At 35.3% G+C, this 72,089-nt stretch overlaps 1 protein-coding gene and 2 long non-coding RNA genes across 3 annotated transcripts; 2 read left to right on the top strand and 1 right to left on the bottom strand.

Moving 5' to 3' along the window:
* The first annotated feature begins 17,791 nt into the window (after positions 1 to 17,791).
* On the top strand, positions 17,792 to 19,241 carry LOC141684739 (uncharacterized). Its single transcript, XR_012560670.1, has 2 exons — positions 17,792 to 18,869; positions 18,983 to 19,241. It is a non-coding gene; the product is annotated as an uncharacterized LOC141684739 (long non-coding RNA).
* A 613-nt stretch (positions 19,242 to 19,854) lies between these two features.
* LOC141684220 (uncharacterized) lies at positions 19,855 to 20,573 on the top strand. The gene is made up of 2 exons (XR_012560587.1): positions 19,855 to 20,253; positions 20,333 to 20,573. It is a non-coding gene; the product is annotated as an uncharacterized LOC141684220 (long non-coding RNA).
* A 915-nt stretch (positions 20,574 to 21,488) lies between these two features.
* Positions 21,489 to 24,789, bottom strand: LOC141684219 (glucan endo-1,3-beta-glucosidase 6). Its single transcript, XM_074489091.1, has 2 exons — positions 24,338 to 24,789; positions 21,489 to 22,721 (listed from the first exon to the last, which is right to left on the bottom strand). The coding sequence occupies exons 1-2, from the start codon at positions 24,688 to 24,690 to the stop codon at positions 21,614 to 21,616; spliced, it is 1,461 nt and encodes a 486-aa protein (XP_074345192.1). The 5' UTR covers positions 24,691 to 24,789; the 3' UTR covers positions 21,489 to 21,613.
* Between the last annotated feature and the right edge of the window lie 47,300 nt (positions 24,790 to 72,089).

Below are 72,089 nucleotides of genomic sequence, written 5' to 3' on the forward strand. Positions count from 1 at the left end.
TTCATTAGTCAATTCATGATCTTTAAAGAGGTTTGGCTTAATGGATTGCACATCTGCAAAAACTCCTATGGCCACTGCCACTAAACTTAAAATAAACACAACTGAAAAAGTCTATGGATATTTCAAATTATAGAGGCATGGCAGGTTCACTTTTATATTTAACAACCAGTAGGCCAGATATAATGTTTGCTACTTGTCTTTGTGCTAGATTTCAAGCTGATCCTAGAGAATCTCATTTAGTAGCTATTACGAGAATTTTCAGATATCTCAAAGGAACACCAAAACTTGGCTTTTGGTATCCTAGAGGTTCTGGTTTTGATGTAATTGGTTATCCAGATGCAGATTATGAAAGTTGTAGAATAGACAGAAAAAGTACACCAGGAACCTGTCAACTATGAACAAAACTAGTATCCTGGTTTAGTAAGAAACAAAACTCAGTTTTCTACTTCCACAACTGAAGGCTGATATATTATTGTTGGTAGTTGTTGTGCCATAAATTTTATGGTATGAAGAATCAACTAATTGGATTATGGTCTACTGTAGATAAGATTCCAATTTTCAGTGACAACACAAGTGACATTGCCATTACTGAAAATCATGTACAACATTCAAGGACAAAGAACATTGATATCAAGTACCATTTCATTCGAGAACATGTCATGAATGGTATTGTGGAACTTCATTTTGTTCCAAGTGAGCATCAACTTGCAGACATCTTTACCAGCCACTTGATGGGTCAATTTTTACTAGGTGGTAAGTGGAGTTAGGTATGCTTAATTATTCCTAAGTATTTTGATGTCTAAGCACTTTGAAATACCAACCAGAATAATTTGATTTTTCTAAAGAGATGAAATTTTCGCTAAGTCAAAATTTATATACTACGGATGTTCATTATCTAGTTGAAAGTTGAATATCCGTTTTGAATTTCATTATCTGTTGAAAATCAAATATTTTTTTGGGTACTTTATATCTCGACGGATAATTGTTTAATATATCCGTTTGAATTACTTTAATCATAGCAGTTAATTCTATACCTTATCCTTCAAATTTACTTACAGTGTGTATGTATATGTCGATGGATAATCTTAGAATTTCTACAGTTTATTTCATTTTTAAAACGATTATTTTTTGGCAATTTTCATTGGGTACTTTATTGTACTTTTAAATTTTTAATTTATAATTTAGAGAAAGTATAAAAGCCCCTTTTCAATTTTTCATTTTTACTTTTATCTTTCTCATTATTATCAAAGCAATGTTTACCATCTTCGTCTCCAAAAACCCACTATGTAACTGTTTCAATCACAAAATTGGCACCCGTATTCAAATTATGTCTCAGTCTGGATTTGTCTATGAGTAGAACAACTTTGTGGCACTGGTGGAACAAGAACATTGCTGCTTCTGAGGACTATGACAAGATGAGGGATTTCATTCACAACTACAAACTAAGCCATGCTATGCTTCACTCTCCAGTAATCTACTGTGAAGTGTGGAGCAGATCTGGACCACCACTGTGTACAACTCCAAAGATAAAACCATTGCCTTCTCTCTGAAATGTAATGATTACTGTATTAATTGTCATGAAATACAAGCTTGCTTCCATTTGACTGAAAACAACACTAATGTTCCACACACAGAGACATATGTGAGCACCATGCTTGTGTCTATGGGTTACTCTCTCAAACCTTCCAAACTAGGTGAGGTTGGGAGAACGGGCCTTAGAAAAGAATGGAGCTTCTCTGTGATTCTTTTATAAAAGCATTTTTTTGGTAAAATTAGCAACTTTGATGCAGTTACTTACTCAAAAATTAATATCTTTATATGCTTAGTAACTATGTCATGATAGAATTAGGGTATAAATTAGAGATATCAAGAAAAGGTCCAAAAATATATATTATGCTAGGTTTCTTATGATGCTAGCAAACCATGTTTCTAAGGATCTCTTGATTGAGAACCCAACAAATAAGCTTGATTTTTTGGTCCAATAAAAGAGGGTACTTGCTGATTTGAACATGAACAATCTTCATAGTGAAGTGCCTCTCAACTATCTGCCAATCATGGAGGCATTTTGGGTAAGTGAGGTAACTGTTTCTGTCACAACTCTTTCCCAACCTCCAGTTTCTTTGCATACAATTGTGGCTATGGCATCTATGATTGTGACCAAACAGATGTCTACCCAAGCCACAAAACCTAAAATTTTAAAATCCAAATTAAAGAAACTCCACTCTAGGTCCTCTCAAAAGAAACTAGTTTTAAAACTACCACAACACAAGAGGGGAGTGTGAAGGGTGGTAAGAAAGGTGGGGACAGGTGTAAACATCAAAGAAACCATAAGGATAGGGTGAGAGAGGTTAGTGTATCCCGGCCTAGCCACACTACAGTCTCCCAACAGGCTGTGATGATTAATAAGGAAAGTAGCACATTGCTAGTTGCATCCCTCCCAAAAGGATGTAACTATTGAAAATAGCTTTTCTCCAAGAGCACAGAACAAAAGGGGTAGGGAAACCACAGACCCAACCAAACTTATGTCAGAAAGAAGAAGTTGAAATATTTGGGGGAGTAACAGGGTGCACACACGGTGCCAACTGCAGTCCAAGACTCAGTTACCGCACCATCTAAAACTCAGGTTGATGTGACTCCAATAAATATGGAGTCACAACAAATTCTCTCATAATTAAAACACCTCACACACACAATTCTCCCACAAAATCACTAGTTGTGAATATGATACACATATTAATTCTTTCTTTCTGAAACTACTAAAAAGTATATGCAAACAAATCTCAAATCAATCACCACAGACTCAACTGTAGTTTCAACTCCTAACTCTTTCATTTTTACCTCTTCGACGGATATTTCTCATCCGTTGATCAATGATTGTCCTTTGATGGATATGCCTAACAGCAGTCATCCATTGATACTCACAACTACTATTTTGACGAGTGTCTCTCATCCGTTGGTAGTATCTACACAACTTGAAATTCCAAAACATTGTGACTAGTGTAGATAACTTAGTGGTTGTTCAATCACTCTTAGGAGTGAGGAAAGGGAGTGATATGAGTGAGAGGCTGGGTTGCTCCCAGGCAAAAGGAGAGGAAAAGAGTGAACACATGCATGTTATTTCTTCCAGCATGGAAAAAGTGAGTGAGAGGAGTCCCACCTTAGATGGTGAAGGTGAGGGTGTAAGGTTGGGTTGCCAGGGGGAGCTCTTGATGCAAAAATAGAGAGGAAATGATAGAAAGGCAGGTATAGAAGAATGGGAAGATCCCAGTGCTAGTGAGTTAATGGATTTCAATGATGCATATAGAGAAAAACTATTTCAACAAGAATATCAAGTTGTTCTAGATTCTGTCTCTTTTGATGCCGAGGAATTTACTCATCCTGTTCCAGCATATCATATTTAGCTGAACAAGGCAATGAGGATGTTGAGAAGATTCTCAATTTGGTACACACTACAACCTTCATGCTAAGGGCAAAGGATGCCATCAACTCTCTTTCACCTACAGCTGGTAATGATCTTGAGTTAGATTCGGGTGGCTCTTTTGTGAATGATTCTAATGAAGAGGATGCAGATGAAACTGACATGAACATAGGGGGGATGCAGGACCTAGCTCATCCACAAGCACTCCAACCTAGATGTTCACCAAAGATTGCAGTGATCATCATTTTAAATCAACACTACTCAAGCTTATCCATCAGACACAATCAGCCATCCAAGCCACCACTAATGCCAATACCAAATATCTTCTAAAGCCCATCATGAATCTCTGCAACTGCACAAAATTCAATCTCTCAAACAAAGTCAGGATGTGGATGAAATCAAGAGCACTATCAAGTAAGTTAAAAAGGATATCAATGACTAAATAGAGTACAAACTGCATGATTCAACAATGAAAGACATTCACCAGAAAATCAGGAAGGACCCTGACTTAGGAAAAAAATTGAAACATTGGATTCTAGGCTGACAACAGTGGAGAATTCAATTACCAAAGTGCTTGTCAATCAAATGCATCAGACATTCCTTCTTCAAAAATTGGTGGCTGCTCAAACTTTAACCCCTTCCTTACTTGATGATAATAAAAAGGGGGAGAAGGATGTGCATGTCCAAGTCAGTAGGGTAATAGTTCAGGCCATTACCTTCTCTAAGCCACCAATGATGGACATCATTGATTTAATCAATATAACAACAGTTGAACTCAAGCTGAGAGAGCAAATGAAGAAACTTGATGAAAGAACTGAGAAGGAATTTGATCAAATTACCAGTCAAGACAAATATGTGAAGCATTCCACTCAATTGAGATTAATTCCAATAGATGAAATGAAGTTGGGAAACATGGAAATAAGTCAAACCTCATCTAAAAGACATCAACAGGCCATTGTGATTTTGAAGCCTAAGAAACACTCATCAATACACTCAAGCAAAAAACCAATGGACCTAGTTTATGCAACTCGTAAACCTGATAAAAAGAAGCTGTTTGATCACTCTATTGCAAATCACAAAGATCCAAGAGATTCAGTTTTGAAGAAAAGGGTAGCAAAGATCTACAGGCATGTCAAACTGATTTGCGTGATGATTGGACATCCTCAATTTGGAGAAGCCAAAAGAGAAGAGAAATTGAGGCTCGAGTCTCAGAAAAAGCAGGTTGACTTAGAAGCAAAGAAACAAGCTAAAAAGCCTGCTACCAAGTCAGAAACTGAGAAGCCTTCCACCATAAATAAAACTGAGAAGCATGAGGAACCAAAGCAAAAATCAGGAAAAGGGTATAGGAAGGAGAGAGCCAAAAGGAAGCTGATTTTTGAAGACGAAATGGAAGAACCAAAACCAACCAACTATGCCCACAATGGAGCAAGTTGAAATCAAGGTCCATCTTTGTGTGAACTTTCATGGTGAGCCAATCATTCCCAAGGATGAACCAATAGACTGGGAAAGCTTGCCTATAACTGAGCTGAACATCCCAATTCCAACCACCTCTAAGAGAAGAAAGAATACAATAAGCAAGAAAGTCAAGTATGTCCCATTCCAATCCAAAGCCTTATCCAAACCCAAGCCAACAATCAACAAATGAGATCAACTCTTTATCTGTGACATAAAAGAGTTCTCAGACATCAATCTTTACTTGGATGAGCTAGATGAAGTGAGGGAAATTGATGCCCATAACAAACTTCCAGAAAGATTGGTGTTCAGGTACAAGGGAGGAAAGGAAATTACATGGTCTCTTCATAGGATTCTCAATAAAGGCTACACTGTCTTAGTTAAAGTATTCTCTGCAATCAAGAAAAATTTTGGATTCACCAAGGTGGCCAAGACAGAGATACTTAACAAAATTTAACAAATTCAAATAAGCTGGAGAGACCCAAGTGCACTACCAAGAATCTTAACTATTCCTTAAACTGGAAGTAGAGTGCACTTGAGGCCATATTGGTTGATGGAGTTCAAGGATGAAAGAAATACCAGAAGATTTTTCAGACTAGAAGACCAGCTAAAATACCAAGTAACGAGACTCTCAAGGAAATGCAAGAGATGTTGGATCTATATAATGAAGATGAATCCGAGTTCAACAGACAACTCCAACACCAGATATAAGAGAACAATGAGAAGCTGGGAAAGAAGACTAGACACTCAAGGAAAAAGGATTAATTTGCTCAATCTAAAGGAGCACCTTGAACAAAGCTTGTGAGATTTCCGTGAACTTTCTTCTATCAATTTTTAATAAAATTTGCTGCAATTATCATTTTTATCTACCTTTGAATGATCATTTTGTATAAGATGTTTTGTTATCATCAAGTCCTCCTAAATTTATGCCTACAATTCTAGAAGACATAAATTAAGGGAGATTGTTAGGAATATATTGTAGGCTTGATGATATTTTACCAAAACACCTTAGTAGATTTAATTAAGTGTATTTGTAGCTTTCAACAGATAATCTTACTTTGTTATCCGTTGAAAGAGTAGCTTATGTTTAAATAAGTATTTGTAACACATTCATGTATACTGTTGTTGTGAATATGTTGTGAACTTGATGATTTCATTAACAAAACACATTAGTAGATTTTACTTAGTGAAAAATGTAGCACTCAACAGAATAAGGAATATAGTCCCGACGGATGATAATTATTTATCCATCGAGTGAGTAGCTTGTGTAATAATGAGTCTGTAGCACATTTCTGCATACACCTTATTTAGATTTTGTAATAGCACTCAAGTCATGTTGACTTTAATTAGATATGCAGAATAGGTTGATTAATTGTACATAGATGATGTCTTGTAATTCTGCATAAATGAAATGAAGTGAAGACCCAGATAGCTACCCGACGGATAAACAACAATGCCACTCGACGGATAAGCAACAAGGCAACCTGACGGATGATCATGTACCCGACGGATAATCAATTCAAACATCTATTGACAGTGACAACACAGTCACATGCGTTGAGTGTATGCAAAAGGAATGTGAAAGCCTATTCAACTGGGTTTTAGAGAATAAAGAAGCATTGCCATTTCCATGCTATTATGAAGATATTCAAAGATGCCGGAATAGAGTAATGAAGCAACATAGTATTAGACTTGATAAATTTTGTTTTATTATCTTGTCTTATTACTTTGTAATCTTGGTGATATACAAACCAAGAAGTAGCAAATAGAAAAATAAGAACAAGACTAAAATAAGAACTAAGTTGTTCATATTTGTAAGCAGCTGTGAGCTAATCTTGCTACACAGAGTTCTCTTGATATAATATATATCTCTGGTGGATACATTTAAATCCACCAGAAAGTTTTTAAAGACTTGTGTTTTTAATTACTTGTGTTTTGATTTTACTAACTTCATATTCCGCACTTTGCAAATCAAACACTTATATATATTATTAAGTTAGAACATTTTTAAACCAAGAAAAAGGTTCAAGAATTCCATTCAACCCCCCTTTTGTAATTCTTGTTGCATTGTTAGGGACTAACAATTGGTATCAGAGCTAGCTCTTGATAAACAAAGAGTTTAAAGATCACAACAAAACAGCAAGATGAACAAGAAGGATGTTGGAGTCAAGATTCCTTTTCTGGACAAAGACAATTACCATCACTGGAAGGTAAAGATGCATCTTCATTTACTTTCTCAAGATGAGGCCTATGTAGACTGCATAGAGAGAGGCCCTCGTGTACCAGTGAGAGCTGCAACTAGAAACGAGCCATCTGTTCCCAAGCCAAGGCATGAATGGTCGGATCCTGATATTGAACAAGTCAGGAAGGATAAGAAGGCCATGAATATTCTGTTCAATAGAGTTGATGGTGACATTTTTGACAACATAATCAATTTCAAAACTGCTAAGGAAGTTTGGGATACAATACAGATTATCTGTGATGACACTGAACAAGTCAGGAAAATAAGATGCAGCTGTTAATTCAGCAATATGAGCACTTTCATAGTGAAGATAGTGAGTCTCTCACTGACATTTTTAGTAGATTTCAAAAACTACTAAATGCTCTGAAGTTGCATGGAAGGGTCTATCAGACAAAAGACTCCAATTTTAAGTTCCTTAGATCTCTTCCAAAGGAATGGAAACCTATGACAGTCTCATTGAGAAACTCTCAAGATTACAAGGAGTTTACTTTGGAGTGACTATATGGCATCCTGAAAACTTATGAGCTTGAAATAGAGCAAGATGAGAGGATGGAGAAAGGAAAGAAGATAGGAGGATCCATTGCACTGGTTGCTGCATTAGAGAAAGAGAAAGAAGTAAAGATGAAAGCTGTTGTATCAACTTCAAAGGTCTGTGAAAATAAGGGCAAGGGCCTGGTAACAGAAAATGAAGATTCTTTGAGCCAAGATGACATGGAAGATATTGATGAACACCTAGCATTTCTTTCCAGAAGATTTGCCAAGCTCAAGTTCAAGAAGAACTTTGGAGCAGCTAGGCCAAATAGAAACATGGTGGATAAATCAAAATTCAAATATTTCAAATGTGGCTTAGCATGGCACTTTGTCAGTGAGTGTAGAAAGTCAGACTCCAGCAAAAAGAAGTTTGAGCCTGTGGATTATAAACAGAAATACTTTGAGTTGCTCAAACAAAAGGAAAGGGCTTTCATTACACAAGAAAATGACTGGGCAGCAGATGGTATGGATGAGGATTGTAACACCCCCAAATCCGGGGTCGGGGATCCGGGTTGTCACGAGTTCCATTTCCCTTAATAACACCCAATCTTAATAATTACTCAACTACCCTATACTGTGACCCCACAATAAACACACACACCACACGTTATAGTCTCAGAGATGAATATCCAAAATAATCACAAGTCGTTTTATTCCATAATTATATGTCAATACACCTTAAAAAGGTTTCTGAATAAATTTACATTTCTTTGCCATTATTACAATTCATAAATATACATAAATCTGGTACATCAAAAGTTGAAAGCCTAGCCTATTGGTAGTTCCTACCTCAGCTACAGCGACATCAACGCCTATAGGAAACTGCGGAATGTTTCCTATCCGCTCGCGAATTGGGAGCTTGGTCCTGTTCATCTTGTCTATCTGATGTTGTGTGATGAAAAAAGAAAGCAAGGGTGAGCAGCAAGCCCACCAAAATAATATGTATAATGATTAATAATATATGAGCCTACTCATAATACTCATGAAAGTCTTGGTCAAAAGAAATGAACCAAGTTGATATCTTAATGCGATGAAGTCGCAAAATATTCAGTATATACATATATACATATATACTTTTCAAAATATTGGAAGTCATCTTCCATGCATAGTATACACAAAGTCCCAGTGTATAACTGTATATAAAAAAAATATCGTTGCAAGGTGATCTCATATATCTAACCTTGTCTCAACGTTTTTCTGAAAATCTTTGTCATTCATAAGACAATTATTAATTAGATATAAGCTTAAAAGATGAAGTTACCAAATACTCCAATATACTTATATCTTTTCCAAATACTACTTGAACTACCACCATTCAAGTTATAATTAATTTCAAAAGTTCATCACATAGATGAGACTATAAGACAAGATTTGAATAGATTAAATCTTTAAAATATTATCAAAATAAAATGAAGTTACGAGATACTTCATTTGATGTAAACATCATTTTGAAAACTTGACCCTGCCAACACCCAACAATCGCCCAACCGTAGCCTTTCTATCGAAGTGCTCTGGGTAGTGTTGCAGAAATTATCCAATTGGATGATGAACTCATTACGGGAGTTTGCCGCGCCAGGAAGACCACTTACGATGATCAGTCGTAGTAGTACAACCCCACCATTTTCTACATGTAGAGGAGAACCTGTCGGATTTACTTGTCAACCGAACACTGAACTCCTAAGGAATGGACCGCCTTAGCGGAACTTCCAGGCCATTTGGGCCAATATAATAAGGCTGGGCCGGCGCTACTCGGCCACTTACGCCACTCCTAGTTCAGATGAAATCCATGACTCTGAAACGTAAAGCTCGTCCCCACTTTCCCCAAGTAGAAACTTGTTGATACGGCTCCACCAAGAAGTCGTATCTATTTGGAAAGGAGAACTCACCGATATTTCCCAGGCGATGCCTGTTAATGGATTAACTTGTTCCAAGAATTTTATTTCCCGAGTGTTGGGTAAGTAATCAGTTCATTTATCAAAATAGCAACCTTGTTGCGAATATAAAACACACCACAAAGCCGGATCCCTCAGGTTTTGAGCGAGTATTTAAATCCCCTTAAAAAGGAAGATCTTAAATATAAAAATAAGTTTTGGGATCCGCTCTAACTTTTAAAAATCATTTTGAAGACTCGAAAACACTTTAAAGAGTGTTTGGAGTAAAGCTGATTTAATGAAGTAAATCAGTCCCCAGTATATTTAGAAAAATGCCTGAATATTATTATTTAAATAATATTCTCATAAAGATAATCCTTATAAAAATAATCGAAGTAGAAGTATTAAAACTTATACTTGAAATGGATATTAAATAACCAAAGATATACTTATATAAAAGTACTATCTTTATTTGAATAATCGAAAATAAGTTTGATTATTTACACCTTATTCTTTAATAAAATAAAGAATATATCTCAGCAAATAATCGGAGTCATAGATCCTCAAATGAATATTCAAAAATATTCAATAAATAATATAAACTGAGTCATAAGCCCTCGAATGAATATTCAAATAATATTCAATAAATAATATAAAAGAGTCATAAGCCCTCGAATGAATATTCAAATAATATTCAGATAATAAAATAAAAGGAGTCATAAGTCCTCGAATGAATATTCAAAATAATATTCATTTAATATAAAGGAGTCATACGCCTTCGAATAATATTCGAAATAATATTCAATAATAAAATAAAGCTAAAGTTATCGAATAAACCTTATTCGATTAATAGTTTTGAAAACTATGACCATATATATATATAAGTATATATATATATATATTTATATCCATATATACAAAACCTACTCGGGATCCTCGACTCCCGGTTTTAGAAAATATTTTCACCTTTGGGTCCCTATACTAAGGGTATATGCAAATTACCGCTATCCTCTAGCATAGGTATTATCAACTGAATCAATTGAATCAACAGATATATATCAAGATTACGAAACAGACATGCATATATACCATATCAGCATGCTCCAATATATCGCAAAATTTGCTAATAACAATCATGCACTTATCACAAGATAATGCATATACATATATTTACATCACAACAACAGTATAACGGGTAGAAAACTTGCCTGAGCGACTGGGGGTTACGAATGGCTCGGGACGAGTCTGGTAACCTATAAACAACAAGTAAGTTAAAAATTAAACCAAAGTCACTTGTAAATCTATACTTTAACTAACTTAGACTCTAACGCTTGCTTTGCGCTTACTGATTTGCTTAAGTCACTCGGGTACCCTCGGCTCCACCATTTTTAATAATTTAACCTTTACGAGTTTTAAGGCGATTCCTTCGCGAGTGTCTTACCAACTGCCTAACACACTTACCATAAATGTTTCATACATTAATTAACCCTTTTTGGTCTTTAACCTATGTTTCTAAGTAAGGCGAGGGGAAAAGTTTCGTTCGCGAAACGCCGTTACTTGAAACGGTCGTTTCTCCTAAACCGTGCATCGGAATCGAACGAACTACATATCAAAACGAAGCTCGTAACATGAGCTATCTAAACATGGCAATGGTCATAATCTAGCAGGGGGTTCTCGGGTCCTAATGTTATGCACAAAAACAGTCTAAAGAAAATCGGACGTTACAACGGCTATGTTTACGCGATTTCCCAATTTTAAACCATTCAAAACCAACCCAATTCAACCTCAAATCCAACATACAACCAACATCCATCCTTATCACATCATAAAAACCCCAACCAATTCAATTTTAACATTCATACTTATGCCTAAGCTTAACTTTAACCATTCTTAAGTTCTTTTAATCAAAACAACAACATTTACCATTCCAATTCAATACCATTTCAAATCCCAAACTCTAAATCACAACATCAAGCTACAATATCACCCTACTAATCAAAATCATCTTATAATACATAGGAATCTAGGGTTTGGAGATAATATACCTTCCTTGAAGTGGTGGGAGGAGCTAGGAAGCCTTAAGAAGCTTTGAGAAGTCTTAGGAATGCTTGGATCTTCAAGGAAAACAAGAAAATTTTCAAGTTAAAAACTTGAAAACACTATTCATAGTCTTCTTCTTTGATTAAATGAAGAAGATGGAGAAGGAATTGATGGCTTAAACTCATGATATAGCCCTAACTAAGCATGAAGATGATTAGGGAATTAACTCACCAATTTAGGAAGCTTGGATCTTTGATTTTTGAATTTCCTTGCCTTTTGAATAGTAAAAAGCCGAGAGCAAAGATGAACCATGCCTTGGTTGCTTTTTGATTTTGATGAAAAATGATTTTGCTTGGCTTGGTTGGCTTGTTTTTGTGTTTGATTTAGTTAATTACCTTGTTGCCCTTGAATTTGTGTGGTTCTCATTCAACCACACCTCCTTCCTTCCCATGTCATGCCTATGTCATGTTGTGATGTCATCTTTCCCTCTTTGTCCTCCTCTCATTGGTTGGGTGACATCACTCCCTCTAATCCCTTTGCTTAACTTCCTAATCGTTTGCCTAATGACCGCTGATCTGTTATACGGTTCGCTTAACTTTCGTTTTCGTTTATCGTTTGAAGGATCATACCCGGGATCTTATTACTTAGGTTCCGTTAACCTTTCTCAATACATTATATTCCTTTTTATGATCCTCTATTATAATCCTTTAATTTAAATCCGTTTTATCCTGTTACCTTATACTCAATCCTTTCTGTATCTAGTGGATTTCCGGGAAAAATCCAAGTGTTCGGAAATTGGATTCTGACGATCTTTACATACACTTATATACCACATAGAGTACTAATAATATCCCAGAAGATCAATAACAGAACCCCTACCTAGTGTGGCATGAAAAGTTTTCTCATTCAGCAAAAACACTATTCATAAGGGTTTCAAAAATTTCCCAAAAATTGGGGTTATTACAAGGATGAAGATGTCAGCTATGTCAATCTAGCCCTAATGGCCAAGTCTGATGAAACAGAGACAAGTTCTTCAAGTAATCAGGTAATCACTGTTAGGTCACACACACTGTAGAAGGGGGTTGAATACAGTGTTTAGCACAATCAAATCGAATATAAGAACTTAAGTAATAGAAAATAGATTTTATTCAACACAATAAACTATGTTACAATATGGAACTGTCCTCTTTCAGTGATAAACAAATTATCACGAGAGCTGCTAGAGTTACAAAGAATAATAACTTCGATAATCGTAACACTTATAGTGTATGCCTGTGTTTATATACTACACAGTTACAAGATAATCTTCTAACTGATATGGAATATAATTCTGCTTCCTAAAATATATCAACTAGTTATCTTTTCTTCCAAGTATTATATTCTTCATAGAATTCCTTCTTCATGCACAATTCTTTCTGTCTTAGTCTCGATCTTCTTTCCTTTCAATCAGCCGCCTGCCTTATCTGAAAGCCATCTTGTTAGGAATATGTGTATTAGTTTGATGATAAGTTCAACAAAACACTTAAGTAGAAATCTGGTGTTTGTAGCCTCAACGGATAAGACCATTATGGCTATCCATTGAAGGAGTAGCTTTACTTAGAAATAAGTTTAGTATTGTAGCATATTTCATTCTCTGTATTTAAGTTGTAATTCTTAGATGTTGTGGGAAATTATAAGTCATGTTGACTACTAGTGGATATGCAAATAGGAGGGCTAATTGTAAATATTTCATGCCTTGTAAGTTTGTATAAGTGAAGTAGTATCAACTGATATTAAAGGCCTTCAACGGATGAGAAACAAAGCTTCAACGGATGTCTCTAAAGCTTCAACGGATAACATCCATCAACGGATGAGTGCATCAACGGATAAAGCTTCAACTGCTAGTGCATCAACGGATAAAGCTTCAACTGTTAATGCATCAACGGATTAAGCTATCAACGAATAAAAGCTTCAACGGATGCTAAGTTCAATAGCAGTTGATAGTGACAATTCACAAGCTGATAGAGGCACATGGGTTGACAGAGACAAACTGGAATGTGGCAGCCTCTAGGAGGAATCAAGAAAAAGCAATATTTCCATTCTGGTGCAAACAAGGAAGTATTCAAAGATTCACAGTTAAACCTAAATTGCATTGGATAGAGAAATGAAGAAGAAACATGTGAAAAATCTTTTAATTGTATTTTACAGTTTTGTCTTCACTTGTAAACTTGGTGTTATATAAACCAAGTAGCAGCTATTAATTAGATGTTGAGTTTTCCAGAGCTGTTTAGAAAAATCCAGAGAGAAACCCATCTAGTTTGTACTAGGAAGCAGCTGTGATCAATTCTTTGATTAACATATTTTCTGAAATAACACATCTCTGGTGGAACAACATATCCACCAGAAAAGTTTTTAAGTTCTTTGTGTTCTTTACATTTATGCTTGAATATATATCTGTCCGTATTAGCTTAAAGCAATTCACACACATTTGTTCATCAAAACACTTAGTCTTAGAAACTACTCAAAACTTGAAAAAGTTATGAAATTTACATTCAACCCCCTTCTGTAAATCTCATTGTTAGTCCACTGGGAATAACAATTGGTATCAGAGCAAGCTCTTAACTTACAAAGAGTTTAAAGATCAATTTTGCTAACATCATGAGTAAGAAGACTCCTTCTGCTAACATCATAAGTAGGAAGGATATTGGTATAAAGATTCCAGTCCTGGAAAGAGATAACTATCATCACTGGAAAGTGAAGATGCATTTACATCTACTCTCTCAAGATGAAAACTACATCAACTGCATTGAAAATGGTCTTCACATCCCTCACAAGGTGGCCACGGCTGCTACTACAACAGTTACTATTGGACAGTTTATTCCCAAGCCAAAAGCAGAATGGACTGTTGAAGATATTGAAGAGATTCACAAGGACAAGAAAGCCATAAACATTCTGTTTAATGGCTTAGATCAAGATATGTTTGAAAATGTCATTAATAGCCAAACTGTAAAGAAAGTTTGGGATACTGTGCAACTCATCTGTGAAGGTACTGAGCAAGTTAGAGAGAACAAAATGCAGTTTCTCATTCAACAGTATGAATATTTTCATTTTGAAGAAGGAGAATCATTGAATGATACCTTCAACGGATTTCAGAAACTGTTGAATGAATTAAAGCTGTATGGTAGAGTGTACCAAGTCAAGGACTCCAACTTAAAATTTCTGAGGTCTCTACCAAAGGAATGGAAGCCTATGACTGTTTCTCTAAGAAATTCTCAAGATTATAAGGACTTCACACTTGAAAGATTATATGGAATTTTGAAGACCTATGAACTCGAGATGGAGAAAGATGAGCTGTTGGAAAAGGGAAAGAGAAAAGGAGGATCAGTTGCACTTGTAGCTGACAATGAGAAGATTGAAGCCAGGAATGAGGAAAAGACAATGCCAAGTCTCAAAATTGGCACAAGCAAATCAGAATCAAGCAAGGGAAAGGAGCAAGTAGCTGAGGATGAATATAATTCCAGTCAAGATGACTTTGATGATGTTGATGAACATCTGGCTTTTCTGTCCAAGAGGTTTGCAAAGATGAAATTCAAGAAAAATACAAAATTCACTAAGTCAAACAAAAATATGGTGGACAAATCTAAGTTCAAATGTTATAACTGTGGCATTAGTGGACACTTTGCAAATGAGTGCAGGAAGCCAACCTCTGATAAGAAGAAATTTGAGCAAGTTGATTACAAAAAGAAATATTTCGATTTGCTCAAACAAAAGGAAAGAGCTTTTCTGACTCAAGATGATTGGGCAGCAGATGGAGCCAATGAAGATGATGATATGGAATATGTCAACCTAGCCCTGATGGCTAATTCTGATAAAAATGAAACTAGTTCATCAAGCAACCCGGTAATTACTACTGATCTCTCTCAGCTTTCTAATATTGAATGCAATGAAGCCATAAATGATATGTCCAATGAATTGTATCATTTGTGTGTTTCCCTTAAATCACTAGCTAAAGTAAACACAAGAATCAAAGAGAATAATTTGTTTTTAAGTGATAGGAATGCTGTGTTAGAGGGTCAGGTAATTGAGCTTGAAAAGATTAAAATTAAATGCTTGACTGTTGAGAGTGAACTAGAAGAAGCTATTAAGAAAGTAGAAATTCTTTCTAAACAGTTAGAACGTGAGCAAGAGGTAATCAAGGCCTGGAAAACATCTAGGGATGTTAGTGCTCAGATTGTCAAGGTTCAGGGAATTGAATCATTTTGTGAGAATGCCTGGAAGAAAAATAAAAAGGAGATAGAATTAATTGATGGATTGTCAACGGATGTGGAATCAATGGATGATGAAAGTTATCCGTTGAAGGAAGAAAAAGAGCATTCGTTGAAGGCTCATCAATTAAAACAAGCAAGTAATTCTAAAAAGAACAATTTGGAAAATCTCAATAAGAATTTTGGTTCAACTTCCAAGAACTTTGTCAAAGAAGGAGCTAGCACATCCAAAGATGCCAGTAAGGTGAATATAGGACACATGACTTTAGATCAGTTGAAAGATAGGCTTAAGTTGGTTGAGGATAAAAAGGAAACTAAAAGAAAGTCTAATAGAAATGGGAAGGTAGGGATTAACAAACACAACAATTACACACCTGATAAGTATGCTCCTAGAAAAAGCTGTGTGCATTGTAAAAGTGTTAATCATCTATCTGATAACTGTAAATCTGTGAAGAATGCTCCCATGCCTTTAACTCCCTCCATGCCTAACATGTCTATGTCACCTCTGCATGCTATGCCTATTATGTCTCATCAGAATCCTCATGCACATTTTGCAAATATGCCATATGTTAATAATCCCTATTTTACTGCATTCAGTATGCCTCAAATGCCATACAATATGCCTATGTGGAATAATATGTTTGCACAATCTATGCCTTATCAAATTCAACCAAATGTGCTAAATGATTCTGTGACTAACCCTACACTTCAACCAACTGCATATGAGATCAAGGTTGACCCAAAGTTGCCTAAGTCAAAAGATGCAGGAGGAATGAAGTCTAGGAAAAAGACTAACAAGGCTGGACCCAAGGAAACTTGGGTACCAAAATCAACTTGATTGATTTGTTGTGTGCAGGGAAAAAAAAAGGAATCTATGGTACTTGGACAGTGGTTGTTCAAGGCACATGACAGGAGATTTCACCCTGCTCACAGAGTTCAAGGAGAGAGCTGGCCCTAGCATAACCTTTGGAGATGACAGTAAAGGGTTTACTATGGGATATGGCTTGATTTCAAAAGAAAGTGTCATCATGATGAAGTTCCATTAGTTGATGGTCTCAAACACAATCTATTGAGCATCAGTCAACTATGTGACAGAGGGAATACTGTTCCTTCAATTCTGAAGCCTGTGTTGTCACAAATAAGAAGGACAACAAAGTGGTTCTAACTGGAGTTAGAAAAGGGAATGTGTACTTGGCTGACTTCAATTCTACAGATGCAGAATCAATTACTTGTCTTTTCAGCAAAGCAAGTCCAGTTGAAAGTTGGCTATGGCACAATAAGCTGTCCCATTTGAATTTCAAGACAATGAATGATCTAGTCAAAAAGGACTTAGTTAGAGGAATGCCTCTAGTGGAATTCACAAGGGATGGACTGTGTGATGCTTGTCAGAAAGGAAAGCAAAATAAAGCATCATTCAGTAAGAAGCTTGAATCAGCAATTGATGAACCATTACAACTGCTACACATGGATCTTTTTGGACCAGTCAATGTATTGTCAATTTCAAGGAAAAGACATTGCTAGTGATTGAATAAGAACAAAGAAAATGTACACCAATGACAAACACATTTTATATGCGCTTCGGCTGTATGATTAGGTTGTTAGGTTATCCTCTTCTGTATAATTACATGAGTACTCTCATTAGTCATTACCTAGTCATTACCTATTGAAATAACTGCAATATTTATTACTAACAGTTTCCCAATACTATGTGATAGATTAATTACAAATTATATATTGTTTAATAAAGTCATTGAATATGTTTTCCACGTCACTTTTTTGCAAAAAGCTTTCATTAACTTGAATATAATACAGCCGGGACAAACCTCCAACTGTCGATACAACTAGATGATAAAACAAATAACATACTAAAAACAATTAGATGATTTGTTTCCTGATCGTTTAACACATAGAATTTAAAAATTCTTGAAGCTAAAAACGAAATCAAAGACATCCCAAGCGATCCAAATTGCACCAACATCTCTGAATATAGTAACATCGCAATTGACCATATCACATAAAAATCATTGTTAGCCTAATGTTCAGAAACACCAATCACATAAACTGAGATTGGAGAAGCGGCACAACAACTATCTACATGCCGGACACCATGCCGAAAACACCTCAGCTATCTACATGCCGGATACCAGCTATAGATATGCCGAAAGTGTAGACCCGTGAAAGGAACAATCTTTGATTGTGAAAGGTGAGCTCTTGCAATAATCACCATCGCCCCAAATTCGATGTAGGCTTTGCAGATCACCAAAAATATCAATAAACTCGTTCTCAACCGATCCAACACCAAATAAACTCAACCATGACTAAACAAAAATATAACAAAACACTCCAAAATGAGAAACAAAACACACACTCCTTTTCAAAAGGAGAGACACACAAACACCCAAAAAATTGGTTTTTATTGAAAGAAAATTACCGAGAAAAAGAGAATGAAGGGGTTGAGGCTTTCCACCGAAAAAATCAGTGGAAGCCCCTTGATTTACTTGAAAGTGGACAAAACCCTAGGAGAGAAAAGGAGGGAGGCGGCTAGGTTTTTCGGCTAGGTTTTTAATGGTAGTGTTTGAGGCTTTACATAGCTGGAATTGCTGTTACTGTATAAATTACTGAAGTTACTGCATGAATGTAGTTTCATATTGCCAGACTGTTAAATGATTGGTATATCTAGATTGCATGATGTTTATGATGAGTGATTTTTTTGTCATATAATATAAGTAGCTGTCTGAATGTTGCTGCCGTCTTTACACCAAAATTGTTTTTAGTATCTGTGTACATACTACCCAAGGTGTCCTTTGGTTTATTACAAGATTAAAAGGTTGTGATAGTAGTCAATTACTGCATTATTAGAAAATGTTAAAGTAATTTAAGTGATGCAAGTTTCGTGGGATCATCTAGTTTCATAATCGTTTATGTCGCAAGAGGCAAGAGCTTCTGGTTATTGATTTGTTTTCTCTTTCTATCAGGGTAAGAAAAACAAGCTGTTGGAGCCCCTCAAATCTGCATTGGATGAACTAGCAAAGATTGAATGTTCAGCATAACACCTTAACCTGACAAATATGGTATGTCATTTTAATGCCCAGATTGCGGTTTTCTTAATGTATACGTGAATAGTAGCCCCTGATTTTATAAACTATTCATTGATTAATCGCGTTCATACTTCTGTTAAGTGCAGGTCTGGCTTTCTTGGCTGATTGATTAAAGCAAATTATGTTTCAAATGTTGGATAGGATTCAGCCAAGTCAGTTGTATTGGAAATCTTACTGGGGATGTTATCCTTTTGCGTGGCATATAGATGATAGTTGCCCAGCTAAAACTTTAATTTAGATATATTTGGCTCATGACATGTTAAATACGCAGTCATCTTTCTGTTAGTGGGAGGATTTAAATCCATTTGGCAATTTTAGAGCAAAGTTCCACTTATAATTGCTTAAGCTCTGGATTAATTTTATCGGCAAGAATTTTTTTATAAAGCTGAGCAGCATAAAAAAGAATTGAAAAATTGGGATATTTTGTTTTGTCTTTGTTTTATTTTATGTAACTTAACATTACAAAATAATGATGGAAATGGAATTTACAAAATTCATTTATGTGGTAAAACTAGAAAGTAAAAATCAAACCAGCTAGTTAAACAAACCAAAGAATGTTACAGCAAAGAGCAAGACCCCATAAAATCCCAAGAATGAACCTTATTAGTATATATACCAATTTAATACTCATAATCTGCTTTAACAATCTTTGTCTCTGAATATCAACATGCGCAAATTTACAAAGAAATGAGCAGAAAACCTTTTTCACTTTCAACTTTATTTCTTAAAGATATACATGAAATTTAGCAAGTGCATGTTTTATTATGTAATGCTTTACAAAAAGCATAATGATAAAATTATATATTTGAAATGAGGACCCATCAATGGTAGCAATGCAGATCCTGTGAACATGTTTGGCTGAAACTAATTTAAATATATATGCAAGTTGAATTAGAAGATAAAATGATAGTGCATGAATTTGGTTCTGGCAATAATGTTAGAAGTGAAGGTATGAAAGTGATCAAGTTGCAATTTAGAGACAAATATTTGCCTAATATGACAACAGACTTGAAGTCGGTCACTAGATAAGGCCTTAGAAGTGAGTAAACAGCATCATTTGACTGTTGAGTGATGCAGATAGGAAAATTCTATTTTGCTTTGAAAATATTGTCCAAATAAGCCCAGCTTTCTTGTATAAATAGAACGCAAGAATGAAAGTGTAACAGCATCAAAGTAAATATACAACACATTTCTGAGTCGGGAATAATATAGAGAAAGATGATGTTTCAGAAGAGGACCTTGTCGATAGCTCTGGTGTGGCTCCTTGTAGCCGCGTCAATCATGATGTGCACGAATGCAGGTGCAGATTTAAGTGGTCGTCCCCAAAATGCTGACCCGAGATTCCCATCCCTAGCTGGTAAGATCTGTAGTTTAATAAAAAAATTGAGTGGAATTAATGTTTTGCAGTAGTAATTCTGACCCAAATTTACGTGAAGGTTGTCGCTGCTGCTATTTTGTCCGCGTGAAGGGTCTTCTCCAGTGTGGATCAGTTTGCTGCAAAGATGGATGCTGTGGTTAGTAAAGCTCCTCTCACCGACAACATGCATGAATAATGGTCCATCTGGAGATGCTTCATCATTCATCATCAATTTCCTTTTACTTACCTTTCAAATGTTTCTGTACTGGAAAAAGTGTAATCAGCAACAAATTATAATAAATAACGTATTTTGTTCTGAACGACGCTGTATCTACATGAAAGCATGCTTCGACTCCATCCATTACCATTCTCTGATTCCTGCTCTTAGAAGTACCGAGTACGATAGGAAATAGGAAGTCAGGAGAAAAAAATTAATACAGTGCTCCAGCACAAAACCATAAATAGCTGCAGCTTTAGGCCTTCCATATTACGATATGAATGATTACATGAACAAAGGAGGCTCTTTACATATCAAATCATGCGAATTCTAAAATGAAACTAAAGCAAACTGATTGGCTCCAAGGCCACAACAATCTTTCAGTATGTCTAAGCTAAGTGATCTACATAGTAAGACCTTCCACCACCTAGCTACTATCTCAATCATGATGTGCAGCCATGCAGGTGCAGATTCAAGTGCTCAATCCCTAAATGCGACCAGATATGCCCTTGCCTAGCTGGAAAGCTCTAATTACATTTATTTAGGACTGGAAATTTGTTACGCAGAAGTAATCTAAGTGATACTAACTTTAAGGTTGTCACTGGTGCAAATTCATCCTTGTCAAGAATTTTAATCCAGTGCGAAACAGTATGGCGTTGCAAGCGAAGCTCATATCACCCAACATGTGTGAATACTGGCGTTCATTTGTTGATATATCTCTATCTAGAGACGCCTCATCTTTGATCATCAATTTCCTCTTACATTCATATATTGAATTACTATACATGATGAAGTATCATGCATTGATCTTATCTATCACAATTCTTTGAACACGGCTCTGTTATTAAGGTTGCAAAGATTCAAAGAAATAGAGAACCAAAAAATCCATTTTTATTGGCTTCTGCAGCGTCAGGCTTGTCATGATACTATATGAATCCAAATACACATATGAGCTCTCTTCATATGTATATCAAAACATCTGAATCCAAAAAATGGGAATAAAAGAAGATTAATGTAATGGACTCTTAAGCTACAATAATTTTTTAGTATGTCTAAATTGGCATGATCTATTTTGTTTACATTACATCTACTCAATTTCTAATGATATGGAAGTGGAACTGCCTAGAAAAAACAAACAAAAATCTATTGCTTCATGAAAATCCAGACAGCCCAAATAATCAACAAACTACCCCCAGCCCACCTGTCATCCAAGCCACAACCTATAGATTTGCTGTATTCAGTGACACCAACAAGAAATCTGCACTCACCAATTGAGGGATCAAGAAAAGTGATCATCCCTAATCCATCAAAGTCGCAGCTTTGTGAATTTTGTTTTGTTATCTGATAGTAACTGTTAAAAGCGTATGAGATGTTCCCCTTCACCCCAATGTCATTACAAGATCCTCCATAATTAAGCGTACTGCAGTCTGCAACTGTGCAAGCAAGTTTAAAGTGGTTGGCCACACCAGAAAGGTCCCTGGATGGGTTTGCCACGCACCACCTAGATGGTAGATATTCAACATTCCTTGCTTCTTTCAGTAACTTATTTCCCAAACCTAGATTTAGGGCATACTTTGCCTGGCCATCAAAAGAGAAGATTCCCCAATGTCTTTCGAAATTTCCTGGGAGTACACTCTTTGCCCCTTCATCTAGAAGACCAAAAAGATAGATATCCATTGGCGGGACACCTGGCCTCAGAGGGGTACCAGTGTTACGTAAAACATGATATATGAGGCCTTGGTTAAAAGCCCTTGCAGCAGTAAGATTCGCGCCAGGGGCTCCATCTGTAGGCCAACCCACTTCCCCTATGACTATAGGCATCTGACCATACCCCAGTTTACTGAGAGCTGATACCAAAGTGTCATAATTTCCATCAAACGCATTGTAATAAACATTTGGTCCATCTGTAACAGGATGAGTTGACCCTTCAAAGAATGCATAATCTTGGGGAAAGTCAGAGTTCCCATACAGGCTCAGAAATGGGTAAATATTAACCATAAATGGCGAACCGTTGGTGTTGAGGAATGCAACAAGCTGAGTCATTGTCTGCATCAACTCACTACGGAACGTCCCTTGAGAAGGAAGAGTGGACTCGTAAGCATCAGCATTACAAGGGACTACTAGCTTCACTAGTCCTCCAAGATTTGCCTTTGCCAAGGACTGCTGTATATTAGTCAGAGCAGGCATCACGTAAGACTGGTACTGCCCCGAGTAACTTGTAAGGAACGGTTCATTTCCCACTGCAATATACCTGTTTAATAATATTATCTAAGAATTTAGGAACGTTTCGTATATAAATACAACCACTTCATAGTTTATTATATGCTTAAGATTCTTTTTATTAATTACTATATGCATAGATGTTCAGACACTTTCACCAATGAAGCAAATAACTTTTTATGTGTACTTAAAGTTTTGATAACTACTACAGCTCTATACCACCAAAAAGGGGACTATTTCTTTTAGGCACCATTTATAATGTCTAGAACCACAATTAGGGGTGTCAGATAGGAATTTCTAAATATGATTCATAGAGAAGATCTAATAACGTCAAATAGCAATAGACTTTATGAACTGTCAGCGCATTAATAAAAGCTGCAGTTGTGCTTTTACACAAAACAAAGTGACATGTGTAGCTTGGGCGTCCATAACAGATTTCTACAAACAAATATCTTAGAAGTGGCTGTGACAAAATGATTTGACAAGATGCAATTCGGGACCAGATTCAAAATTATGCAGAATCGATAATGCAGAGTCAATAAGTCAGCTCATAGGTCGAAATATTGATAATGAGATAATCGATGGTGTGGTATATTGACAACCACTTAATGAACCAAAGTTAAGGTCTACAATTTGGGAATGAAAAGAGAAGGCTGACTAAACAAAAGAAATAAGATGTTCTTTGGAGTTCTACATCCAGTGCCAGAGAGATGACAATGTCCTGCACAAAACCCATAACTGGCTTGGTTTTTGACACACTAACATAGACATACAGAAAACCTGAAAATGATGTGATACAACTTGATTAACATAAAATTAACTTGCTTAATGAAAATTTAATTTTTTTTTTCATCGAACTTGAATATGACCTTTATTAAATTTTAGTAAGATGGAGTGACGAACACCAACAACACAAACCTAAAACAACTCAGTACACTTTTTTTAGTTGTACCCTATATTAGATTCGGACATAATAATCCCTATATAGCTATTAGAACAACTCCAATGGTGTGTGCCAAGAGGGGTGTCAACGCCATGTGACATGACATGGGTTGGCACTTTTCTTAGCACTCCATTGGAGTGTTGGGGTGCCAAGTGAGTTGGCATGGGGTGCCTACTTGGGGTGCCAAAAGTTGGCATCCCATGAAGGAGAATGCCAACTTCCTTTATGCTCCCCTTTGAGTAATGAATAAATTATTATATCTCTAATATATTTATATTTTACATTTATTTTGTTAAGTTTGTGAAGTTGGAACGAATGGTGCCAACCATTGAAGTGTTTTGCGAAAAAAGAGTGTCAAAATTGATGTGAAAGAGAGACTACACTAAAAATAATATTTTTGATTAGGTGGCAAAGTTGTAACCCCTCAGGGTGCCAACCATTGGAGATGCTCGTACAAAATCGGTTTCTTCCCTAGTTACACATCACCAAATCATACAACTGGAATCACCTCCAATCCCACAAATAATTCCTATAAAAGAACATAGCAAATAAAATACCAAATCAAGTTCCAAACATCACTCTTGAAATCAAATTAACAGAAAGAAAGAACCTTCAGTAAAATTCTAGAAAACCCAAGAAAGAAACACAAAGAAAGCAGCTTTACTAAAAATCAAGAAAACCCAATAAAGAAAAGGGAGACATACTTAAGATTGATGCCACCTTTGCCAACATATCTAGAAACATTATGAGCAACCCAAAGATCAGAAGCAGCAGTAGAAGAGCTAATAGTTTCCAAAAGATCATTAGGAATCCCAATAATAACCTCAATACCAGTACCCATAAGAGCTCTAAGTGAACCTGGGTCAGCATCAAACAACTTAACTTTCTTAATGTTGTTCTCTTTAAGAAGATCTACAACAGTTGTGGGAGATAATCTGTGTAAAGAGATGGTTCCCCAGTTCACTCCTATTCCTGTTGAGTCTGCTACTTTGGTCCATATTAGTATTATAAAAATTGTTGAAACAATTGATGTACAAGCATTCTTGTAAAAAGCCATGAATGCTTGTAATTTTAAAAATGGTGTGTGTGTGTGAATGTTTAGAGAGGAAAGGGGTGTGTACTATAAACTGACAAAAGAAGTGAAAATGGGAAAGTGAAGGTAGAACAGGGTTTAAGTAGTTTAAAATATGGGAACACATATAATAATAAAATAAAATATGAAGTCGGTTGCTGGTATTTACATACATGTACCAATGTACATGAAACATGTGTTAATGTTCTGAGATAACATGGGGCAGACATAATTTCAAAATGACGCAAGTAACTCCAAATTTTGTTTGCTTTTCTCTGAAAAAATAATGTTGCTAGTCGGCTCTCGCCACACGGCTCTCTACTTTGAGAAAATTTTTAGAAATAGAAATTTAAATTTTATTACTATTCTTAGGGTCGTTTGGTTCGAGAAGTGATATCGGGTTGGAATAAAAAATCGGGTTAAACCGATATGGGGTTGAGGTATCATTTATGATATTATGTGTTTGGTTGAGTGCTGAAATAAATATTTTAGATTTAAAATATTATTTAAGTTATTAATTTTAATTAATTTAAATATTATTTTAATTATCATTTTAATAAATTTTAGTTCATAAAATTATTTTTATATTAAACATTTACATTTGATTACTTAAATAAAGTTGAAATACTATAAATAAATTGATTTCCCATACCCCTCCTCATACCCAGCTCTCCCCTTGGGTATCAAAAAGTCATATCTTGGGGGTATGAGGAATGGGTTTGGAGGAAAAAAATTTTGAACCAAACATTAACTATGGGGTTGGAATGAACAAAACCCATACCTGATACCAGAATACCTCCAACCAAACGACCCCTTAATAATTAGGTTTACATGCATTAAAAATAAATCTCGGGTGATTACTATTATTTTAGGTACTCAACCACAATAATTTGCAAACTATGTTTTAGGTTCCGTTTCAGCTGCAATTCTAAGTTTCAAATTTCAAAGATTGCATCTCAGAACAATTTTCTTATGTGAAATAAAAACAAGTATAGCCCAATTAATGATGATTTAATTATATCCCGTCATTTGGTGCAAAACAAGAAAAAACAACACAAAAATGACATGATATAAATGATATTATATAAATAAATATTGGTTCACCTTTTTTATACACAAACACGAAATTATCATAAAATCTAAACGGTTACGAATATGTGTTTATTCTCGGTACACGACACGAGACGAAATTATACAAAATAAATAAATTTATTAATAAATAAATAAATAAATAATAATAATAATACATATATATACATATTTTGTAATATTAAATTAATACATATATATAATTCTTATATATTTGTAAAAACATATACCATTTGTAATATATATATATATATATTTAAATATATATAGAGAGCTACTCAAATACAAACCAAGTTAAAATAAAAACTAGAAATCTACAGCCGAAACCCAAAAAAAAGCAAGAGGTCCGGCCCAATTACATAAAATAATTCAGTTTGTCTGCAGCCTCTCGAATATATTATTGACAGTGTTCATCATCAACACAAATGACAATCTTATTGCTTTTTATCAACACCACATCTATTCATAGTCATCTATGTTCATCGTCATCTCCGTAAATCTCCACCATCTCCATCTCCGATCTAACTTCAATACCCATCAACATTATCGTATTAGCAAACTAATATATCATGTCTCATCATTATAATCACTTCCAATCATCGAAAAAAACTCACCGTCGTTGTTATAGCATCGAGTTATGATCTTCAATTACACCAACCACTACAATTGTATAAATATATGAATTACCAATTTTGTAACAAAAATTACTATTATATACTATAAAAAATCACTAATTCGTACTACAAATATCACTAATATATATTGAATAAATCACTAATTTACATTACTGTAATTTAGTGATTTATGCCTTTTAATCAATATTCATAATTGTATTTATAAAAATAATGATAATCTACTCGTTATAATTGTTGGTATGTACTCTATAGATTTGTAGTCGTTGGTGGTGGCGGTGTGTAAATGTTGTCAGAAATTGAGCAAGCGATGTTGGTGATGAGAAACAGGGGGTCTGATGAAATTAGAGGTAGATTAGGTTGCTTTAAAGATAATGATGAAGATGAGAGCGATTATTAATGGTGGTCGACGGAGATGGAGGCGGTGATTAACGAAGATGAAAGTGAAGGTCAATGTGCCATATGTATGTATATGTATGTAATATTTAAGTATGGGTGGATAATGTTACTGGAGAGACTGATGAGTGAAATATAGACTACTAGACATAAATATAATATGTGGTCTAGAATTATTTAAGTTAAAAAATACTAATGGTTGATATTAAATCTAGTTTCTAGTTTAAAATTGGTTTCTATTTGATCATCTACATATATATATATATATATATATGTGTGCGTGCGTGTGTGTGCGTGTGTGTGTTGTGTAAAATTATATTCAAAAAATATAATATTTTTATATATTTATTTAATTATTATTAAACACGAAACGATATGTTACAGATATCAGTTTATCCTTCCCTACACGAATTCAAAACGTATATTACCCTTCGTTACACAAAGGACACGAAACGGTACAAATTGTCTACTCTAGATATAATACATTACATTTAAAGTCTACAAATAAATAAAATTTAATAAGTTCATTATCAACGTGGAAATATGATATTTGAATTTCTTACTTCATACGAAGATAAATAAATACATATATGTTGTCGATATAATAAGGATATATAATAATTTTAAATTTAGTTGACTAGCAATTATTTGTATCAATTATACGTACTAGCTTATAACCCGTGTGATGCCCAGTTTTTTAAATTTACTTGTTTTTTAAAAAATATTTTTTAATTACATATACAATTATCCCTGCTCTTCCTCAACTATGGATATCTTTATCTGGTCGAAAGTCTAAATGTGTGATTGGCTTGGTCTCATAACAAATACAAACCATTGTTTCATAGTTTCAGGTCGTACCTTTTCTTGATCAGCTAACAGCAGAGGTCGAACATGATGTAGGTTTAAGCCAAAATAAATGATGTAGGTTTAAGCCAAAATAAATTAACTGTAAAGGACTTGGATAGAATTTGGAGAACAATGCATAGTGAGAATGGATACCAAGGATGACAATGTGGTGTATGACAATCTGAGAGCCTTAATCAAGGTGGATAGCAAGCGTGGCCCCGGTAGGTGGCATTTGTTATCTTCTTCTCTATTTGGAAAGATAACTTATCTATTGTATTATATTCAAGGACCTCAGTTTAATTTTTGTTCATGTTAAAATGAATCGAGATTGATAAGGAGTTTTTTAATGATGCTCTAACATGTACTTGTTTTGAGTGCCTATTTATATTCTATTAGTCTTTATGGATTGATTACTAGTCGAAATATGGTTAGGGCCCTTATGTGTCTTGAACTTATTCTGAATGCAATTAATATAATTTTTGTAATATTTTCTTATTTTTTTGATGGGGGAAGGGATCTTTTTTCTGCAACGAAAAATATGGAGCAGATTTGACTCGGTAAAACCTAATTATACATCCAATACCAATGGTTTATGCCTAGAATACCTTGCTAGATCTCTGCTATAAAGCTAGGCATTAGGTAAGATTACTTATGATACTGTTGCAATATTATTTTTATTTTTCATAGTTTATTATAATATTATTGCAACAAATATGTAAATATTGAAAAATATATGGATGTGAAATTGAATTATCACAACTATATAGTAGAATATCTAATCATATTCTATCGGGTGAAAAACCAAAATACCCACCATTTGGGGGGAAAATGCAGAAAATATTAATTGCTGGGAGTGTCTGCCCAAAATATCCAATGGAAACACATTTGGGAGATGCTTATTCACTTTTTTAAAAATAACAAAGGATACACATTACAGGAATGCATATTCACTTTTTCTTTTGGTAACTAGTCATTCACGTAATATATATATTTTATTTTAAAATAAATATGCATGTATAGGATGCGTACTCTTTATTTAAAAAAAAAAATTGAATACGCATGTCTAGGATGCATATTCAGTGGACAATTTGGACAGAAAGTACCATCAATCAGCATTTTGGACACTTGAAGCTGGAAAATAGTATATCTTGAGCACTCTTTCTATTATATCTATTGTTATATTATTATATTATATTTTAAAATTTGAATAACAGTAAAATAATAAAATCATTTTGATAAGCCTCTATATCTCCGCAGGCTTTCTTCTCTCCCGGGTTGTGCCGGGTTCGAGTATGATGGTATCTGAAACGGAATTTCCGGTGGAGATGGGATCTCCAGGGACACCTCCGGTGCAAGAGCAAATATTTCGATAATATTTTAAATATAGAAAGCTAGAGAGAATGTAGAGCTTACTAGCGTGTAGGAAAAAATGTGAACCATTTTCGCCTTTGCTTTGCTGGGTATTTATAGGGGATAGGAGCATGTGAGTGGCACACATACCTGTGGGATGTGTAGGAATTGTCATGCTTGCTGGAGTAGGTGGCGGAGGTATCAGGCGTAGGCTATTGATGGCTGGTGATGTGTCAGGAGTACGCTACTGATGGCTGGTGATGTGTCCACGTGGGTGTTAGTCGCCCATGTGGGGTGTCAGTAAAGCTTGTCGGTTGGGGCGCGGACTGTCTGAGCGCGGCATTCGGTTTATGAGTTGGGTTGTGCCTATTTTTTTGGGCTTTTTGGTGGGTTTGGGCCTGACCGAATGGGCTAGGCCTATTAATTTTCCCCCACTCCCCTATATAACTTTTAGTCGTGTTAGTCCCAAAGTATCGTCAAGGGGGGGTTGAATACGATACCTACAATCTTTTTCGATTCGTTTCAAGTTCTTCGTTAAAAGTACGGAATCAAAAAAAACACAAAACAATTCAAGAAATATATTATTTTATTAATATAAACCTTGAGATTGCTACAATCTAATCAATGTATTGATTAGTTACAATAAATTCAGCAGCATAACAGTATGCTTACAAAGATAATAAATGTGAAGCTTTAATGGAGCTCTCGTAAACTTTCTGTGTTTGTTGAAGAAGATAACTAACTAAATGAAAATACATTCAATTTGCTTCTGTAGTCTTTTCAAATTCAATAGACAGGTGGCCAATTCTTATCCACTCATTTCATTAAATTTGCTACACTTCAAAGCAGTGAACACATCATCTATGGCGACAGCTCTGTGGCGACAGCATCCCCCGTGCCTTCTCTGTGGCGACAGCTTCCCCTGTGCCTTCTCTGTGGCGACAACTTCCCCCGTGCCTTCTCTGTGGCAACAACTATGTGGCGACAGAGTTGTCTTGTTCATATCTCTGTGGTAACAGCTCTGTGGCGATAACTCTGTGGCGATAGAGTTGTCTTGTGCATAACTCTGTGGTGACAGCTCTATGGCGACGGAGTTGTCTTGTGCATAACTCTGATAACAACTCTGTGACGATAAGTACTCCTGTGGCAACTAGATAGAGAGAGCTGTCATGACTTAGAGTATTTTAGCTCTTTGTCAAACCATTCTTCAATGTATCAATCATTTTTCTTCTGTAATTGAATAAAAATACTTTCTTGAATACTGATGTTTGGTGCACTGGTCTGGTTCACAAACAGCTAGCATTGAGAGGATCCTAATTCAATTTGTCTTTTATTTCGGAGTTGATACAGACTGATGTTTATCCATTGCTTCTCTCACTGAACCCTTGATCTGTAACACTTGAAATCAATACATGCAACTGATGCTCAAAGTCCCTTGATGTCTTATTATTCATGGCTGCTTGAACATGACAATGAACTTCTTCCCATGATCTGTTGGAGGACTTATTGAGTCAATCACATTATTTGGTTCTTTGTGTTTATCCTGTCTTCATCTGTAGGGTTCCTGTGCTTCACAGTTTAATATTATTTATCTGTTTCTGTTTTTATGTTGAGTTATAAATCCTCGATTACATGTTACATTACATTATGCTTTACAATCTCCCCATATTTGATTGTTAGAGTTCGACAAGCAAATCCCTAAGGATAACTCAACTGATAATAAGAAAAAGTATGAACTATAAAACAGATAAAGATATTAAATATATTTTGGATTACATATTCATTTCCAGATTTCTTAAGATACAAATTACAAAGAAGTGTTCCTCTAGCCTGAACATATACTCTATGTCTTCTTTGTCTTTGTCCTCTTCTGCTTCCTGTTTCCTTCTCCTTCTTGAGGCTGATCGGATTTTCTTTTAGAGGCTTTCTTCTTAAGAACTGGAGGTTTTGGAGGAGACTCTTTCAGCTCATTTAATCTAGCTTGCACACAATCACGAGCTTCTATCTCAAGTGCATTGACTGGAGGTGGATTATTCAGTTCATGAAGCATTATCTCATGGTATTTGACTTTGGTACATTTAGGAACAAGATCAAACAATAGAGATGATTTTCTGGACATTACGAAGACTGGTATCATATTAAGATGTCCTCGTACTCTCTTGGTGTCATTGATTGACTCTTCTTCCAATACCTCATCAAGTATCCTTATGATTGAGATCAATGCAATTTTATCCTCCTTACATGTGGAGAGCTTGACGTCCATTAAGGCTTGATAAATTGCTTCTGATGAGCTTGTTCTGAAATCATTGATCTTGATCTTTGCTTGATTAATCTGAAAGACTAGTTCCCCTTCACTGTTAGTGCTGATGATAGGTTTACTATCTTTTAGAAGATTCATTTCTGGTTCTCCATTAATTAGTACTATCTCATGATAAGCTCTTCCAACTTTCCTCATGTCCTTCTCTGTGTCTCTGATCATTTTGTCATTGAGTCTGTAAACATATAGAACTTCAGCAACTTTAAGGTCTGCTTATGATCTTTTGACTCCTGGTGCCTCCAGTTTTGCTCTTTTACTCCTGGGTTGACTTTCAAGAAAAGTGAGTTGTAGATATCGAATGGATCTCAGATGTTGGTCAGACATACTGATATTTTGCAACCTGCCATCTGCAACTACTTTGATCATGAATGGATACAAAAGGCTTGAGAAGATACATTCATCATCATTCTCCAAAGTTTGTCTCTGAAATATTCATTCTCATTCTATTTCAACCATGGGATTTTTTAGGCTAGGACAAACAGTTCAACAATGTTCAACTTCTTCAGCACACTGGTAGACACTTTCATCTATAGACCATCTCTGTGATTGATAGTGATCTTCCATCCATTCTTCAGAGTGTTCACAGTAGTTCCAGTGATTATTTTGCTGAACTGATCATAGAACTCATGGATATTTTCATGCTCATTTCTGTAATGTTCCATAGTTCTCAGCAGATTAGAGTTACCAGGGTTTGAATATTGATATGTTTCTGGTTTGTCCATCTTCTTCTTTATATCTTCCCAATTACTTCTTTTCCTGTTAGCTCGAAGATATGCTTCTCTCTCTTCTATGTTCCTCCTTCTTTGAATAGCTCTTTGAATTCTTGCTTTTGATCTTTCCATCTACTTGAATCTCTATATAAGAGCGATTTATTTTGTCTGGAAGTCCATAGAACAGACAGTCGTCTGAGAAAGCATCTTCATCTTCAAATTCTTCATCTTCAGATATAATCTTCATTTCTTCCGAAGCCACTTCCTCAAATCTTGGCTCACACCCCATCGAAACATCACTTTCATCTATTTCACCTTCTTCTAGTTCATCTTCAGAGAATAAGGGTTTTGGAGCATATATCTGAGATAGCAGATTTATCTGAGTTGTAATGATTTGGCTCAGATGTCCTGACTGCTCCCCCTGAGATGTTGCACTCTCCTTAGAAAATCTTTCCTTGAAGAGCACCCTTTCATCAATTCTCTCTTCTAGTTCTTCCTCCATCTCATCTCCAAATTCATCATAAGTACCAGCAGTTTGAAAGGCATCTTGAAGTAGATTAACAACATCATCTACTTTTTCTTGTTCTACTACCCTTTTCCCCCCCTCAGTTGGGTTATCCTTCATAGCTGGTATTGATTGAGCATGTAAGGTTGAAACAGGGATCTCAAGAGAAACAGGCAGTTGCTTACTGACTGAGATCATTGGCCCAGTACTGGCAAGAGCTGCTTCAGATGAGACCGGGAGCGGCGCTTGCTTGCTAACTGAGATCTTTGGCTCAGTGTTGACAATTGCTTTTCCTTTTCTTGTATGAGAGAGAGATCGCTCAACGAATTCCCGTAAACTAGCGAATGCTGCTTGTTGATGTTCAAGTTGATCGGAAAGACTGGCGATCTGATGATCCCTGAGAGATAGTTCTGTCTGAAAATGTTGATCTTTAAGAGCCATCTATTTTTTAAGATAGCTGTCTTTGAAAGCCAGCTGCTCTTCAAGATAGAATTTAGTGACATAGTTTGAAAGATCTATAGGTGTAGTTTGGATGGTAGGTGTCTCACAGGCTTCTCGCTGTGTATCGCTTAGTACTCTATCACTCGGTTTAGGGTCATGTGTGTCACTCGTTCTCACGTGTTCACTCCGCTCAAAGCTCCGAGTTCCAAGTGTACCTACAGAAGACACTGGAGCCATCCTTAAGGAGGTCAGTAGTGGTGCAATGGGAGTTCGCAATTCTCAATCCTTGTCTGAGACAAGTTGTCTGTCATCAGGAGATGACTCATCCAGAGTTAGAATCTCTGGGAGGAGCACTGGGGCCGTCATATTTGGCATCTGATCCCCAGCTTTCCCTTATATCTGTGAAGATATATTCCCCTTAGGCTCACTAGTTAAATCTAGTTCATCGCCAATGGGTTGCCGATCCGCGCCTATGTCGGATCTACTATCCGAAGATGCATCCAGGTTTATTAGTCCTGGGGAGGTAAGTGTTGTGCTAGGTTTGGCAGCGGTTACATCACTCTCTCCTAACACCTGTAAAGGCAGTGGATCCATTGAAGGACCTTTAACAGGATATTCCAACCATAAAATGGTTGTATGCCCTATTTCCGTAAATACTTCCTCACCAAATAGAACTCTTCTAATCGACTTATTTAATAATTCAAGAGCTTGGATATTGGATAGCGTGTTTGACTCATTACAGGATGTCGTGGCCGACGGGCGAATTTCAATAGATCTACCTTGTTGAGAAGATAGATCTAGTAACTGTTTAATTGCCTTTTTAGCTAGAGAATCCTTTTGAGAAGATACCTGGAGGTTTATAGTTGTCTCAGGAAATTCACTTCTTTGCTTCAAAGGAGACAGAGCTGTGGGTTCTCTCAAAGTACCTTTCTTATTTGCTGCATCTAGTACAGTTTCTCCCTCTATATGCATGAGGTCCTTATACTCTAGGGTTTGAGCTAGGAGAGTTAAAGGTGTTTGATTGGGCTCTAGAGGGTGGTTATGAACTTGTGGTATGCCAAATTCACTCCCTCTCCTATCTACTTCTTCAATAAGTAGATGTGTGTGATGTGGGTCAAGATGTAATTGATCTATACTAATGAAATCAGAGCATGCTTCAAAAGTATTACTCATAGCAGAAGTACCCATACCTGAGAAAGCTGGTCTGTAGACAGATGTATTAGAGTGAGTGGACTCAGCAGCTTGAGGAGGTGGACTAGCAGCTTCAGGTTGAGGTTGTGGAGAATCTTCAGGTTCAGCTTCTTGTTCTTGTTCAACTTCAGCCTCTGCTTGATCACCATGCTCAGGATCGGGTTGATCTGCTTCTGCATTCATATTTTCTTCAGGTTCATCATCAATATTTTCCTGTGGTTCATTTTCAGCTTGAGGTTCATCTTCAGCTTCAGGTTCATCTTCAGCTTCGTCTTCTTCTTCATATTGAGCATTGATAGTGGCAAAGACATCTATCACGTGGTCTGTTAGGAAAGCAACATTTGTATTTGAATAGTTCCCTTTCTTGTGCAATTTAGTCACTAATAGTCGAGACAAGACAGAAGGATCTTCCAAGATGTCACTGTGAGTTGTTGCCTTTTGTGCTTCTGATAGTTTTCCATTGAGATAAAGTTTTGACGATGTGATTGGTTCTCCAAAATGTGCTTCATGAATAACCGCCCAACGTTGATGCGAAGATTATTTATGACAGCAACCCCAACAATTTGATTGAAGATAGTCAGTCCGTGGAATCCAGCAGTCTTGGGAGCTAAGCAGTGAGACAATATATTGAAGAATAGATTCCATTCCTTTGGAAGATGACTTTTGTTGAAGTGCCTTGGTAAGTCATCATTCTCTGCCATTGTGCTCCTTATTGCTCTGAAAAAGCTGAGTAATTCCCAGTCTTCTGGAGTGTCATCAAAATTATCACGAGGTAGCTGAAGATGTTCATTGAAATCGTCCTCTGTGATTCTGAGTATATCATCACCAATGTCAAAGGAAAAAGCTAATTGTTCATCATCAGAAGAATTTGTAGCTGTTGTATGCACATGCTTGAGAAGCTCAACATTCAGTTTCACATTAGTAGTTAATGTGGAGCGCACAATGGAGTGTTCATTTAGAAAATGGATCCAAATCTCAAAATATACCATTTTCACTGGATCACTTCAATAATAGACATAAAATTTGTTTTTGGAATCTGAATATTATTCGCCATTTAATTAAAATGAGAATAAAATTTAGATTTAAAACAAATTTAATTGTGCCCTTCGAATTATTAGATGAGATAAATTGACCACTCTTTAAAAACACACTTTTTTTAAAAGATTAACCAAACAAGGCCTTAAATTGAAATTAGTTAAAATTAAATCAATTAGTTAACTAGCCAAACAAAACCTTAAACACACAAAATCAAGTGCAAGTCGATTTCAACAAATAGCCGGTGGAATTTGTTGAAACTGGTCTTAAAATGATCTGTAGGTTATGGGCTTTCAGAATCCATAAAAGTTATAAATTTTGGCAGAGTTCTGTTACTGATTTGATCAAAATCAAATTTCTATTCTCCTGCGATTTATGTTGCTGTGTGTATATAAAAAAATGCAGTGTATGTATATATACTCGCAGCACAAATAACAAAGACACAAGCACCAAGTGCTGTGTGGCGACATCTCTCTGTGGCGACCACAGAGCACTGTGGTGTCTCTGTGGCGACACAGGAGAGTCACACTTAGAAATAGTCTAAGTACAAACTCTCTGTGACGACATAGTCTGTGGTGACACAAGAGAGTCACACTTAGAAATTTTCCAAGCACAAACTCTTTGTGGCGACACAGGAGAGTCACACTTAGAAATATTCTAAGTACAAACTCTCTGTGGCGACACAGAGGGATTTTACTTAGAAAATTTTCTAAGTCTTTCTCTCTTGCGACCCAGCCTGAAATTTATTTTAAACACCCTTTTTTTTAAATATTTTCAATGAAAAGAATGTTTAAAACAAATAATAAATCACAATTATATTTCACTATTTTTACAAATATTATCATTTTATTGATAACACTATAATTTTTTTGAAAAATAATTATGCTGCAATATTAATATTAATTTCAATGAACCCCTTTAAATATTAATTACTTAAAGTCCACTGAAATTAAATTACATTGGTTTATCAATATAAATGTGCTCAAACATATATATATATATATAAATAGTATGCAAGCACATAAATGATTAAATTACGAGAAATAATCAATGGCATGTAAATTTAGATGTCCTTAAGATATTGAAATTAAATAACAAGTGAATTTAACCAGGATAAATTGCAGTTATTGACTTCTAAATTTAATTAGAAATATTTAACATCCCAAGTTCACTAATCAACTTAGAGAAAGTGTTTTCATTAAGTGGTTTGGTGAAGATGTCTGCAATTTGACCCTCTGTGGGTACAAAGTGTAACTCCACAGTGCCATTTGTGACATGCTCTCTGATAAAGTGATACCTGATATCAATGTGCTTTGTTCTTGAGTGTTGAACTGAATTGTTTGAGATTGTTATTGCACTTGTATTGTCACAGAATATTGGGATCTTTGACACCAACAAACCATAATCCCGGAGTTGGTTCCTCATCCACAAGATTTGAGCACAACAGCTCCCAGCAGCTATGTATTCAGCTTCAACAGTTGATGTGGATACTGAGTGTTGCTTTTTGCTATGCCACGATACAAATCTTCTTCCAAGAAAATGACAACTTCCTGATGTACTTTTCCGGTTAATCTTACAACCTGCAAAATCTGAATCTGTATAGCCAACTACGTCAAAACCTGTACCTTTAGGGTACCAAATTCCAAGATTTGGAGTTCCCTTAAGGTACCTAAATATTCTTTTAACAACTATAAGATGAGATTCTTTTGGTTCAGCTTTAAATCTAGCACATAAGCATGTTGCAAACATAATATTTGGTCTACTTGCTGTGAGATAAAGTAATGAGCCTATCATACCTCTGTAGCTTGTTATGTCAACTTTCTTACCAGTTTTGTCCTGATCAAGTTTGGAGGCTGTTGGCATGGGAGTCTTTGCTGGAGTTGAATCTTCCAGATTATACTTCTTGAGAAGTTCTCTAATATACTTGGATTGACAAATGTATATTCCATCTTTCCTTTAACTCACTTGTAAACCAAGAAAGTAGTTCAACTCTCCCATCATACTCATCTCGTACATATTTTGCATTAGCTTAGAGAATCTTTTGCAAAGATCATCATTAGTAGAACCAAATATAATATCGTCAACATATACTTGAACTAATATCATATCAGATTTATGCATTTTATGAAACAGATTTTTATCTATGACACCTCTAGTAAAACCATTTTCACGTAAAAACTCAGAGAGAGTGTCATACCATGTCCTTAGAGCTTGCTTAAGACCATAGAGAGCTTTGAATAGAAAGTATACAAAATCAGCCAGATTTGGATCTTCAAAACCTGGTGGTTGTTCCACATACACTTCTTCTTCTATCTCCCCATTCAAGAATGCACTATTCACATCCATTTAATAAACTTTGAATTATGAATGTGTTGCGAATGCCAGAAACATCATGATTGCCTCAAGTCTAGCCACCGGTGCATAAGTTTCATCATAATCTATACCCTCTTCTTGAGAGTAACCTTTAGCTACCAGTATGGCTTTGTTTCTCGTTACAATGCCATCTTCATCTAGCTTCTTCCTGAATACCCATTTAGTGCCTATCACTGACTTGTCCTTTGGTCGGGGTACCAGCTTCCATACCTTTAGCCTCTCAAACTGATTGAGTTCTTCTTGCATAGCAATAACCCAATCTGGATCTTCCAGTGCCTCATCCACTTTCTTAGGTTCCATTTATGAAAGAAACCCTGAAAAGTGACCATCTTTTTGACGAGGCAGATATGATCTTGATGTTTCTTCTTGTTCAGTCTAATGTTGAGTGTGAACTATAGATCCTCTTCCTGCTCCCCCTGAGTTGTTGTCACCATGACCGGATGATTCTGATCTTTTTGTAGTGGTTCTTGATGGGGTTCCTGAATGATTATCATGATCATTGTTTCCACCATTATCACCACTTGATCATGAATTAGTATTGCCATGTACTACAGGAACAGTTCTAGAAATCTCAGGTTCTATTATATCCAAAGGATCATCTGATAGATTTTCAAATTCCAGATATTCAGAATCATTTTCTCTCTGCAGACTTGCCAATTTGGTATCATCGAATGTTACATTAAGGCTTTCAATCACCTTCTGATCAGCAATCATATAAACCCTATAAGCTTTAGATTCCAGAGAATAACCAAGAAATATGCCTTCTTCTGCTTTAGCATCAAACTTTCCTAGATGTTCATTTCCTTCCTTCAGCACAAAACATTTAGCACCAAACACATGAAAGTATTTCAGTATTGGTTTCTTGTCAGCCATTATCTCATAAGGAGTCTTGTCATGATCTTTATTAATCAGGGTACGATTTTGAGTGTAACATGTTGTGTTGACAGCTTCAGCCCAGAAGTAGGTAGGAAGTCTTGATTCACTTATCATAGTCCTTGCTGCTTCAACCAAGGTACGATTCTTCCTTTCTACTACCCCGTTTTGTTGTGGAGTCCTTGGAGCTGAATACTGTCTTGAAATACCTTTCTCCGTACAAAATTCATTTAGAAATGCATTCTTGAATTTTATCCCATTATCTGATCTGATCTTTCTAACAGGTAGTTTCGCTTCCAACTCAATCTTCTTTATATGAACCACTATCAGCTGAGGTGCTTCATCCTTGGATTGTAAAAACAACACCCATGTGTACTTGGAAAAATCATCGATCATCACTAAAGCATATCTTTTCCTTGATAGTGACAATACGTTCACTGGACCAAATAAATCCATGTGAATCAGCTGAAGAGGTTCGGTTATACTTGTCATTTCCTTGCTTCTGTGTGATTCTTTCTTTGATTTCCCTTTTTCATATGCTTCACAGAGTCCTTCTTGACAGAATTCCATCTGTGGTAGTCCTCTCACTAGTTCTCTCTTGATCAGAGAGTTCATTGTCTTGAAGTTCAAGTGCGAGAGCTTCTTGTGCCATAGCCAACTTAGTTCTGATGAAGCTTTGCTGTAGAAACATTTGCTTACTCCATCACAAGTAGACTTCAAGTCAGCTACGTACAGATTACCTTTCCTTACCCCCTGTAAAGCAAGCTTCTCATCTTTCCTGTGAGAGATCAAACATCTTTCTGTTCTGAAATCAACATTGTATCCCCTGTCACAAAACTGACTTATGCTCAGAAGATTATGCTTTAATCCTCCACAAGAGAGATGTTTTTAATGATGACATTGCCAACTTTCAAATTGCCATATCCGTTAGTAAATCCTTTGTTGTCATCTCCAAAGGTAACTATATGGCCAGCTTTCTCAACCACACATGTGAGCAGGGACTTTTCTCCTGTCATGTGCCTAGAACACCCACTGTCCAGAATCCACATGATCTTTTCTTTTCTTACCTTACCCTGCAAACACAGATTGATTAAGAAGACTTTGGTACCCAAGCTTTCTTGGGTCCTGAAGGTTTAGGAGTAGAAACAGAATCAACAATTAAAACCTTAACAGGCTTAGCTTTCATTTTGACTGGCTCCTTCTCAGTGTTAGTCTCAACAGAGTTGTCAGACTTAGAAATAGGAGTAACAAGACGTGTGTGCTTATTACTCATGCTTGTTTTAATTCTGATGCAAGTGCTAGCAGTTACATGAAAAGCTTTAAAGTATTCAGACATGGTAACAAATGCACATGGCATACATATAACTATACCTCAAGGTTCATGAAAACTAGGCATGTTAGGCATGGTAGGCATACTGGAAGTTGCAATAGATTCTACTTTACCTTTAGTGCATGCATGTGTAAGATGTGCATCAGAATTACAATTATTACAAAGCTTTCTAGGTGCAGATGAGAAAGATGCAAAATCAGATTTCTTATTAACACCTACCTTGCCATTCCTGTTCTTCTTAGTCTTAACCTTAGCACTCTCACCAGTCTTAGGGTTGACTATTGGTTCTGGTTTCTTAAGTGTTTCAGGTTCCCTTCTATCCACCTTAGTACCTAGGTCAGTTATGGGTTTGGCTTTACTAACTAGAGCCTTAGGAGTCTTAGGGGATTCCTCTACCTTCTATCCATCTTTAGCAATCAATTCCTCATTGATTAGCAAACTTACTTCATCCAAAGGTTCTGAAACAGACACATTGAATAACAGAGATACAGCATCCTTAATAACATATGGAACCTTTTTTGAGACAAACATGTTTATCTCAGATGTACCACTATGTTTCTTACTGTTCAGCTTAGAATAGTCAAGTCCTATTGAAGTCTTAGATTTAAATCTTTGATTATCTATTATCTCCTTCTGAGTCAAAACTGCATTCTTAAACGCCTGTAACTTCTTCTCTAGGTCAGCAATTTAGGTTCTAAGAATGGCTTCTATGTCTGCATTGCACTTAACCTTATTCTCTAGATATTCATTCTTTTGCTTAAGGTCTTCTAGTCCAACTACCAACAATTCTAGTTCTTCATTTCTAGAGGTTAAACTCTCAAATTTAAGAACTAACTTATCATTTTCCATTTTATATGCAAGCATGCTAGTATGAATATTATACAATTCTAAAGTAAGTTCATGGACAGTAGATTTGTATTCAGATACAGACATATCTATAGTGGTAAGTTCAGGAACCTGAGATGATTGTGGTGATTCCTCTGCATAGTCTGACATAAGAGCCAGATTTACATACTCTTCCTCTTCATCCGAATCAGTATCATCCCAGCTTTTTCCTTCAGCAATGTACGCTCTTCCCTTTTCCTTTACCACATAAGCATTTAGCTTCTGTTTTAGCTTCTCATTCTTCCTTTTTAGATCTTCAAAAGTTTCCTTCTTTTCATAAGAATCATTTGATTTAACTGCCTTGGGCTTTCTGCAATCAGATGCAAAGTGCTCTAACTCATTACAGTTGTAGCATCTGGTTTTGCTCTTGTCTATCCAACTTGACTTGTAGTGTAACGTCCCCAAATCCGGGGTCACAGGATTTGGTCGTCACTATAAAACCTCAATCCAAAATAACTTGTTTAATCAATAAATAAATGCCAGCGAAAGATATTTAGCATCTATGACCCCAACTAATCCAAGATCTTTTAAGATTACAGTTCTAGAAACAAGATATCCAAATTCCACAAATAAATTTTTCACTTTCTTTTAAAACTCTTTTTAACAATTCTCAATCTCAAAACTTAACCCGCTAGTATAATTTCGAAAAGAAGTATACTAGGCCCAACTATAAAATAACACAATTATAATATAATATAATATAAATAACTTTACACAATAAAACTTACACTAGTCCGCAACCCTGGACCAACCACCTTCCAAGAGTTTCTTCTTTGCTTCCTCGAATTACGCGGCTAAACAACGCAAGCTAATCCTCACTGGAGGTTAGATTTAAAAACATGCAAGTATGAGCGGAAGAAATGCTCAGCAAGTTCATTATAGCATATATAGGGTCGTTTTGATATAAAACCGAGATCTGCAAAAGCGCAGAATATTTAAAAATCATAATTGCTGAAACATAAAATTTATTAAAAATCGGATAATTGTTTCTCACTACATTTAAAACTCTTTTTGATATTTTCGAGCGAAATGCTTCAGCAATACTTTGAATCTTGACGAGAATAAAAATCGTAAAACAATGTTTACGGAAATATCGTAAACAACCATAACAAGAAACAATGATTATGGACTGAATCATAAACCTTATTCAAAACCGAACTCTTAAAATTAATACTTATTTTGTTGTCATATCAAATTAGATATCAATACAAACTTTGATGCTCACAACATCCCATATTGAAGTCAACATCAATCATCTATACCAATACCACCTTTGATATTTAACAACAAAGTAAGTATCAACATAATTCAAAAAACTGAATAAAAACTGCATTTCATCTTTAATCCAAAACAGAAACAGTTGATAAATCATTTATTCTATGATTATCAAAACAATTTAGAAACAACAGTTTAGATTGAAACTAATATATTCCATGATGCTCCTGATGATCAGTCACGAAATAGCACCGGTATCCCGCAGCCATACCGTAAATATAAGTACTGTAACGACCGAGGAATTACGCTTGTATTATATTATAATAATAATAATTATGTGTATTATTATGTGATTAAATGTGCTAAGTCGTTGAACCCTAACTGCTATGTGTTATGTGTTGGTTGTTTTGATCCAAACGTGTTTTGGATATTTATTGAGCGTTCTATCGTCAGTTATATATATATTATATCAAAACCTGTACAGCTCAAAACTATGTTTTAAAAGCCCGTATTTTAAACAAAATCATTGGCCCTATTTTGCCAAAAATGCCTTATACCGTATCGCTATTCTGAACCCCTAGACGTTTTACAAATTGACCTTTTTCGCGAAAAAACGACTTTTCCGGACCCCTTCGGGTATCAAAAACCCCACAAAAATCACATTTTTGTTTTTATATGATCATGAAATTATCATATATCATTTTTCTTTGTATTTTTGTATTTTTCACAATTTTTGGGAATTTTTAGTATTTATTTTGTATTTATTGGATATTTAAAAATTCATTATTAATACCCAAAAATTATAAAAATTGGGTCCAAATATTTTTATTAGGAGTGTAATTAGACCCTTAATTTTACTTAGGGGTATTATTTTCATAAATATAAATACCTGAATTACTATTAATTAAATCAGTTAATTATAATTAAAAATCAGAAAATAAAAAGAAAAAGAAAAAGGGAATTAGGGTTAGGGTTTTTGTGAAGAACAGCAGCAGAATCAAAGGCGATTTTGATCGTGATTCCGGAGTCCAAATCGAGCGTGTGAGTATTCGTTTTGAAGCTTATGATCTGTAGTTTTCAATTATGTGATTCTTTTTAACGTTTGATTGATCTAATTGAAAGTTGTTATTTTCGGGTTTTAATCGCGAATTCGGGTTTGATTTTCTGTGTGTTGTTTGATGTTTTGGTTGTTAGAGTTGTTTAGATCGTTGATTTTGGAATCGATTGACACCAGTTTCGTCAAATTTGGTTAACGTTTGGAGGAACTCGGTTTTCCGATGAAGTTCATCGGAGAACTTCGACTTGTGGTCGGAGATGGCGGAGGGGGGATTCTCTGATGGTGGTGACGCTGTGGGGCGACGGCTGAAACTCTAGGGAATCGAACGGAGTCAAAAAGAAGGAGAAACGATGATCAGGAGGCTCGTTTTTCGCCTCGCCGGAACCCGTCGCCGTCGCCGGATTCTGGGACGGTGACGGCTGTTCTTCGTGACCCGATAACCCGAGGTCGACCCGGTTTGCAACCCGGAAACGACCCGGGTTTGATCCCCTCAACCCTGAAACCATTTCCAGATTTTTGTTTCTGGATTTTCTATTATTTAATTTATATTTTATAAATCAGAAAATCATTTTATTAATTCTAATAATTAATTAAAAATTAGTTTTATATTCTGAAAAATAGTATTATTAATTTCTAAATTATTTTATTGATTTATAAATTCGAATTTAATTATTTAATTAATTATTTAATTATTTATCTAATTATTTATTAGTTATCTAATTAATTAATAATTAGGTAATTAATTAATAATTAGGTAATTAATTAATAAATAAGGATTAAAAATAATTAAATAATATGATTAATAATTCGATAATTAGTTGTTATTACGAGTAATGATTCGATAATGAGAATTATTATTCGAGCGATAGTTATTCGAATAATATTGTAGTGATTATTTGTATCGTATAATTAAATACCGATAATTAATTGATTAACGAATCGTATAAGTTTCAGTAATAATGTAATAGTTCGATAATTATGTGAGGATTGCGAGTAGCTCGTATTTATACGAGTAAGTAATCGTTGAGTTAGATTATAATTCGAACACATAGTAGATATTCGATAAATAGCATATCTGTTAATAGAATCGATTGATTATTTGTAAATAATCGATCTAATCGAATAAATATCGATAAGTTATAAATATTATAATAAAATTGTGATTAATCCTGATAATTAGAGATTTATTATTTTAGATTATTAAATAAGCAATTATTAATTATTTATTAGTTATTTATTTATTCAATATTTAAAAAGTGATTAATTATTTCGATAATTAATCACATAATTTTCAATAAATCGTAACTTCTTCATTTTAACTCCAAAAAAATTATAAAAAAATTATTTTAGGATTTAAAAGGTTGTAATAATTATCTATATTGAATAATAAATTGAATTATCAGTGTTTAATTCATAACAATTCAACCGTTAGTCCGATTTAAGTGAAACGAAGACCTCTAGACTCAGAAAAATGAGACGAATCCAATAAAAATAGTTGTAAGTTATAATTTCTTCTGAAAAAGAGTGGTTTGGTGATAATTGATAGTTTGTAGGTCCTAGTAGGGATATAATTGAGCCGAATAAATCCCGAAAAATTATAATAAAATCAGATACGACTAGTAATGCAGGTATAAGTCCAGAATTGATTCTAAAAATAATTATAAATCTAGAAATTAATTGTGTGCTTTACGTGTTACGTGTTATATGTGATTATGTGCATAAATGTGTTGTGTAAATATATGTATATATATGCGAGTCAGATAGAAACGCATGGGTAGACTGATAAGGTTGCGTGATATCAATTAAAGATACACGTATGTAGTAAATTATCTAAACACCTATATTTACATGATTTGTTCAGTGTTAGCAAGGCAGAGCAAGCTAGGGTCAGAAGGCAGTAAGTTAAACCAGGTTAAGCACGCGCAAGGCAAGTTTTTCCCCTATTCTAAATTCAGAATAGTGATTTATATTTCCTTTCTATCGTATCAATTCTTTTTGATAATCATTGTTCATATACACTGTTACCCATTTATTATCACTTGTTCCATTTCATTTCAATTCTTGATTTACCCAATTTATTGAATTCCCTGTTCATATTTCAATTCCTTTACCCTACATATATTCTGGTATATCCTGGTGTTGGGATATATCAATAGCATACCGATTATTCCGGATGCTCAGCCTTGGACTGGATGGTTACTATAAAGGCTGGGTTTTTCCCAGACCATTAATTAATAGGCCATAGTTGCCTGAGTACTCCTTATGTTGGTTGGGTCTATGCAGTTGGGTATAGATCCGCACTATATTCTGACTGATCAGCAGATTATAGTGCATATGTTGGTTCTTGTTTCCAGTCTTGTTCATTTGGCACTCGCCATCATTGGCAAATTATTATCATATACAGATTCAGATGGTTGTTCAAACCAGCAGCTTATTGGTTCATTTATTTCTCTCTCTTTATAATATATATATATATATTGTTGCAGGCTTGTTGAGCAATTTTGGCTCATTTCTTTTATTGTCACTCCTATTGTTTTACAGTTAAGGTAGAGAATGAAACCCATCAGGACCCGCATAGTCAAGAAGCGAGTCAAGCAGCGGGACCCTCTTATACCAAGAGTGTTCCTTCCTATTCCCGAAGAGAGCTTTGAATTGCCAGATCAGGTGTAGCAGGATAAGTAGTAATGTTGGGTTGAATAAGAGTTTTGTGTAGTTTGAATAAAAGATTGCGTAGTGAAACTGTAGATAGAATAAAGTTTTGTAATAAAGAGAGTTCTTGAGACAGGTTTTATTTAGTTGGGTATGTAATAAAGTGCAGTGCATGATTCTTGTTTCCAAACTCAACCCTTAAAAGATCCTGAGTAGTGATAGTTCGGGGTAATTATTATAGTAATATTCCGCTTGTGCAGGTATAGTTAGTAATTGTTGTTAATAATGCCCCAAATCTATACCTCGGATTTGGAGGGTGTTATAGTTGGCATCAGAGCTTAGGATTGACCTTGGAAAACAAGAATGTTAGGGTTAAGATAAGATAGGAAAATAAGATAGGATGAGAGTAAGAGTGTTAGGATTGTTTGTCTATGTGATTAGAAGTTATGAGTTATAGGATTGTGATTTGATTGTTTTGTGTTATTATTTTTATGTATATTAGATGGCTTCTTTATCATCATCTACGGAGAGGACCGAGACAGATCCAGTGGATGCACAGGTAGTAGCCCCAGTGTCAGAGCAGGTCTTACCTCCATTGCCACCTGAGCCAGCACCAGAGATACCACTTCCCCCGGAGGTACCAGGTTTTGCAGATTATTTTCCATACGTTGAGCCAGAGATACCAGATATTCCACCATTAGAGTTTCCGATGTTTGATATTCCTGATATGGTTGATCTTCCGCAGTGGGAGGATTTAGAGCCTCAGATTCCTATGCCACCAGTCGAGATTCCAGAGATGCCACCGATGGAGCCAAAGGCAGAGCCGCCTGTGTATGCGCCTATGGAGCAGCCTGTCTTATTTCCTGCCCCATTAGCCATTTATGCACCTGTTCCAGGAGTTTATCAGTTTCCTCAGCCAGAGTTTATGGATGAGATTGTGGTAGATGGACCATTACCTTCTCGAGGTTCCAGCACTGATCTTCATGAGCATCATACCGTGACTTACCAGCGCTTTCAGGCAGAGAGGGAGGAGAGGATCAGATGGCATTACCAGTGTAGAGAGATCCTCGGATTGTATGAGACACAGACGGATGGTCCTGTCAGAGCATTACGACCGGATTATATACTGAGAGAGAGACTACATCATATTCACCGGGTTAGTTCGCAGCAGCTTACTGATTTGAGACAGCAGGATCTTAGTGCGGAGACAGCATATCGCAGAGCATTGGGACTTACCGAGGCAGTGCTAGAGGCAGTGCAGGAGGAGTTGAGCCACGTACCACCAGGATTTTGAGACCAGCAGATCGATGAGTGTTGTATTATGTATATTTTGTAGATAGAGGCAGCATAGTATTGTATGACTAGTTTGTATGAGTGTAGCTACTGACTCTGACTGATAGTAGTAGCAGTACGACTGTTATATCATAGGGTTTTGTATCAAGCACTGACACCTGTAGCTGGTGTTCTACCTATATATATATATATGAGATAATCTTTTGCACGTTTTCTTTATTTTATTTCCAGTCATTTAAGCATTTACATTTATTTCAGTACCATTGCATATTTACAAATGTAGTTTTATTCACGATCATGTTGTAAAAAAAAAAAAAAAAAAAAAAAATTAAAACATATCATACTGTTTTATCTATTCAGTTATTTAATAAGTTATTTTATTTCTCGAATCGACTATTTTAATATATGTTTAATATACTGTTATTAAATAAGATCCATTATTTATTTACCAGAAAAATGGCACCTAAGAGAAAAGCGCAGCCCGACTCATCGAATGGAAACACCGAGGGCCAAAACAATAATAAACAGATGGATCAGATGTTTAATCTCATGCAACAGCAAATGTTGATGATGCAACAATAAATGCAGCAGCAGCAACAGCAGTTCCAGCAACAGATGTTACATCAAGCCGCTCATCCAGGACATCAAATACCACCAGCAGCACCTACGACTACTTTCAAGCAATTTCAGTCGGTGAAGCCACCGGAATTTATGGGTTCCACAGATCCTACAAAAGCGAGAGCTTGGCTGAAAGAGATGGAAAAAGCTTTTTCGTTGGTAAAGGTTGAGGAAGAGCAGAAGACAGATTTCGCTAGCTATTTTCTAAAAGGTGAAGCTAATTACTGGTGGGAATCGAAGAAAGCTTTGGAAGAAGGTGTGGTGACCTGGAACAGATTCACTGATCTTTTCTTGGAGAAATATTTTCCTCGTTTTATGAAGAACCAGATGGAGATCAAGTTCCTGGAGCTGAAACAAGATAACTTATCGGTTGCGGATTATAAAACCAAGTTTACTGAATTGGCAAGGTTTGTTCCAGAGCAGGTGGATACGGACGAGAAGCGGGCCAAGAGATTTCAGCAAGGACTGAAACCATGGATTCGTAGCAGGGTAGCTGTGTTTGAATTGACAACTTATACGGCTGTTGTTCAGAAGGCTATGATTATTGAAGGAGAAAGCGAAGCAGCTCAGAAAGAGAAAGGACCAAGGAATTTTCAGAATCGTTTCAACAAAAGGCCGGGATTTCAAGCTCGAGGAAAAGTAAACTTTAGGAGACCAGAACAAAACAACCAGAGGATGGGTAATCGACTACCTGCCCCAACTCAGCAAAGGCTTATTCGACCGCCTATACCTGATTGCAGAACGTGTGGTAGAAAGCATACAGGAATTTGCAACAAGCTAAATGTTACGTGTTTCAAGTGCAAGCAAAGGGGACACTATTCTGGAGAATGTCCAATGGGAAAGGCAGAAGTTACTTGTTTCCAATGTGGGAGAAAAGGACATATCGCCAAAGACTGCAGAGGAATTGCAATGGCTGCCAGTATTCCAAGAATTTTAGCATTACCTCCACCTCCACTACCACAGCAAAATCAGCCCAGAGCAAGGACTTTCAACATGTCAATGAAGGAAGCGGTACAGAGTCCGAATGTGGTTGCAGGTACACTTCCTGTAAATTTCGTAAATGCTTTAGTATTGATTGATTCAGGAGCTACTAGATCTTTTATTTCTGAAGCCTTTATCTCTAAGATAGATTGTGAGATTCAGTGGTTGGATGAAGTGTTAGTCATAAAATTAGCGAATAATGATCAGGTTGCAGTAGATCGAGTATGTCCGAGCTGTGATATTGAGATAGGGAGATGTCATTTTTCAGTTGATTTGATACCTTTTAGGTTAGGGGAGTTTGATATTATTTTAGGAATGGATTGGATGTCTAGTAATAATGCTCAAATTGACTGTGCGAATAAGAGAGTGAAATTACAAACTGAAGAAAATGAAACGGTAATATTTAAAGGTGAGAAGCAAAAGCAGAAATTCCTATCAATAATGCAGACGAGAAGATTGCTACGTCAAGGATGTCAAGCTTATTTAGCCTATGTACGGGATGTTGATAAGGGAAATTTGAAGATTGAAGATATTCCTGTAGTTTGTGAATTTCTTGATGTTTTTCCGGACGAATTACCAGGACTTCCACCAGATCGAGAAATCGAATTCACTATTGACTTGACGCCAGGGACTGAACCAATTTCGAAAGCTCCATATCGAATGGCACCTGTTGAAATGAGGAAATTAGCAAAGCAGTTGCAAGAACTTCTTGACAAAGGAATTATAAGGCCAAGTGTATCCCCATGGGGTGCGCCAGTATTGTTCGTGAAAAAGAAGGATGGTAGTATGCGACTGTGTATTGATTATCGTGAGCTGAACAAGTTAACTATCAAGAATAAATATCCTTTACCTCGCATTGATGATTTATTTGATCAACTAAAAGGAGCAGCATGGTTTTCGAAAATCGACCTACGATCAGGCTATCATCAGTTAAAGATCAAGGCCGAAGATATTCCAAAGACAGCGTTTAGAACAAGGTACGGACACTATGAATTTCTTGTAATGGCTTTTGGATTGACGAATGCACCTGCAGCGTTTATGGATTTGATGAATCGAATATTCAAGAAGTATTTGGATAAGTTTATCATTATATTTATTGATGACATTTTGATCTATTCAAAGACGGAAGAAGAGCATGCAGCGCAATTAAGAACGACATTGGAAATATTACGGAAGGAGCAGCTTTATGCAAAATTTTCCAAATGCGAATTTTGGTTGAAAGAAGTGCAGTTTTTAGGGCACATCATCAGCAGAGAAGGCATTCAAGTTGATCCAGCAAAGATTGAAGCTGTGTTGAATTGGGAAAGACCAAAGACGCCGACAGAGGTTCGAAGTTTCTTAGGTTTGGCAGGATATTATCGAAGATTTGTCAAAGATTTTGCGAAGATAGCTACACCGCTGACCAAGTTAACTCGACAAAGTGAAAAGTTCGAATGGAATAGTAAGTGTGAAGAAAGTTTTCAAGAGTTGAAGAATCGGTTGGTGACGGCACCAGTATTAGTACTGCCAGACGAGCAAGGAAATTTTGTTATCTACAGTGACGCTTCATATCGTGGTTTAGGATGTGTGTTGATGCAACATGGTAACGTCATTGCATATGCGTCGAGACAACTTAAACCTCATGAACAGAAATATCCTACGCATGATCTGGAATTAGCAGCAATTGTATTTGCATTGAAGCTGTGGAGACATTATCTGTACGGTGAAAAATGTGAAATCTACACGGATCATAAAAGTCTGAAGTATATCTTCACGCAAAAGGAACTAAACATGCGATAACGTCGATGGCTAGAATTGATTAAAGATTACGATGTTACAATCAGTTATCATCCAGGAAAAGCAAATGTTGTAGCAGATGCGCTAAGTAGAAAAGAAAGATTGAATCGGTTGACTTCATGCGAAGAATTGGCCAGGGAATTCGACAAATTGGAAATCAAAATTCGTACTCCTAATGAATCTACAGAAACTATCTACGCTATGACTTTCCAACCAGAATTGCTGGAAAAGATTCGTCGTTGTCAAGAAGAAGTGATGAGTCAAGACAACAACTTAACAGGAGAAGAGATTACAACTCAGAAAGATAATGAAGGAATTTTACATTTTGCGTCAAGAATCTGGATCCCTAACGTGGCAGAATTAAAAGAAGAAGTTATGCGAGATGCGCAAAATTCAAAGTATTCCATTCATCCAGGAAGCACAAAAATGTATCGCGATTTGAAGGAAAACTTTTGGTGGCCGAATATGAAGAAGGAGATAGCAGAATGGGTGAGTAAATGCTACACATGCCAGCGAGTTAAAGCAGAACACCAACGTCCGAGTGGGTTATTGCAACCATTAGACATTCCAGAATGGAAATGGGAACATCTAGCGATGGATTTTGTGGTAGGACTACCGAGGACTAGGGCAAATCATGATGCGATATGGGTAATCATTGACAGACTTACGAAGTCGGCACATTTTCTACCAATTAATGAAAGATTTTCGCTTGACAAATTAATGCACATGTATCTCAAAGAAATTGTGATGCGTCATGGAGTACCAGTATCAATTGTATCGGATCGAGATCCTCGTTTCAATTCAAGATTTTGGAGACAATTCCAAGAATGTCTAGGAACGAAGTTGAATATGAGTACAGCTTATCATCCGCAAACTGACGGCCAAAGTGAAAGAACAATTCAAACGATTGAAGACATGCTACGAGTTTGTGCGATCGATTTTGAAGGCAGTTGGGATGAACATTTACCCCTAGTGGAATTTTCTTATAATAATAGCTATCACGCCAGTATTGGAATGCCACCGTATGAAGCATTATATGGGAGGAAATGCAGATCACCTGTGCATTGGGATGAAGTCGGAGAACGCAAGATTTTGGGTCCAGAATTAATTCAGCAGACAAAAGAAAAGATTAATCTTATTCGAAAACGAATCGAGGCAGCACAAAACAGACAAAGCAGATATGCAAACCAAGCCAGGAGGGATATGGACTATCAGGAAGGAGAACACGTATTGCTCAAAATATCGCCATGGAAAGGATTGACCAGATTTGGCAATAAAGGGAAATTGAAGCCACGATACGTTGGACCATTTGAGATTTTGAAGAAAATTGGGAAGGTTGCGTACGAATTAGCTCTACCACCCCATATGCAGCACATTCACAACGTATTTCATGTATCTATGCTTAAGAGGTATAATCCTGATACAAGGCATGTAATAGAGTATGAACCAGTAGAACTTCAGGCAGATTTGTCATATGTAGAACAGCCAATAAGAATTCTAGATAGGCAAGAGAGGGTATTAAGAAATAAGTCTGTGTCATTAGTGAGAGTTTTATGGAGAAACCCAGTGGTTGAAGAATCAACCTGGGAGCTTGAAAGTGAAATGCTAGAAAAGTATCCTCAGTTATTTGCATAATTAGATTCTGAGGACAGAATCTTGTTAAGGGGGGGAGAATGTAACGACCGAGGAATTACGCTTGTATTATATTATAATAATAATAATTATGTGTATTATTATGTGATTAAATATGCTAAGTCGTTGAACCCTAACTGCTATGTGTTATGTGTTGGTTGTTTTGATCCAAACGTGTTTTGGATATTTATTGAGCGTTCTATCGTCAGTTATATATATATTATATCAAAACCTGTACAGCTCAAAACTATGTTTTAAAAGCCCGTATTTCAAACAAAATCATTGGCCCTATTTTGCCAAAAATGCCTTATACCGTATCGCTATTCTGAACCCCTAGACGTTTTACAAATTGACCTTTTTCGCGAAAAACGACTTTTCCGGACCCCTTCGGGTATCAAAAACCCCACAAAAATCACATTTTTGTTTTTATATGATCATGAAATTATCATATATCATTTTTCTTTGTATTTTTGTATTTTTCACAATTTTTGGGAATTTTTAGTATTTATTTTGTATTTATTGGATATTTAAAAATTCATTATTAATACCCAAAAATTATAAAAATTGGGTCCAAATATTTTTATTAGGAGTGTAATTAGACCCTTAATTTTACTTAGGGGTATTATTTTCATAAATATAAATACCTGAATTACTATTAATTAAATCAGTTAATTATAATTAAAAATCAGAAAATAAAAAGAAAAAGAAAAAGGGAATTAGGGTTAGGGTTTTTGTGAAGAACAGCAGCAGAATCAAAGGCGATTTTGATCGTGATTCCGGAGTCCAAATCGAGCGTGTGAGTATTCGTTTTGAAGCTTATGATCTGTAGTTTTCAATTATGTGATTCTTTTTAACGTTTGATTGATCTAATTGAAAGTTGTTATTTTCGGGTTTTAATCGTGAATTCGGGTTTGATTTTCTGTGTGTTGTTTGATGTTTTGGTTGTTAGAGTTGTTTAGATCGTTGATTTTGGAATCGATTGACACCAGTTTCGTCAAATTTGGTTAACGTTTGGAGGAACTCGGTTTTCCGATGAAGTTCATCGGAGAACTTCGACTTGTGGTCGGAGATGGCGGAGGGGGGGTTCTCTGATGGTGGTGACGCTGTGGGGCGACGGCTGAAACTCTAGGGAATCGAACGGAGTCAAAAAGAAGGAGAAACGATGATCAGGAGGCTCGTTTTTCGCCTCGCCGGAACCCGTCGCCGTCGCCGGATTCTGGGACGGTGACGGCTGTTCTTCGTGACCCGATAACCCGAGGTCGACCCGGTTTGCAACCCGGAAACGACCCGGGTTTGATCCCCTCAACCCTGAAACCATTTCCAGATTTTTGTTTCTGGATTTTCTATTATTTAATTTATATTTTATAAATCAGAAAATCATTTTATTAATTCTAATAATTAATTAAAAATTAGTTTTATATTCTGAAAAATAGTATTATTAATTTCTAAATTATTTTATTGATTTATAAATTCGAATTTAATTATTTAATTAATTATTTAATTATTTATCTAATTATTTATTAGTTATCTAATTAATTAATAATTAGGTAATTAATTAATAATTAGGTAATTAATTAATAAATAAGGATTAAAAATAATTAAATAATATGATTAATAATTCGATAATTAGTTGTTATTACGAGTAATGATTCGATAATGAGAATTATTATTCGAGCGATAGTTATTCGAATAATATTGTAGTGATTATTTGTATCGTATAATTAAATACCGATAATTAATTGATTAACGAATCGTATAAGTTTCAGTAATAATGTAATAGTTCGATAATTATGTGAGGATTGCGAGTAGCTCGTATTTATACGAGTAAGTAATCGTTGAGTTAGATTATAATTCGAACACATAGTAGATATTCGATAAATAGCATATCTGTTAATAGAATCGATTGATTATTTGTAAATAACCGATCTAATCGAATAAATATCGATAAGTTATAAATATTATAATAAAATTGTGATTAATCCTGATAATTAGAGATTTATTATTTTAGATTATTAAATAAGCAATTATTAATTATTTATTAGTTATTTATTTATTCAATATTTAAAAAGTGATTAATTATTTCGATAATTAATCACATAATTTTCAATAAATCGTAACTTCTTCATTTTAACTCCAAAAAAATTATAAAAAAATTATTTTTGAATTTGATTTTTCTTAAATAATTATTTAAAAATTATTTTAGGATTTAAAAGGTTGTAATAATTATCTATATTGAATAATAAATTGAATTATCAGTGTTTAATTCATAACAATTCAACCGTTAGTCCGATTTAAGTGAAACGAAGACCTCTAGACTCAGAAAAATGAGACGAATCCAATAAAAATAGTTGTAAGTTATAATTTCTTCTGAAAAAGAGTGGTTTGGTGATAATTGATAGTTCGTAGGTCCTAGTAGGGATATAATTGAGCCGAATAAATCCCGAAAAATTATAATAAAATCAGATACGACTAGTAATGCAGGTATAAGTCCAGAATTGATTCTAAAAATAATTATAAATCTAGAAATTAATTGTGTGCTTTACGTGTTACGTGTTATATATGATTATGTGCATAAATGTGTTGTGTAAATATATGTATATATATGCGAGTCAGATAGAAACGCATGGGTAGACTGATAAGGTTGCGTGATATCAATTAAAGATACACGTATGTAGTAAATTATCTAAACACCTATCTTTCCATGATTTGTTCAGTGTTAGCAAGGCAGAGCAAGCTAGGGTCAGAAGGCAGTAAGTTAAACCAGGTTAAGCACGCGCAAGGCAAGTTTTTCCCCTATTCTAAATTCAGAATAGTGATTTATATTTCCTTTCTATCGTATCAATTCTTTTTGATAATCATTGTTCATATACACTGTTACCCATTTATTATCACTTGTTCCATTTCATTTCAATTCTTGATTTACCCAATTTATTGAATTCCCTGTTCATATTTCAATTCCTTTACCCTACATATATTCTGGTATATCCTGGTGTTGGGATATATCAATAGCATACCGATTGTTCTGGATGCTCAGCCTTGGACTGGATGGTTACTATAAAGGCTGGGTTTTTCCCAGACAATTAATTAATAGGCCATAGTTGCCTGAGTACTCCTTATGTTGGTTGGGTCTATGCAGTTGGGTATAGATCCGCACTATATTCTGACTGATCAGCAGATTATAGTGCATATGTTGGTTCTTGTTTCCAGTCTTGTTCATTTGGCACTCGCCATCATTGGCAAATTATTATCATATACAGATTCAGATGGTTGTTCAAACCAGCAGCTTATTGGTTCATTTATTTCTCTCTCTTTATAATATATATATATATATTGTTGCAGGCTTGTTGAGCAATTTTGGCTCATTTCTTTTATTGTCACTCCTATTGTTTTATAGTTAAGGTAGAGAATGAAACCCATCAGGACCCGCATAGTCAAGAAGCGAGTCAAGCAGCGGGACCCTCTTATACCAAGAGTGTTCCTTCCTATTCCCGAAGAGAGCTTTGAATTGCCAGATCAGGTGTAGCAGGATAAGTAGTAATGTTGGGTTGAATAAGAGTTTTGTGTAGTTTGAATAAAAGATTGCGTAGTGAAACTGTAGATAGAATAAAGTTTTGTAATAAAGAGAGTTCTTGAGACATGTTTTATTTAGTTGGGTATGTAATAAAGTGCAGTGCATGATTCTTGTTTCCAAACTCAACCCTTAAAAGATCCTGAGTAGTGATAGTTCGGGGTAATTATTATAGTAATATTCCGCTTGTGCAGGTATAGTTAGTAATTGTTGTTAATAATGCCCCAAATCTATACCCCGGATTTGGAGGGTGTTATAAGTACTACCCGTATCCCGCAGCCATACGGTACCTATAGGGCTCCAGAAAAGGCATATACTCGCCTTGAAAGATATTACAGCTGGACCGATATCTCGATCACCTATGATGTAACCAGTAACCAGTAACCATTCCAATCTTAAAAACCTTTTTATTGAAAAAGGAGCCGAATCAATCGACATCCTAAATAAATTTTTTTCCCCACTCACTTGGGCAGAAATACTCGCAACAAAATCATCTTTCTCAAAATCCAAAACATTTATAAATCCAGTAATTTGATAAGTAAAATCACTTAGCTATTCTGAACATAGAATAACAGAAGAATACTTGCATAAATAGAATCATTTAATTCAGCGATATGTAAAACATTAATCTATCTGAACTGAGAATAGGGAAAACAATATTTGCATGATAAGATTCAAAATAAATATCACTTGAACAATAAGTGATGCTAGGGATACTTGCCTTTGATTTTATAGCAGTTAGTCACTCGCAAAGACGCATCTATTCTGACACTCTGTCTCAAAACATCACCGTCTTTTACTTCGCTAAATCTTTGATCTGCTGCTCATGCAGTGCTACAACCCAATATTCCACACTACTCAACTTTAGTCTTCATTCATTCCATCTGGTCCTGATCAACTCGAATGATCCGCATCTATAATTAAAGATATAGCTTTAATCGCCTAAACGAAAATCACTCGATGAACTGCGCGTCAATATCCTATCGTCTACCCATATGATAGCCCGCACATAATTATAACAGTCAAACACAAGAATTCTGACTCATATACGCACGTAATTCACATAACATATAAACACGTAATCCACGTATCACATAATTCATATCACATATGACTCGGTTCGTCAAAACATTCGACTCGGTGTGTTTAAAACTCAAATCGGGTCAAAAATATGATTTATCGATAAAAAATTGACTCAAAATGATTCGTAAAATAAGCGACCTTTCAAAACAAAAGGATTTGGGTCTCGAAAGTATTTTTAATGAAAGTAGAATATTTTTCTGAGTCGGTACGCGTTCGTTTCGTATTAAACGGACTAACAATTTATTTAGTATGAATAAAATAAGAATTAGAGGAGAATAAATCAATTAATAATAATATTAATTGATTTTTAAATACCAAAATATAATTTTTAAAAGCTTAAAAACAATTTTTAGGAATTATTTGAATTAATTATAAATAATTGTATTTTATTTAACTATTTATAAATAAAATTAATTGATTAAATAAATTAATCAACTAATTAATTTTATAAATAATTAATTAAAATAAATTTTAAATAATTAAAACAAACATGGATTTTTTAAAATAATAAAAGAAATAATTTTTTTTTGGAATTTAAAACAATTAAGAAAATAATTTTTAGAATAAATAATTAGTAAATGATTTTTGAAACTAAAATAAATGATTTTTAGAATAAAAGAAAATGATTTTTAAAAATAAAAATCGAATTTTGAATTAATTATAAATAATAAAAGTCAGAAACATGTTTTTTGATTTTGAAATAGGTAAAACAGAATCAAAGTCGTGTCTTTTAGTTCGAAAAACGGGTTGGGAAACGGTTCTTCAAGAACCCTAACCGGGTCGGGTCAAAACCCGCCGGAAACTGGGGTTAAACCCAGAATCTGGTAGGCTTAGCCGGACTCCGGCCATCCCAAAAAACAGTCGATTGGACTCGTTCTTCAGCTAGTATCAATCACAACTTCCTCCAACACTCCGACACAAACAACAACAACAACCATTACACGGAGCTCGACGATTTCCGGTGAAAGCACCATGAAAACCGGCGAGTTGAGCTCCAGTCCGGCGAACAACGAAATCAATCAATTCTGAACAAAATACGTTGATTTATACGGCAAAATAAAGCTTATACTGCATAGAATCATTCCCATATCATCATATCAACAATCAGTTAATAATCAGTTAAAAAAAATGAATCAAAATCCCAAAACAAAAACCGAATTCGACTTATAGCTTCCAGGGATCAAATAATTCATGTAATATATGGAATCGATCCTAAAAATCAAGATAAAGCTAACTATAACTTAAAACAACCAATAATCAGCAGGAAATAAACCCCCGAATTCAAACAAAGAACCCTAGAAATTGATTTCAAAATTTACCAACTGTTTGATGTTATCGATGATGAAATCAGATAGTAATCATCGAGAGCTTCGCTTCTGTTACTCGAGCTACAAAAACAGAGATCAGAATCACAGGAAACTGATGGATTAATTCTTGCCGTTCAAGAACACCCCCACAACCTTGTTCTTGATTTTCTTTTTATTTTCAGAATTTTTAATGAATTAAAAAAATGAAATAAAAATTCTGCAACTATTTATACTTACAGAAAATTATATCCCCAATAATTAATTAAGGGTATTTTTATCCCCTAATTAAAATAATTAAGCCCCAAAATTATAATTACGGGGAATAATTTTTAAAAGCAGTAAAATATAAAATTCGTATCAAAATTCCCCAAAAATTGCGAATAATTCGAAAATGTAGAAATACTGGGTATTTCAAACACGAATGATTTTATAAAAATAAAAACATGGATTTTGTGGGGTTTGACGTCCCGGTGGAGTCCCGGTCCGTTTATTTTCGAATACAAAACCGATAATTAAATTAATAAAAACCCAAACACGCATAAAATACATTCAACTGCACATAAACGAGATAAAACGAATACCTCGATAAGGATGCAAATAAACACGCGTCCAAATTACGGATCGATTCATTTAAAACACATAACCAGTATCCCATTGGATCATATCGGATCCGAAAATAGATTACTTAGCCGCTAAGTAACTATAAAATGATACAATTTAATATCAGATTTGGATAATTATCAAAACTGGGCTTCTTATAAAATACTTTATACGAAAATAATGTAAAAATATCACGTCTCTCGAGAATACAGGTTTTGTTGATTTTTCAAAACGATCGTCGTACCGAAAATTTTGCGCCGGGACACGTACAGGTCAAACCGTAATCCGGATTGAAAAAGTTAAAACACGAAAAATGTCCGGAATTACCAGATTGGGTTAGAAAAGAGTTTTCGGAAAAGTTTCGGGTTATAAAATTGCAAAAACGGTTGAGGTTGGACGATTCCCGACTTTATAAAATAGTTTTATAATTATACGGAAAATAATTAATAAATCCATAAATTATTATAAACTCATATAACAGTCCAAAAATTACCAGAAAAATATCAATATTATCTATATTTTATTCTGGACACATAAAAATTAGAATACTCAAAGAATATCATATATAAACATCCAAACATCAACCAATTACCAGATAATTCACTAAAATTCATATAAAAATCACATAAACAATTCCAATTAATTATAATAATAATATCTAAAAATATGGGATATTACAATCTACCCCCCTTATAAGGATTCCGTACTCGGAATCAGCAGAAGAAAACACTAAGGGTCTTCTAACCAACTTCCCAATCTTGCATATGTAACTTTTCCTAATATTTCAGATAAACTTGGATTCCTTGTGCCACACAGTTATCACGGGAGCTTCACTCTGTACCATTGTTCCTTCCACATACCATTTGACCAATTCCTTAGTAGAATCATTTTTACCGATTGCGAGAAAGAAGAATAGAGAGGAAGATAGAGAGAAAGAAAAGAAAGAGAGAGGGATAGATAGAAAGAGAAGTAAAGAAACGGATTGACTTTAGTATACGCCACTGATATTATAACTGCATCGCAGTCCACTGTTGCTCTTGGTAATCCCATTACATAACCCTGCTTTGACTTGACCAGGATAACTCAGCTTAACTTGATTGGCATACCTTCGAATATTTGAAATGATAAAATCATGGAATTCCAAAAAGAAAAGAATTTGATATCAAAATAGAACAAAAATCTGAATTTGAGAAAATGTATTGTTGAAATAAAAGAATAACTGAGAGATCAATATGATCAAATGAACTTGGTATTGCGTGTCCAAATTAAGACACTACTAAAGGTTGTTAACCTTCTTGTAATCACAACACACACAAGTGATGGCGTCCCATCCAACTCCTATCACACAGACAGGTATACCTTGTGTCCCCTATAGTTAGGGTTGTTCATCTCAGTCAGAATAAAAAAATCAAAGGAATTCAAAATCAAATGAATAAAACTGAAAAGATTTCAAAGCTGATATTTCTGGAGAAAATGAAATCCAGAAAACAAGATTCTGGCTCAAAATGATTAAACGAGTGTTAGGGAATATATCCTCTAACAGATACCTCTTTTTGAGAGATGTCAAAAGAAGTTATAGAAAGAGAAGGTATTGCCAAGATCTTAATATTTATCTTCTGTTTGAATTCTTTTATTGACTCGTCACCCCATTCTAGACACTTCTTCACGTTCCAAGGATATCGATAATCTCCATCGTCGTCGAATCATAGTAGCCTCAGAAGATTACCCAATAAAGCTTTGCAGCTTCCCGAAGTTCCATCCAGCTGAACACAACCATCTCGAACGAATGCACCTATCTTAACTTACTCGTTGGTACTATATCCAATAGTCTAACAGGAACTCGATATGAGCTCAAACGTCCTCACATAGCTATGCACACTCCTACACACTCTCGTTTCTAGTTTACCATAACCTCAGCTCTGATACCAACCTGTAACGCCCCCAAATCCGGGGTCAGAGGATTTGGTCGTCACTATAAAATCTCAATCCAAACTAACATGTTTAATCAATAAATAAATGCCAACGGAAGATATTTAGCATCTATGACCCCAACTAATCCAAGATCTTTTAAGGTTACAGTTCTAGAAACAAGATATCCAAATTCCACAAATAAATTTTTCACTTTATTTTAAAACTCTTTTCAACAATTCTCAATCTCAAAACTTAACCCGCTAGTATAACTTTGAAAAGAAGTATAATATGCCCAACTATAAAATAACACAATTATAATATAATATAATATAAACAATTTTACACAATAAAACTTACACTAGTCCACAACCCTGGACCAACCACCTTCCAATAGTTTCTTCTTTGCTTCCTCGAATTACGCGGCTAAACAGCGCAAGCTAATCCTCACTGGAGGTTAGATTTAAAAATAGGCAAGTATGAGTGGAAGAAATGCTCAGCAAGTTCATTATAGCATACATAGGGTCGTTTTGATATAAAACCGACATCTGCAATAGCGCAGAATATTTAAAAATCATAATTGTTGAAACATAAAATTTATTAAAAATCGGATAATTGTTTCTCACTGCATTTAAAACTCTTTTTGATATTTTCGAGCGAAATGCTTCAGCAGTACTTTGAATCTTGACGAGAATAAAAATCGTAAAACAATGTTTACGGAAATATCATAAACAACCATAACAAGAAACAATGATTATGGACTAAATAATTTTTTTCCCCATTCACTTGGGCAGAAATAGTCGTAACAAAATTATCTTTCTCAAAATCCAAAACATTTATAAATCCATTAATTTGATAAGTAAAATCACTTAGCTATTTTGAACATAGAATAGCAGAAGAATACTTGCATAAACAAAATCATTTAATTCAGCGATATGTAAAACATTTATCTATCTGAACTGAGAATAGGAAAGCAATATTTGCATGATAAGATTCTAAATAAATATCAATTGAACAATAAGTGATGATAGGGATACTTGCCTTTGAGTTTTTAGCAGTGAGTCACTCGCAAAGACGCATCTATTCTGACGCTCTGTCTCAAAATATCACCGTCTTTTACTTCGCTAAATCTTTGATCTGCTGCTCATGCAGTGCTGCAACCCAATATTCCACACTACTCAACTTTAGTCTTCATCCATTCCATCTGGTCATGATCAACTCGAATGATCCGCATCTATAATTAAAGATATAGCTTTAATCGCCTAAACGATAATCACTCGATGAACTGCGCGTCAATATCCTATCGTCTACCCATACGAAAGCCCGCACATAATTATAACAGTCAAACACAAGAATTCTGACTCACATACGCACGTAATTCACATAACTTATAAACACGTAATCCACGTATCACATAATTCATATCACATATGACTCGGTTCGTCAAAACATTCGACTCGGTGTGTTTAAAACTCAAATCGGGTTAAAAATATGATTTATCGATCAAAAATTGACTCAGAATAATTCGTAAAATAAGCGACCTTTCGAAATAAAAGGATTTGGGTCTCGAAAGTATTTTTAATGAAAGTGGAATATTTTTCTGAGTCGGTATGCGTTCGTTTCGTATTAAACGGACGAACGGTTTATTTACTATGAATAAAATAAGAATTAGAGGAGAATAAATCAATTAATAATAATATTAATTGATATTTAAATAACAAAATGCAATTTTTTAAAGCTTAAAAACAATTTTTTTAGGAATTATTTGAATTAATTATAAATAATTGTATTTTATTTAACTATTTATAAATAAAATTAATTGATTAAATGAATTAATCAACTAATTAAATCTATAAATAATTAATTAAGATAAATAATAAATAATTAAAACAAACATGGATTTTTGAAAATAATAAAAGAAATAATTTTTTTTTTGGAATTTAAAACAATTAAGAAAATAATTTTTAGAATAAATAATTACTAAATGATTTTTGAAACTAAAATAAATGATTTTTAGAATAAAAGAAAATGATTTTTAAAACCAAAAATCGAATTTTGAATTAATTATAAATAATAAAAGTCAGAAACATGTTTTTTGATTTTGAAATAGGTAAAACAGAATCATAGTCGAGTCTTTTAATTTGAAAAACGGGTTGGGAAACGGGTCTTCAAGAACCTAACCGGGTCGGGTCAAAACCCGCCGGAAACTGGGGTTAAACGCAGAATTCGGTAGGCTTTGTCGAACTCCGGCCATCCCCAAAAACAGTCGATTGGACTCGTTCTTCAGCTAGTATCAATCACAACTTCCTCCAACACCCCGACACAAACAACAGCAACAACCATTACCCGGAGCTCGACGATTTCCGGTGAAAGCACCATGAAAACTGGCGGGTCGAGCTCCAGTCCGGCAAACAACGAATTCAATCAATTCTGAACAAAATACGTTGATTTATACGGCAAAATAAAGCTTATACTGCATAGAATCATTCCCATATCTTCATATGAACAATCAGTTAATAATCAGTTTAGAAAATTGAATCAAAATCCCAAAACAAAAACCGAATTCGACTTATAGCTTCTTGGGATCAAATAATTCATGTAATATATGGAATCGATCCTAAAACTCAAGATAAAGCTAACTATAACACTTGAAATAACCAACAATCAACAGAAAATAAACCCCCAAATTCAGATAAAGAACCCTAGAAATTGATTTCAAAATTTACCAACTATTTGATGTTATCGATGATGAAATCAGATAGAAATCATCGAGAGCTTCACTTCTGTTACTTGAGCTACAAAAACAGAGATCAGAATCACAGGAAACTGATGGATTAATTCTTGTCGTTCAAGAACACCCCCACAACCTTGTTCTTAATTTTCTTTTTATTTTCTGAATTTTTAATGAATTAAAAAATAAAATAAAAATTCTGCAACTATTTATACTTACAGAAAATTATATCCCCAAAAATTAATTAAGGGTGTTTTTATCCCCTAATTAAAATAATTAAGCCCCAAAATTAAAATTACGGGGAATAATTTTTAAAAGCAGTAAAATATAAAATTCGTATCAAAATTCCCAAAAAATTGTGAATAATTCAAAAAGCAGAAATACTAGGTATTTAAAACATGAATGATTTTATAAAAATAAATACATGAATTTTGTGGGGTTTGACGTCCCGGTGGGGTCCCCGTCCGTTTATTTTCGAAAACAAAAATGATAATTAAATTAATAAAAACTCAAACACGCATAAAATACATTCAACTGCATATAAATGAGATAAAACGAATACCTCGATAAGGATGAAAGTAAACACGCGTCCCAATTACGGATCGATTCATTTAAAACACATAAGTAGTATCCCATTGGATCATATCAGATCCGAAAATAGATTACTTAGCCGCTAAGTAACTATAAAACGATACAATTTAATATCAGATTTGGATAATTATCAAAACTGGGCTTCTTATAAAATACTTTATACGAAAATAATGTAAAAATATCCCGTCTCTCGAGAATACGGGTTTTGTTGATTTTTCAAAACGATTGTCGTACCGAAAATTTTGCACCGGGACACGTACAGGTCAAACCGTAATCCGGATTGAAAAAGTTAAAACACGGAAAATGTCCGGAATTACCAGATTAGGTTAGGACGGAGTTTTCGGAAAAGTTTCGGATGATAAAAATGCAAAAACGGTTGAGGTTGGACGATTCACGGCTTTATAAAATAGTTTTATAATTATATGGAAAATAATTAATAAATCCACAAAATTATTATAAACTCATATAACAGTCCAAAAATTACCAGGAAAATATCACTATTATCTATATTTTATTCTGGACACATAAAAATTAGAATACTAAAAGAATATCATATATAAACATCCAAACATCAACTCCAATTACCAGATAATTCACTAAAATTCACATAAAAATCACATAAACAATTCCAATTAATAATATTAATAATATCTGAAAATATGGGATATTACATGTAGCCTCCTCTGGAGCTTGACTTTGACTACTAGCTTCCTTTCTAAAATCTCTCTGATGAACCCCTTGGTTTGTAGTTGGGCTTTCTTCTGAATCTAACATGACTAAATTTTGCAGCCATGTATGCCATAAATTTATCCTCCAACTGTTCGAGTTCCTCTTGAGTATAAAACTCACTTTCATCTTCCGGCTCGCCATGAGCAATTTCAGCTACGACAATTTCTTTAATTGTTGAGGAGGGTGCAACCTTATTTTCTTGAGATTCAGGTTCACGAACTACAGGTGCAGTGGTTTTTGCAAGTGACGTACTCTTACTGTCAATAGAACCAGGTCCATAGATAATAGCTCTCTGCTCTTGCTCCAATTTATGTGTTCTTAGCTTACCATAGATCACATCCAGGGACATAGTAATAAAATCTGCTCTTTCCCTGATTGATGTGTTCTTTTGTTCCAGGTGAACTGGGAGCGTCAGCATAAACTTTCTGTTAGACTCTCGTATAAGGTAAACTTTCCCTTGCAGCTTTAATTCACTTAACAGTCTTGTATATCTCTCAAAGAGTGAAGACAGTGCTTCTCCGGGTTGAAGTTTGAATGCCTCATACTGAGTCGTCAGAATATCTATCATGTTTTCTTTGACTTTTTATGTTCCTTCCATCAAAAGCTCAATGGTATCCCACATATCTTTTGCATTGTTACATCCTAGAAGTTGATGGCTTATATCATTATCGGTCGATTCCACAATTATGAGTTGAAGGCTTGTGTCCAGATTTATCAACTCCTTATCGGTTTCCGTATATTTTGACGGATCCCTGGGAGTGGATGAGAAAGGAATTCTCACACCAGTTGTGGTTGTGGATTCAACAACTACTTCCATCGGAACATAAGGTCCATTCAGTAATATCCCAATATAAAGTGGATTCGAAGCTTTCATAAACAACATCATCTTTTTATTCCATAGGTTATAATTATCTCTATCGAATGAGGGAAGCTTTATACTTCCAATTCTTTGGTTGTTCATCATCTTGGCGGAATTAAATTATTTAAAGTTCAAAATTTTCAAGAATGAAAATTTTTGAAAATTAAAAAATTCAAGAAATTTTTCAAGAACTTGTTTCTTTCTCCGGATCTTGATTTGTATGTCAATCAACATGCTCTGATACCAATTGTTAGTCCCAAAGTATCGTAGAAGGTGGGGTTGAATACGATACCTATAATCTTTTTTGATTCGTTTCAAGTTCTTCGTTAAAAGTACGGAATCAAAAACAACACAAAACAATTCGAGGAATATATTGTTTTATTAATATAAACCTTGAGGTTGCTACAATCTAATCAATGTATTAATTAGCTACAATAAATTCAGCAGCATAACAGTATGTTTACAAAGATAATAAATGTGAAGCTTTAATGGAGCTCTCGTAAACTTTCCGTGTTTGCTGAAAAAGATAACTAACTGAATGAAAATACATTCAATTTACTTCTCTAGTCTTTTCAAATTCAATGGACAGGTGGCGTTCATTAAATTTGATGCACTTCAAATCAGTGAACAAATCATCTATGGCGACAGCTCTGTGGCGATAGCATCCCCCGTGCCTTTTCTGTGGCGATAGCTTCCCCTGTGCCTTCTCTGTGGCGATAGTTTCCCCTGTGCCTTCTCTATGGCGACAGCTTCCCCTGTGCCTTCTCTGTGGCGACAACTTTGTAGCGACAGAGTTGTCTTGTGCATATCTCTGTGGTGACAGCTCTATGGCGACAGAGTTGTCTTGTGCATAACTCTGTGGTGACAACTCTATGGCGACAAAGTTGTCTTATGCATAACTCTGATAACAGCTCTGTAGCGACAAGTACTGTTGTGGTGACTAGATAGAGAGAGCTGTCATGACTTAGAGTATTTTAGCTCTTTGTCAAACCATTCTTCAATGTATCAATCATTTTTCTTCTGTAATTGAATCAAAATACTTTCTTGAATACTGATGTTTGGTGCACTGGTCTGGTTCACAAACATCTAGCATTGAGAGGATCCTAATTCAATTTGTCTTGTGTTTCTGAGTTGATACAGACTGATGTTTATCCATTGCTTCTCTCACTGAACCCTTGATCTGTAACACTTGAAATCAATACATGCAACTAATGCTCAAAGTCCCTTGATGTCTTATTCTTCAAGGCTGCTTGAACATGACAATGAACTTCTTCCTATGATCTATTGGAGGACTTAATGAGTCAATCACATCATTTGGTTCTTTGTGTTTATCCTGTCTTCATCTGTAGGGTTCCTGTGCTTCACAGTTTAATACTATTTATATGTTTCTGTTTTCATGTTGAGTTATAAATCCTCGATTACATGTTACATTATATTATGCTTTACAAGTTTCATGGGGGAGTAAGTCATTTTCTGGCTCAGTGGTGGATCGTGGTTTGGATCGTCTTATAGTTTGGAGGGTGTGGTTGGGTCGAAGTTGAGCTGGTGTCCCCTTATTGGGAGGCGGTTGGGACCGTCTTCCAATTTTTGGATGACACTGTTTGGACGAACTTGAGTTGGTGCCCTCCATTGGAAGGAGGTTGGGACCATCTTCTAATTTTAGGTGACATTGTGTAGTCGAAGTTGAGCTGGTACCCTCATTCGAAGGTGTTTGGTACCATCGTCCAATTCTGGATGACATTGTTGAGTCAAAGTTGAGTTGGTTCCCCCATTGAAAGGCGGTTGGTACCGTCTTCTAATTTTGGATGGCATTTTTTAGTCAAAGTTAAGTTGGCGCCCCCCATTGGAAGGCGATTGGGACCATCTTCCAATTTTGGATGACACTGTTTGGTCGAATTTGAGCTGGTGTCCCCTATTGGAAGGCGGTTGAGACCGTCTTCCAATTTTGGATGACACTGTTTGGTCGAAGTTGAGTTGGTTCCCCTAATTGGAAGGTGTTTAGGACGTCTTCCAATTTTGGGTGATATACTAAATTCGAAGTTTAATGGTTTGCCTCCCAGTTGGGACCGTCTTCCAATTTTGAATGATTAGAGTCGTGGTTGAGCGTTCGCAGGTAAAATGTTATGTTTCTTTTTCTGAGATCTTTAAAGTGAAAAGGTAATGCTTTAATTTTTGAAACGTTTTGAAAAATGGATGGTTTGTTAGGAGTTGAGCGCCAAAAAATTGGGGAATGTGCATTGATGGCTATCAATGATACGTCATCAATGCACGGGCTGGAGATGTGGGGAGGTTATGCTTGAAATAGGGGACGTGGGCGCGTGGGAAGCTAAACCGTCGTTGGTGGGTTCCTTGGCCACCAATGTGTGCTACCATATGTCTATGGTGGTTTTATTTGTTTTATGTGTATAAATAGCCCATTTATCTTTTTACTCATTTATTTTTAGAGAGCAAAAGGCTTAGATAGAGATAGTTTAGGGTTATGTAATCGAGAGTGATCGGAGTTTTGTCGGAGATCTTCGACATCTTCTATAGTGGTGGTTGCAATTACCTTCTTTTTTAAGGTTAGCCCATCTTTTTCACTCCTTTCTCTGGTATCTCCTTTCTATTCATGCATGAATGTATCATTTGTGTGTTGTCTTTTTTTTAGTTGTAGAGTAATGTGTCTTTCTTCTTTGTTAGGGGCATTCTGTTATTATTTTCAAATTCTGGGGTATTTGTATTGTTATTTTCACCCGTTTATGTATTTCCTGGGGCGTTGCTGCGGGGGTTGCATGTTCTTCTGGGTTTGCATGATGAATATACATGGTGATGTTCCTCTCTTCTCGTGCACATGTGTATGTATAGGTTTGTAGAGTATATTTTTCTTGGTTGATTCTGGATAAATGTTTTTGTTTGTCTAGGTTATTCTCGAGTGCGGAGCGCGATGAGATGGTGAGATCGGTGAAGTTACATTATCCGAGTACGACGGTCGACGCTGCTCGCGAGTATACGAAGATTCAGAGTGGGGGTGAGCCACTTTTTTTGGGTTCGCAGGACGGTGAGAGTCGGGTTGTAGCGTGTAGTGGTAGTGAACTCGGTGGTCGGGGTTCGGATGATACAACTTCTGAGAGGTTAAATCCGCTTGATACGGGTGTCAGCGGGGATGGTGTTGGTTCTTCGAGGTATCCTAGATGGGGGGTTCAGGTTGTGGTGAATGTTGTTGAAGGAGGTGAAGATAGCTCTGGCTCAGGTGTGCCGACTGCCGTCCCCGTGAGAGGGTTGTTAAAATTGTTATCGGGGCAGAGTCGGGTGGATATCCGATTTTAGGTTTGAATTTTTGGGGGAAGTCGGTCTATGTTGGTCTTGAACAACCACTTCATGGTTATGCCTACGGGTGGTTATATACTTGGAGCATAAGTTATCCTGCTCCCGTGAACTTTATGTCGATCCGGGATCAGTACTTCAGGACCAACGAGAATGGCTGTTGAAGGATAGTGTTTGTAATAACCCCAATTTTTGGACTTTTTTTAACCCTTATGAATAGTGATTTTGCTAATTATGCTGATTAAGAAAACCTTTCATGCCACACTATATAGCAGTTCTTTTATTGATATTCTGAGATCTTATTAGTACTCTATGAGGCTTCTTAAGGCTTCCTAGCTACTCTAATCACTCCAAGGAAAGTATAACACCTCCAAACCCTAACTTTACTTTGAGTATTAGGATGGTTTTTATTGTTATAGTAAATGAGAAGCATGATGCTTGTGTGTTTAGAGTTTGGATTGGATTTGTAGTGATTTGGATGTTGAAATCTTTTTTATAGTTAATGAAACTTAAGTATAGTTAGTAGTTCATGTTTGTGGTTGAATAAATTGGAAAATCTTGAGGTTTGGGACTGATGTAGTAAGTTTTGGATGAAGGTTTGTTGTAATGTTGGTTGTGAGTTGGTTTGTGATTGATTTGAAGTAGTTAAAACTTGGTAATCGCGTAAATATAGCCGTCGTAATGGCCGTTTTTATACAACTGCTTGTTCTTAGTGTTCGGGAAAGAGTGCTAACTGTTGAATCTGTGACTTTCCCCTCGCCTTACTTTGAAACCTTGGTTAAGGTCCTTAAATGACTATTTGGAATTTATTAAAAATGGTGGAGCCGAGGGTACTCGAGCGACTTATGTGAATCGTTGAGTGTGTAAGCGACCGTTAGGGTTTGAGTGAGTTTTGACTAGTTTCTTAAGCGACCGTGGTCTAATTATGGATTATATTGTTGTTCATAGATTACCGGACCCACTCTAAGCTTAAGTCTATCCCGGAACACTCAGGCAAGTTTTCTACCCGTTATACTGTTGTTGTGATGTAATATATTGATGCATTATCTTGAGCTAAGTGCATGGTTATTATTAGCAAAGTCTTGCGATATATTGGAGCATGTGATATGATATTTATATGCATGCCTGTTTCGTAATATTGATATTCTATTATCAATTCAAATGCTTATAAGTTGCATAATAGCTATGCTAGAGATAAGCAGTAGTTGCGTATACCCTTAGTATAGGGGACCCGAAGGTGAACATTTTTCTAAACTGGGAGTCGATGTTCCCGAGTATAATATATATATTTTTATATATATATATAGATATAGTTTTCAAAACTATTAACCGAATAAGGTTTATTCGATAACTTTATTTTATTTAATGAATATTATTTTGAATATTCATTCGAGGACTTATGACTCCGCCTATTTTATTAAATAATATTCTTTATTTTATTAAATAATAATATTTCGATATTTCAAACTTATTTTCGATTATTCAAATAAAGATCGTACTTTCGTATAAGTATATCTTTGGTTATTTATTATTCATTTCAAGTATGAGTTTTTAAAACTTCTACTTCAATTATTTTTTTAAAGATTATCCTTAGGGGAATATTATTTAAATAATAATATTCAAATATTTTCTAATATATCGGGACTGATTTATTTTATTAAATCATCATTACTCTAAACATTCTTTAAAATGTTTTCGAGTCTTCAAAATGATTTCAAAAGTTAGAGCGGATCCCAAAACCCGTTTTCAAAGTTTAAGCTCTTCCTTTTGAAGGGGACTTGAATACTCGCTCAAAAAATCTAAGGGATCCGGCTCTGTGGTGTATTTTATATTCGCAACGAGGTTGATTTTTTGAGAAAACAATTTGATTACTTGCCCAACGTTAGGGAAGTAAGTCCTTCTAATTGAGTCGGCATAAGCGACGGGCCGGGGTACGGTCTATGAAGGTGTAAGAGGCTGGGTGACAGTCCATCCATGCGTGAGTGGCCTGGTAACGGTCTAGCGTGTGGTCCTAATGCGGCCAGGGTGATGACCGGCGAGGAATTCATCCATCTATAGTAGAAAAGGTTACTTATTGGTATCCTTGCCTGATCAGCAAGATATCGGGTTTATGCCAAAATTCTCTTCTTTCCAAATTCATTGGATATTACAACTCTGTTTATACTTTTTATGACAGAGGTTTTTGAAATTTGATGGCTCGATAGATAATATAATATTCTAACTGTCAAGGCAAATGGGACAGTCTCTTATGCAAATGGAACAGTCCCTTTACAAATGAGACAATGAATGGGACAGTCTCAATTAACTGCAGAATGTAAATAACAGTAATTAAAATGCAGAATGCTGAAAACTGAAAAGTAAAAACACCAGAAGTTTTCACTTGGTTCGGCCCCTACACCTAGTCTATGGCCTACATCCAAGTCCCCATGCCAACTAGCATAGAGAATGTATTATATCAACTTTAATAAAAGAACTTACAGTCTTTTCCTTGATTACAAATATAGCACCTGAAAGAAACCATTTCCCAAGCTACCTTGCTACCTAGCCCACTGCTATTCCTTAGCTTTCTAGCTACCTTGCTATACTTTGAAATCAAGCTTGCCACAACCCGGCACAAAGTTGATATGAATACACGCAATAGATAATAATGAAATATTACAACTCAAACTAGGCTTCTTGTTTGACTGGATATTCATGAGATATAAAACAAGAATGGTGTTTCAGATTATAAAGATAGAACATGGAATCATTAGGTGTAATATAAAAATATGAGATGTGTCTTCTTCTTTGATAGAATATTCAAGAGAATGAAATAAGAAGAGTTTTTCAGAGAATAAAGATAGAACGTGGAATAAGAACTCTCTTGTTGAATCTGAAAAACAAGATGTGTATTTATTCACACAAATCTAACGTGTTTTATTTTCAAAACAAAGAAGAGATAACATTAGATAATCTATTTGTTTGAAAATATTTGAATAAGTCTTTGTAAAACAACCCGTTAGTTGGTTGTAAAAGATAAACCTTAGAAAGGATAAGATTAGAATAGTTCAAATAGGTTTATCAAGATAGAGTTTGTTTTGGAGATAAACTTGTTTACCCAGTCAAACAGAATTACACCAAACCCTATCACTTACAACAACTAAGACCCATAATCTGCATTTTCTACGAACATCTTGAATTAGGTCATCATCAGAAATCTGCAAATCAACATTCTCCCCCTTTTATGATGATGACAAAGAGAACAATTGCTCCCCCTATCAAAAACACTTTAAGCTCTGTTCAAGATGTTAGTAACAAGAAAATAGCATATGCAGATTATATCGTTATGCAACAGATATAACAATAAGTATAGAGCCAAATGAATAGCAACTATTTCTCCCCCTCAACATCATAAAAGGGATAAAAGAATTAATCACACAAGGAGCACATACCAAGTTCTCGACGCATTAAACAAAATCTATCTTCAGCTAAAGGCTTAGTGAAAATATATGCACGCTGTTTCTCAGTAGAA

The sequence above is a fragment of the Apium graveolens genome, chromosome 9, assembly GCF_009905375.1.
Source record: "Apium graveolens cultivar Ventura chromosome 9, ASM990537v1, whole genome shotgun sequence".
NCBI lineage: Eukaryota > Viridiplantae > Streptophyta > Magnoliopsida > Apiales > Apiaceae > Apium > Apium graveolens.

Excerpts from the sequence above, each read along its gene's own strand:
- LOC141684219 (XM_074489091.1), bottom strand. The coding sequence starts at position 24,690 with ATGGCTTTTTACAAGAATGCTTGTACATCAATTGTTTCAACAATTTTT. Across the intron at positions 22,722-24,337 it reads AAAGGTGGCATCAATCTTAA|GTATATTGCAGTGGGAAATG; the intron begins GTATGTCTCCCT and ends ATTATTAAACAG.